At 38.0% G+C, this 59777-nt stretch overlaps 3 protein-coding genes across 3 annotated transcripts; 2 read left to right on the forward strand and 1 right to left on the reverse strand.

The window, feature by feature from the left end:
* Positions 1 to 8677: 8677 nt before the first annotated feature.
* shcbp1 (SHC SH2-domain binding protein 1) lies at positions 8678 to 39749 on the reverse strand. The gene is made up of 13 exons (XM_052153993.1): positions 39467 to 39749; positions 36946 to 37134; positions 36724 to 36839; positions 36394 to 36602; positions 35101 to 35196; positions 34226 to 34456; positions 33678 to 33855; positions 31276 to 31396; positions 25601 to 25732; positions 25062 to 25180; positions 22423 to 22509; positions 17929 to 18070; positions 8678 to 9522 (listed from the first exon to the last, which is right to left on the reverse strand). The coding sequence occupies exons 1-13, from the start codon at positions 39654 to 39656 to the stop codon at positions 9185 to 9187; spliced, it is 2148 nt and encodes a 715-aa protein (XP_052009953.1). The 5' UTR covers positions 39657 to 39749; the 3' UTR covers positions 8678 to 9184.
* A 224-nt stretch (positions 39750 to 39973) lies between these two features.
* pop4 (POP4 homolog, ribonuclease P/MRP subunit) lies at positions 39974 to 46173 on the forward strand. The gene is made up of 7 exons (XM_052154036.1): positions 39974 to 40128; positions 40221 to 40273; positions 40441 to 40664; positions 42306 to 42383; positions 42497 to 42558; positions 42684 to 42785; positions 44273 to 46173. The coding sequence occupies exons 1-7, from the start codon at positions 40122 to 40124 to the stop codon at positions 44407 to 44409; spliced, it is 663 nt and encodes a 220-aa protein (XP_052009996.1). The 5' UTR covers positions 39974 to 40121; the 3' UTR covers positions 44410 to 46173.
* A 2358-nt stretch (positions 46174 to 48531) lies between these two features.
* LOC127662719 (pleckstrin homology domain-containing family F member 2-like) lies at positions 48532 to 49940 on the forward strand. The gene is made up of 2 exons (XM_052154010.1): positions 48532 to 48665; positions 48823 to 49940. The coding sequence occupies exon 2, from the start codon at positions 48826 to 48828 to the stop codon at positions 49693 to 49695; it is 870 nt and encodes a 289-aa protein (XP_052009970.1). The 5' UTR covers positions 48532 to 48665; positions 48823 to 48825; the 3' UTR covers positions 49696 to 49940.
* The last annotated feature ends 9837 nt before the right edge of the window (positions 49941 to 59777 follow it).

The following is a 59777-nucleotide window of genomic DNA, read 5'->3' on the forward strand; positions in this document are numbered from 1 at the left end:
ATAGGATGCAGGATACGCAGCAGAGTAAATAATTTACTCAATTGGCGCTCGCTCCAAACAGCCTCGAGAGCTCTCCATGTGTACGCTCCGTCCGCCCCCCCCATTATCACTCAACTCTATGTGGGACTCTCTACCTATCCAGTAGCTTTCAGTTTCCTATCCCCCAAGCAGACCCTATTGTGAGGCTGCCTCCGCAAGCAGCAACTGCTTGTTCTATCATCTGTGGCACATCTGCCCCTCTCACACACAGGCTTAACAGATCCCCGCATGCCATGTGTACAGGAGCGTACACATTGAGAGTTTCATCTCAATATAAACACATTGCTTTCAGTGTTTCACAAGGCTCTGACACTAGCGACTCACTACCCGGTCGTGGCTTCTTTTGGGGGGTATTCGAGCTTGGGTCAAGTCTTGAGCCTCAAGTCCTCCTCCAGGGACAGCGAGCCAAATACGTTTACACTATCCTGAAGGCAGGATTACAATAACTTGCAAACTGCTGAAATGGAGTTTTGCAACAAAGTTCGGGAGGAGCATATTGATTTAATCTGACCAATCACATCACCAAAGTAACACATTTACACTATTCCTCATGCCAGGAGTACATTAACTTGCAAACTACTGAAATGAGTAGATCAGAGAGATATCTGTTCAGAATCACAAATTTGGGGTTATGTAAAGACCTGCTCTTTTAAAATGTTGTCTGCACGTAACATTTTATTTAAAATTTTACACATCACATACATTTTATTTAAAATTTTACACATCACATGTGCAATGTATTTAAAAAATGTATTGCAGTTAGAAATGTGTGATTACATACATCAAACCTGTAGGGAGCACTTCAATATTCCTGACGAAATTTCACCTAATAAGCTGACATGACAGGAAGTTGGTACAAGTTATACAAGAACTCTTCATTATAAAATATACTGACTCTGACTGATTGAAAACAGCATCTCATTCCAAAACTTTTAAAAGGGGTCATGTTGAAACTGGCAGACCTTTTGAGCACACAAAATGGATTTGAAGAGGGAAAAACAGTAATTCAAGACAGGGTGGGTTCTGTAGATTCAGGAGGCAAGCTCATTGAACTCGCAGCGTGACAGTAATGGAAGTATACACATTTTTTTTTCACCTTGTCCCTGTATGTTGTCTCAGAGAATATGAAGAGAGGCCTGATGGAGAGAATGGTCAGGGAGGTAGTGTTGGGGAGGCATTGAGAGGGTGTGCATGTAGATAGCATCCAAAATACACTGGCGAGAAAAGCAGACTATGAGCAGGCAATTGGAGAATTTAATCCCGAATCGGACCCCCTGCCTATTCCCACACAGAATGACAGATGGTGTGAGATATTGCAGTCATTAAAGCTCGGAAACTCTGGCAAAGTGATCCTCCAAATGTGTGGAGACTTCATTGATCCGAGAGTGTGGCGTTCTCGCAATGCACTCAAGCTCCTTACTTCTGACACCCAATGATAAAGAGGGAGTTGTGATGGGGAGCAAGGGAGGGCATGAGAGAAGAGCAACTTGAGTTTCTCATAAAAGCATTGATTTACTATTCAATAATCTCGTCATTCACAGTTTCTAGCTCAAAATGTATTATATTTAGATTGGAATTTTGATTTTGATTTAATAGTTAGAGGATAAGGGTTACAGGGAGAGTTAACAGTTGTCTAGTCACTTTTCAAGTCAGTCAATGGTTTAATTGCTTAATTTTCTTCTCTGAGAATATTCTGTATATATAATAAGTCACTTATCTTGAGTGGTTTCTTTACAGTTTTGGCAATAACAGCCTGCTGACTGGACACTTGTGCCAATAAAAAGATTTAAAAGAAGGATGCCATAGAGAACTCAAACCATCCACTTTAGACTGGAGATAATGGGCCACCATCTGTGACAGGTTTTCAGAGTGCTCAAACAAAGCTGCTCATATGCTTCACCACTCATAGCTTGAGGAATCATGGTTATTTGTCCATTATGCTGCTATACAAGTCTCGAATTTGGTGATTTTATTATTATTGTAACTTGATCAATTCTGTTTTGGCGAAAATTCCAAACAACCATATTGTAGAGTACAGTAGACAACCACAATTTTGATTATAAACATGAAGATCAGGCTTGTTTGTCGCACTAGACACAAGCTTTTTAAAATTGTATTTTATTTGGAAAGAGCACCACCTATAATTAGAATATTTATTACTAATTGTATTTGTTTGAATCAAATACCGAATCCTTTTTATAAAAATAAAAAAAAAATACAGCCTGTTTTGTTTTTTTTTCTCCCCAATTTGGAATGCCCAATTCCCAATGCGATCTAAGTCCTTGTGGTGGCGTAGTGGCTCACCTCAATCCGGGTGGCGGAGGACAAATCTCAGTTGCCTCTGCATCTGAGACAGTCAATCCATGCATCTTATCACGTTGCTTGTTGAGTACCACGGAGTCCTAGCGTGCGTGGAGGCTACACGCTATTCTCCGCGGCATCCACGCACAACTCACCACATGCCCCACCAAGAATCACATTATAACACTCATGAGGAGGTTAACCCAATGTGACTCTACCCACCCTAGTAACCGGACCAATTGGTTGCTTAGGAAGCCTGACTGGAGCCACTCTTCACGCCCTGCATTCAAACCTGTGACTCCAGGTGTAGTAGTCAGCGTCTCGCAGCCTGTGTTTTAAGGTTAAGGTTAAGGTTTGACTGGGCGTGTGAGCTCAGTGATGCTGCGTCCGGAAGTCGCAGTGACAGTAGAGGGAAGGCGGTCAGACTTCCACACCACACATTGCTCAACTCAGTGGACAACATGTTGAAATTGCCCTATAAACCTATTTCTCAACAAAATCTTCTACAGTAAAGACTTAAATGACTCAACATAAATTACTGTACTAAAATACATTTACTTAAAAAAAAAAAAAAAAAAAAAAAGAGATCTTGATGCAAGTTAACCACATAGTAACAGGCATGTAATACCTCATGTAAATTAGATTTCATGATAGTTTAGTTTATAATAGAATTCAATTACCCACTCTCGATAGACATATTATTTATATCGGTCACCCCTGGAAAAATGTGATATAGTTATCCAGAAGTCACTTATTTTCTGTATAGTCACACAGTACAAACAGTACAGATGCGATGAATGCTCAGAGCGCATGGTTGTGTGTGATGAAGTCTCACACACGCACACACACACACACACACGTGAAACAGGTGATCCTCTTTGGATACTTTGTTGGTTGTGTCATTTCTGTTAAAGGAACTGTAAAACTGGCACATTCCTCTGAGTAGCAGGCCAGCAGCTAGAAGTTTGTTTACAAATGGTGGATGCCGACTCCTTGCGTTTTTTTCAAAGCTATTTGTGCATCATCGGTTTTGACCAGTCAGAGGCAAATATGTCTAGTCCTGGGGAAAAGTACCAAAAAAATGCCTGCAGTGGGAAAGGGCCTAGGTAGGATGTCAGAGACTTTTGATGGTCTCTTTAGTCCAATAAGCGACAATCCTGCAACCATTTAGAAATAGCCTAGAAACTACCCAAGAACACAAATTGTTTTTTACACTGGTTAAGATTAGTTAACTCTTAAGAGTCAAAAATGACACTTATAACTGGATGTTTAAAAAGACAATAACTTTATATTATACTGTTAATTAACAGAATACGATTTATTTTTCTGCCAAGTTAACAAACCCATTCAAAAGTTTGAAAAATGTATTTAACATTTACTTTTTATAAAATTCACATGTAGGAAGTTTATATTTGTCTGCAAAAATTATTTCTCACTTTTGAAACATATTATGCCAAAAGGTTTACTGAGACATTAAACATTTGACCGGTAGTATACAGCATGTATTCATTGTTATTGACCACAAATTGTCAAGCAAGGATACAAAAGGTCAAATAAAATGAAATTTGACAAAACAGCTGACATAATTTTTTGTCTCGTATCGGACTTTACCAGTGCTGTCATTATTTTATCCACCTCTTCTTAGATCACTTTCAGCTGTTCAATACATTTGCCCAATCTCAGAGTTCAGGACAGTCAACTAGTCAGAATAGGCCCAACAGACCTTCTAATATAAATTCATGTTAGACATATTATACATTATTTATTTATACTTTCCTAAGAATGACCAGTTAGATAGCATCCAAGTTACAGCAAAACACAGCAGAGAACTCAAGAGAAGGACGATGCTCCCTGACATTTAATTAACAGACAACATTGCTAATCTACAAGACCTGATTCAACGCTATCTTGTATTTAAAGATTATGAAAGCAGCTTATACTACTCGAGCATACAGTATGCAGCATAAATAACTTTGGAATGTGAAACATTCATTGTCATTAATGAGGATATAGTAGACATTTTAGGTCATATTTGTTTTGAGGCAGGAGACAAGGGAAGAAAAAGAAATATATTTACACTTGTGAGGGACGCATACCAGGGGGAGGATGCCGCGTAAGCCTTCTCTCAAACAACAAGGCTAAAACAGTGGCTTTGACAGTCACCCTTTCCCAAAACAATGGATGCTGCCATTGTTCCGTGGACCGCTTGCTGGTCTGAAGGACACCGCTTCAAAATGGGACACTTTCTAAACTCCTCCATGGCCACAAGCATTTGCTTTGGTCTATCCAGACTGTGACACGTCCTTTGGAGAGTAAACAATTGCCACAACAGAAGCCTGTCACATTCTTTCTCCTCTATTGAGGTTGCATCTAAAATATGCCAGTGAAGAATAAGTGGAGTTGGAAAAGAAAGAAAATCAATATACCCCAGGTTCTGTTTTTTCTCCTCAAAAAGCAAAGTGTATTATTTATTTTTTTATCATCGATTCCACTCAAAGACTTTGACATAAACAACAAACACAGAAATCTAGTGAAATGGAGAAAAATAAATGGAAAATATAAACAGGAAAATTATTCTTTCACCTGTGTATCTTGTGAAAAGATGTACATATATTTCTACACTTGATAAAGGGGGTCTGATTCAGAAGGGGCTTTCCCTGCATTTTGTACAGCAACTTAAGGAAACAGATGTAGTTATGCAAGTACCAAGTTTGAAATGTATTAAATTACTTTAGAATTCAGAAATAGATTAGGTGTAATGCTAAATTTGACATCTTGCTAGAGAAGAGTGAGGATGGATAATTTAGAACAGACCAACAATTAAAATAGTTTACATTTTCTCCATTTAATTTGCCTTCAATGAATTGGTTTTGTTAATTTCCACATTAATATACTTCAACATCTTATACTCCAGTGGATGAATTAATGTCTTGAAGTGAAATGCTAGATGAAAGAAAAAGATCAATATTTTAAAAAAAGATTTTTTAGCTTCCAGTCAGATCTTTGAAGAGGGTGGAGTTCAGACTGCTTCTCACGTGATGGAAGCATTAAAGCCTCCTCTGCATAGAAATTAAAACATAGATACCCCATTAATAGCTGTTCCTATGGACCACATACTGTTTCCACACATAAGCAGTTTAGGCTTTAATGAATTAATCCACTGTGCTTTTTGGAGCGTCAAAAATCTGTCACCCATTCACATACTGGAATATTTTTGGACCTACAGAGCAGAAATATTCTTCCAAAAATCTTCATTTAGGTTCTGCTGAAGAAAGAAAGTCATGCATATCTGGGATGGCAAGAGGGGTGAGATCATACCAGTTTTATAGTAGCTATGTTTCCATCAAAGTCGAGAATTTAAAACGTGACAAACCATACGTGCAAATAAAGCCTCGTTTCCACCCCATGTGTTTAAAAAAATTAAATAATTAAAAATAAAGAGAAATAAAAACACTTGGAGAAATTGTAGCCAGCGTGAATCTTTTATTAATAAAATACTCTCGGTTTAGGCCCACAGACAAAAAACTTTGTCTCTGAGGAGCGACAACACGTCAACGAGCACTGTGTGTGTGCAGCGTTTCTCCTGCTGTGAGGATCTATTATATATATATTTATCATAAGTGTCAATAAACCTGCTCTCAGCACAGTTCAAGTTTGTATTTTTGCTCTGCAAACTCTTTGCAGACTTTGGATTTTCAGGGCACCGTTATTTCAGGATGACCAGAGCAACATTTCAGATGTGATAAATGGTACACTGGTTTGTTCAGTTATGAATTATTTAGTCGCATTACTTTTATGCAAATCCTGTATTAGTAATAAATTCAAGAGTTTGTCTGGTAAATCCATCATAGTTTGTGCATTTCTTCTCACTGAATACAAAATGTATCCACCTCAAGCGAGTTTATACAGCCGTGGCCAAAAGTATTAGCAGTGACATAAATTTTGTGTTTTGCAAAGTTTGCTGCTTCAGTATTTGTAGATTGTTTTTTCAAATGTTTCTTTGGTATACTGGAAAGCGTTTCATAAGTTCTATTGGCTTTTATTGGCAAAATCACTCAATTTATGCAAAGGGTCAATATTTACAGTGTTGACCCTTGTTCTTCAGAACCTCTGCAATTCGCTCTGGCATGCTGGATATCAGCTTCTGGGCCAAATCCTGACTGATGGCGATCCATACTTAACTTATTAGCGCTCAGATTTCATCACAATTTGTGGGCTTCTGTTTGTCCACTCGCCTTTTGAGGATTGACCAAAGGTTCTCTATGGGATTAAGATCCGGGGAGTTGCCTGGCCACAGAAATTTCAATGTAATTATCTTCGAGCCACTTCATTATCACTCTTGCCTTGTGAAAAGTTACTCCATGTTGGAAAATGCATGGATCACCACCAAATTGCTCCTGGATCGTTGGGAGAAGTTGCTCTTGCAGGACGTTATGATACCATTCGTTATTCATGTCAGTGTTTTTGGGCAGGATTGTGAGAGAGCCCACTCCCTTGAATGAAAAGCAACCCCACACATGGATGGTCTCAGGATGCTTCACTGTTGGCACGACACAGGACTCACGGTAGCGTTCAGCTTTTCTTCTCCGGACTATCGATTTTCCAGAGGTCCCAAACAGTCGGAAGGGGGCGTCATCTGAGAAAATATCTCTTTGCACCAGTCTTGTGCTGTCCAATCCTTGTACTACCTGCAGAATTTCAGTCTGTCCTTGATGTTTTTCTTGGAGAAAAGTGGCTTCTTTGCTGTCCTTCTTGACACCAGGCCATTCTCCAAAAGTCCGCCTCACTGTGCGTGCAGAGGCACTCACACCAACCTGCTGCCAATATCGAGCAAGCTCTGCACTGGTGGCGGCACAATTCCGTAGCTGACTCCTCAGGGGGAGACTGTCCTGGCGCCTACTGGACAATCTGGGACATCTTGAAGCCTTCTTCACAGCAGTTGAACCTCTCTCCTTGAAGTACTTGATGATCTGGTAAATAGTTCTTTCAGGTGCAATATTCTTTGCAGCAATTTCCTTGCATGGGAGGCCATTTTGATGCAAATCGACGATGGCTGCATGTCTTTCTTTAGAGGTAACCATTGCGAACAAGAACACAGTGCTTGGAAGCAATTCTTTTCCATGTATAGCAATCAGTCTGCTCTTATAATCCAATCAGATCTGGTCATTTTGTGTCAGGACCAAAAAAAAAAAAATTTGAAATTTGGGTTTTTGTGAAAGTTCATTTTTTTTGGCCAATGAAGCTTTTTGCCATTATTTAAAATACATCTGATCACTCTGCACAATAATCTAGAAACAATGTGAATCAACGCCACAACAACTGAAGCAGAAAAATTTGTGAAACACAATTGGTCACTGCCAATACTTTGGCCACGGCTGTAAATTGTTTATGCACATTTTGGAGATTTAATTTGCATCTTGGCGTTTCCATCCAGCAGTTTTAAGCAATATCCCAAAATGTGCAAAAAATACATTGATGAAAACCCTGCTCGTTTCATTGTCCCTGCAAAGCACCCATACGTCTGATTCACACATACTCCGTGAGCAGAGCATGAGCGAGGCAGTTGTGTTGGGCTTATACAGTGGCCACGTTTCTCCGATGGCCGTATACAAAAAAAATAAAGGTTCTCTAGGTTCCTACGGCAAATATTTTCTTTCATAAAGCCATAAATTATCATTTGTAGAGACTGGATAATTTATACCTCCTCAATCAGTCAGGTATCTTCCATTGGTGTGGCCTTGGAAATCCAAATGAGGTAAATTGTGGCTTCAAAGACAACGGCAGGCAGTAATGTAAATTTGTTTATCACCGCGCTTGGTTGTGATTGGTTAATGTCTTAAATACTAAGTCCCTAAATATACCTAAAACGGGCAAAAGTGCAGTTTATTTATTATTTCCTTTTTTTAGTTATTTTGTGTTTGTTTGTATGCAAACCTATAAATTGTAGTGTATATTAGGTTCGGTTCAAATATTTTTTTATTTGCTTCTTCGCCTTTTCTATAATCTCCTGATTATTTACACCCAGAGCTGCTGAGTTCAGCGTCAGCAGTGTGGCAAAACGAAGCACGCCAAAACTATCCACTCATGGTCACATCTGGGACGCTGCACCTCGCGGCTCCCACTCGGAATGTGAAGGCTGTAATCTGTTAATACGGTCGCCGAAGTGAAAACGCACTGCTCACATCACAGACTATGTGTGAATCCGGACTTAATCTTCTCACAAATTCATTGTTTTTTTAAAGTAACCAAATAAAATATACACACACACACACACACACACACACACACACACACACACACAAATGTAAGGATGATTTTTGCCAATTGGGCTGATATATTACTTTATTTCTTCATGATATGAGACAATTAAGACAAAACACTGCATTTACTTTTAAACAAGTGAACATTAAACTATAGTGTAATGTGACAACCGAGTGAGGCCTAGTTAACATGAACTCTGTGAACACTCAACATTAAAGACACTATTCTGTATAATCTTTGAATATGACTCCCAGTAATCACCATCTCATATTTCCAAAAACATGTGATATTATAAACAAATGACAAGGAAAAAAAGTCCAAGTGCAGCACTTTTTGTGTAAATATGTACAAGTACTTGTATAAAAAAAAGGAAAAAAAAAAAACAACGCCACTTTGGTTAAAAAGGTAACAAAGTTTAAAAATAGAGTACATTTTAAGCATGCTTTTAATTCACTGCGCATTTCATTCACAAACAGTATTTAATAGAAAGCTAAAAGTAAACTTGGAGCAAAATTGAAGAAATAGAAAATAAATAGACTTGAACAGTTAAGTGTGTCCGTGCATGCTCGCCATAGAGAAGGCTTTAATACAGGAAGGTTCCAAAGCTGCCCTTGCCATTGTGCTTGAATTGATTTCCGTGAATGGAAATGAACATTTCCTGTGAGAGTAGACTCTCATCAGCCTGCATGGCCCCTAGTGCCTTCATCCGGCTCTTCTGAAGTCTATGTTTCTTGGCCGATGTGGCAACCAACTCTTGCTTGATGGCATCATTACCTTCAGTGAAGTCTAGAGTGTCAGAGTGGCCATGTCTGATAGCTGGGCACTCTTCCTCCACCACAATGACTGGAACATCATACATATTTGCCTCTGTTTTTTCCCCAGTGTCTTCAGACTCCTCTTTTTCCTCCATCTCTGAGTCATCTGACAAAACGGATTAGACACAAAAGGCTTGAGAAAATATTTGTTAGCAGCATTTCTTTTTCTTTTTTTTTTTTTTAAGATCTAAATTAAAAATTATTTTCCCAAAAGTGAAATTCGGTCATCATTCAAGTTGTTCTTTTCATGTGACTTTATCTTCCGTGGAACAAAAAAGGTGATATTCTCGGGAATGTTCAGGTTACTTTTTTTCAATACAATATGAATGGGAACTGAAGCTTTTAAGTTTCAAAAGAAAAATTGTAATTCAATTTTATTAAAGGTGGTTTATATGACTCGTGATATAGTCCGTGGTTTCTGAAGCCATAGGATAGCTTTGTGTGAGAAATAGACCAAAATCGAAGTCGTTATTAACTCTATTATTTTTCCCTCCAGCGAGCTGACAACCACTGCGATCAGATCGAGATGAGATTAATTCAAGAACCGAATCAGTCCAATTCATCAATGAATCATTCAGACAGGTTTTCTAACTGGATTTTCAGATTGAGATTTGACTCAAAAGAATGATTTGAACATCTCCACACTTATGAATGCAACAAACGGATGTAAAGCAATTAATGTTTACACAGTTTTTTGTTTTAGTCATAGTTTGTCTTTCATGAAAATGTCTTAATATGACTTAAGTCAATATTTATTTATATTTAAGACATTTTAGTCTGTTTTTCAGACAAAATGGTATGTAATTTTATTGAACTAAATAATATCTTTTAGTTGATGATAATGTGCAAAATGACAAAAACTTGTCAAACTGTAACAGAACACATTTAAATCAAATATTCAAAATAAATGTATAAACAATTTCTTAATATAAATATGTAGACTATCATACATGTAAATAATTGAGTATTTTGTATGTAGCCTGTTACATTATATGCTATTATTTTCAGTTTAGGTTAACAAGGACAGTTAAGTATTAGATAATCTTTAGAAGTTGGTCTACTTTATTCCAAATTCTTCATGTGATGTTATACATTTTCCGTGTTTTGTCAGTTTAGGATATTGCATTGCGTTTGGTGTGTTTTTTTACAGAAATGTTACGGCATATTCGGAACATGTTACGGAATGCAAATTAGCCATTTTATGAATGGCGCATAACTTTAGTTTAATACACCTCTTCATTCGCTTCACCGTTTGTGCAGATGCAAGTTGTAATATTACATATATGTTGTTGATATAGTGATTAAGCTCATGTGTGGATAGGATGTGTTTGAGTGAGGTAATTAACCTATTTTAAAGTGGTTCATTTTGCTGGTGTTGAGAAATCCCTAGCAAACTGGATTATTAGTTTAGTTTAATCAATATTTAATATCATATTCCATCCACCTTTTTCCACAGGCAGCGAAATTACCCATTATGCTTAGCGCGTTCTTCCAATGTGAATGCTACAGCCTTCCGCTTCGCAACTTATTCCCATTACCAAGCAAAATAATAAATCACCAACAACATTCCAAACAGTCTGTTTACTTAACGTGAATCACTTTCTCACAAATGTCTGCGTATGGACATTAGGTTTTGAAGGCAATCCCAAATAGATTAAAATACAAAATCATACGCACATTTCCATAGTAAAGTTACTGGACTCTAGCGCTCTCTGCGCATGACCTGTAAGTATGTGTGTGTGTGTGTGTGTGTGTGTGTAAGAAAGACACAGACATACAGCACAGACAGAGAGAGAATGCACGAATATGATGCGCTAGATTTCATTGCGTGTCTTGACCAGTTCAATATGAAAACAGCCAAATCCCAGACACTTAGGGAATCTAGAAATCCAACCGGATGTTTTATTAAGGTTCGAAAAAGAGGGTATATGTTCATCATGGGTTCCATTTAAAAATCTTCAAATTTATGTAATTATTTCTGCATTAACAAGTGCCGCCTTGTCACACACTCTGCCGACAACAACTCCGTCTCTACCTCGTTCACATACAGTATCTCACAAAAGTGAGTACACCCCTCACATTTTTGTAAATATTTGATTATATCTTTTCCTGTGACAACACTGAAGATATGATACTGCTGCAATGTAAAGTAGTGAGAGTACAGCTTGTATAACAGTATAAATTTGCTGTCCCCTCAAAATAACAACACACAGCCATTAATGTCTAAACCGCTGGCAACAAAAGGGAGTACACCCCTAAGTGAAAATGTCCAAATTGGGACCAAATTGTCAATATTTTGTGTGGCAAACCATTATTTTCCAGCACTGCTTTAACCCTCTTGGGCATGGAGTTCACCAGAGCATCACAGATTGCCACTGGAGTCCTCTTCCACTCCCCCATGACGACATCATGGAGCTGGTGGATGTTAGAGACCTTGTGCTCCTCACCTTCCATTTTTAGGATGCCCAACAGATGCTCAATAGGGTTTAGGTCTGGAGACATGCTTGGCCAGTCCATCACCTTCACCCTCAGCTTCTTTAGCAAGGCAGTGGTCGTCTTGGAGGTGTGTTTGGGGTCGTTATGCTGGAATACTACCCTGCGGCCCAGTCCCCGAAGGGAGGGGATCATGCTCTGCTTCAGAGTGCTCTACTCCTCACCTGGTTGCCGCCACACGCTTGACACCATCTGAACTAAATAAGTTTATCTTGGTCTCATCAGACCACAGGACATGGTTCCAGTAATCCATGTTCTTAGTCTGCTTGTCTTCAGCAAACTGTTTGCGGGCTTTCTTGTGCATCATCTTTAGAAGAGGCTTCCTTCTGGGACAACAGCCATGCAGACCAATTTGATGCAGTGTGCGGCGTATGGTCCGAGCACTGACAGGCTGACCCCCCCACCCCTTCAACCTCCACAGCAATGCTGGCAGCACTCGTATGTCTATTTCCCAGAGACAACCTTTGGATATGACGCCAAGCATGTGACCTCAGCTTCTTTGGTCGACCATGGCGAGGCCTGTTCTAAGTGTAACCTGTCCTGTTCAACCGCTGTATGGTCTTGGCCACCGTGCTGCACCTTAGTGTCAGGGACTTGGCAATCTTCTTATAGCCTAGGCCATCTTTATGTAGAGCAACAATTCTTTTTTTCCAGATCCTCAGAGTGTTGTTTGCTATGAGGTGCCATGTTGAACTTCCAGAGACCAGTCTGAGGGAGTGTGAGAGCGATGACACCAAATTTAACAGACCTGCTCCCCATTCACACCGGAGACCTTGTAACACTAACGAGTCACATGACACCGGGGAGGGAAAATGGCTAATTGGGGTCCAATTTGAAAATTTTCACTTAAGGGTGTACTCACTTTTGTTGCCAGCGGTTTAGACATTAATGGTTGTGTGTTGTTATTTTGAGGGGACAGCAAATTTTCACTTGTTATACAAGCTGTACACTCACTACTTTACATTGCAGCAGTATCATTTCTTCAGTGTTGTCACATGAAAAGATATAAATCAAATATTTATAAAAATGTTAGGGGTGTACTCCTGTGAGATTCTGTACACTCACAGCGCGACATAAGATATGAGCCTCGTAAAGATGATTAATAAAAAACAAACAAGGAGCTTGGTTTAAATGTTTTTCATCATTGTTATCTTCCAAAATGACAGACAGTATTTGGAATTATCGGTCAATGTTTTTTTGTTTTTAAGCAAGTGAATAAGTTTAATGAAACCTCTGATTAATACATCTGTTTTGACTTTAAATGTTTCAGCATTGGCAGCTTTTGTGTGGGCTTATCATGGTGACATTCATTTTACAGTTTTTAAGCCAAGTGTTATAGCACCCTTTAACAGTGCATAATTATAGAGAAAAAAAAAAGTTCACCTCGATCCATGATTTATATTTCAAAATGATTATCATCATTATAATTATTTTTACATTTATGATTGTTTTCATGTCTTCATTTGTGCAAGTAATTATCTGCCTGCATGTTAAGACAGATACTTGCCTGACAGTATAGGCAAATATATAATATATATCTCATTCTTTTATCACTTAATTATTTTAATTGCGTTTTGGTTTTGTTTGGAGTGCAATTTTAATTTAGAAATGTATTTTAATTTGTTTTAAATAAAATGTTCAATGCAAAATCACTAAAGCTAGTATATTCACTGATCCCTCAGCCCGGGTGTTTCCGATGTAATAAAAAAAAAACCCATACGAGGGAACACACACACACACACACACACACACACACACACACACACACACACACACACACACACACACACACACACACACACACACACACACACACACACACACACACACACACACACACACACACTCTCCCCCAGGCAACGAAATACCACTCTGATAATGAACAGATGAAGTAGGTTCTTTGCCAGAGAGAGATGTTGACAACGGTTGTAAAACCAACTTTCAAAAAGTTGAACACATTTTAATTGCACTTATTTTTTTGTTAAAATAAATACAAAATAAAGCTCAATGTTTGAAATCAAGGCGTCTTGTTTTATTGTGTAGGCTTAACCCTAACCCTGCTTAATGAAAATTACCCCATAGTACCACCTAGCATCCAACCAGCGGTAACACCGGTGTTCGGTTTCCTGTGGAGTTAGCTCTACGACCAAACAAAACTTGGTCGACCAAGACTATTCTCATCGACTAACATTTAGTCGAATATCAGGGGGCAGCCCTAGATATTAGCACTTGATCCTGAGATCAAGACTTTCAGTGCATTAGTTGTGTTTGTTTCTCACACAAAGCGTATGGCATTAGAAATATCTGGAATAAAGCGCACAAGCCGTATGGACCACTTTTGATACTTTAATGGCCCTTTGTATCCTTTCTGGACCCATTTGCATTCGACAAAAGAAAGTTGTTTGGGGTTTGGAACAACAGCAGGGTGAGTAAACAATGACAGAATTTTCATTTTTGGGTGAACTATTTTTTTAAATCATAAATAGAGCAAGACAAATTGGAACAACATTAACACTGTATAGCATTCAACGGCAGTTGTGGATCGCTTTATTCCTTATTGGTGAGCAGACAATGCAGACCGGTGCCTCAACACAACCTCATTCAACCCTACAGTGGTAAGAAATCTGAATGGATATTGTCAGCCTGCAAATGACAGGGTACAATAAAGGATGGTGTATGAAACACATCTACAGCTCATCCCTAAATTGAAGGCTTATGCACTTGGCAAACAAAGTCATTAATGACACAAAGAAGAACTTCACTGTAATTCTACACTAAAAGACTCGAGTTAATTCCTACACTGCACGAGAGAGGAAAATGCATGCTTTTATACTGCGAGTGTATCGTATAAAAGGAATTTGAATTCACTTCTAGGCAATATTGGCTCAAATTATCTCAATATTTTTCAGCCATCTAAATATATAAAATTTTTGTTCTGAAATAGCGTTTTTTTTATTATTAGATTATCGGATTTCATCCAAACAGCCATTGTAGCCAAGTAGATTATTATTTTATAGTTTTATTTATGCAGTGGCTTTAAAATATTTAAAGGCATGTTTCCCCACGTTTCACTAAATGAACAAGGGAGAATGATATCTTGTCATTTTCATTGATATGCACTTATATATCATATTTACATTTAGTAATTTATCAAGCGCTTTTATCCAAAGCGACTTAAGTTACGTGTTGTCTTTCTGACAAATTACTTATTTTCCTCATTTAAGCGTTGCACTGTCACCGCACCGCTCGTTATAAACAATGATACACAGCAGCTTAAGAAAAAGTATTATTTACCTTCATATACAAGTAACATTTCTGTCCCATTTACTTCACCTGGGGCTTTTATTTTGACACTGCAAACACGCTGCACTTTCAATGTTATGCATCTGTTGAAATGCTGTAATCTCCTTTTCTGTTTTACTGTGCTGCCTTTGTAGATTTTTGTAAATCTACATTAGTAACTGCATACATTTATACGATGTTTGGAATTGTGCGAATGTTTGAACATGCATTACTTTTCTTTCACAATGGATGTGGATTGTTCTAAAAGCACTAAAAACACAAGCCATGCACAGAATAGTGTCACATGTTTATTCTAAAATGTACACGGAACATGTTTATCAGTCTTTAAATCGCAGCTATTTGCAGTTTAATAGTCATATTACCATAGTCGCCATTTTGATGTTATTTTGATTAATTGTGCAGCCCTGAAGGATCATGAGATTAGTCTACTAATGCAGCCTTTATAAAATGTAATGGCCAAATAAAAAGCACATAAAAAATAATTACAATATTGCTTTATATTATCAGCACAATTATAGCAACTTATATTGAATATTTGCAATATATTGCCCAGCCCAACTCACTATGAGACAATTGCAGGTTTGATAGAGACAGGAAAAATACCACACCCTGCATTTTCTGGGGGGTGGTGAACTACCACTTTAGGAATCAATTCAACAGGCCAAATAAAAGGAAACAGGCAGGCCATAAGAGTAAAGCACATATAGTCAAGCAACTTTTCCGAGCATCTGTTATTGGAACCTCTCTCACCTGCATAATAATAAATGCATTATTTATATTTTAAACCTAAATCAGAAGAAAACTGGCTCTGCATGTTCCTTACAAACTCTGAAAGCAAAACACCCCCATGTTGATTAAAACCATTAAAATATCACTCCTCTTCAATGCTTTTTTCATATAAAAAAGTGGGAGTTCAATCCAGCAGAGAAAAGGACTACGTAAATGCGTTCATTAGACAAAAGCAGGCGGTGAGAGGTGGGAACATAAAGGAAGGAGTGGGAGAAATGGAGTGTACTTTTATTTAAAGCCGAAATGCCTTCTGCTGAGCATAATTCAGAAATTAAGCACCATTTCTTCACAGCCACCCTTCACTGAATGTCAAGCGCAAGATGAAACTGGTGCTTTTTTCCCCCCTCTACCAGCCATTCTTGTTGAGGAGAGGTAGCGTGGGGCTGGCAGTCATTACAGACAGGTCTTCCAACACCCCCAGGGGGGCATTTTTAACCCAAAATGTATGCAGGCGAATATATTTTCACACATATTACCGCTGGAGAAAGTAGAGCACTTCTCGCATAGGCAGACAGAGTGCTGCGGGCTCCTTCATGGGCTATATAGGCGTGTAGTGCATGCAGACATGCATGTAACCATTTACAGCAATGGGGAGTGCAGTTGTGGCCCATTTAATTTTTGGCAAAGATGATGTGTAAAAGGAAAGAACAGCAAGGTTACAGTATTCCTCACATAATAAAAATAAAGCAGACAATAAACATATTCAGAGCTCCAACACAGTGGACCATGATGCCAATTTGAAAATCAAAACTGTTAACGAGGACAAATTAGTGTATTTTCTAAGAAATTACAAGAATTATTGGATTTCAAAACATAAGAATTTAAGGAAATGCTCACTCAATTGTCATTACTTACACTCATGTCGCCCCAAACCTGTATGCAGTTATTTTTTTGTGAGACCAAAATCTAAATTGCTATTCGCTGATAATCTTGCCCTCCCATGAGCTGTTAACTTGATATCTTCATTTGTAAGTTGCTTTGGGCAAAAGTGTCTACTAAATTAATAAACTTAAATTTAGAAACACTGAGACCAGACCATCAAGTCAGTAACTGGAGAACCAGATCAGTCAGATTTAAGAACCAGATCAACATCCTCACACAAAGCTATCATATGGTTTCAGAAGACTTGGAATTTAACCCATAAGTCATATGAACTTTTTAATGTGCATGTTTTTCCTTGTTTTGTTTTTAAGCTTGACAGATGTGGCAACTATCAACTGTTGTGTGTAAAAAGTACAATTCCCCTTAAGTACTCTATGGGGAAAACAAAGCAGCAGCCATTAATTTGTAATGACATGGGTGCGAGTAAATAATATAATTTTTATTTTTGGGTAAAAGGAAATATCCATAAATTTGAAAAAGCAGATGCATAAGCACGAGAACTTTACGCATCTTCTTCAGTGTGTCTGATATCAACATGCAGTGACACAGATGAGAAGCACACACACATCTGAAGCCCAACTAGCACCGGTACTTCACTAAAACAATGGATCATTTTGCTCGAAATGTTGTGTTTTTTCTAAAATAATTTCAACAGCATCTGGGAGAAAAAGCACGGCGGTTTTCACGCTTTCCTTGCATTTTCTGACTTTTCAGCAGTTTACTTTTATGCAGTAATGCATTGACATTGTGATTGAAATATGTCGTCATGAAATCAGAGACGCTCCCCTCGAAATCCAAACACAAGTGGTCAAAAGAAACGCATTTAAGCAAGTAAGGTGTAAACAGCGATTGGTCTCGTCTGACCACATGAGATCGGATCACCCAAGACATCTTAATATCAAGTGTAAACTTGCAAGTACAAGTCCACCACGGACAGGTACTTCCAAACAACTGCCCTTAATTAAATGGCTTTTGATAATTTGAGCATAACCCTGCTGCTGTATGAACTGAGGTGAGATAAGCATACTGAAGAAGAAATGGGCACCTGCAGCATTGGGCTCTGCAGGCAGATCCTCCACTTTAGCGTCACCTGGCTTGACCAAGATAACGCCGTAGCACTGATTGTTGTGGATCACGTTATTCACCATGGTGATTTTAGGCATGACGTCCAGCTCATCTGCAAAATCCTGCCAAAGGGGAAGGTAAATACGCAGTAAGCCTACACAAATAAACATGTACACAAACACCCACATCACATTTTGGCTTTTGCATCATGATGAAATATAAAAGACTGAGGCTAGGGAGGCTAGCCACATGAACACAAACACACAAAGCTTTAGGAAGGTAGATAAAATCCAATTATTCCACTAGAGGTAATTAGGAAAAAATCCTTTTGGGATGCCTCTACCTGCGTGTACATTTGAGTGCGTGCGTTTGCAGCACTTAAAATCTAATTTAGTCTGAGGTGAGATAATAACCCAGTATTCAAGTATAATCCAATTCAATAAAAAAGACCAACAATGAGTGTGTGAGCACACTTGCCTCAGAACACAGACTTGAAGCATCCCATAATACAATGATTCTCGACTGGTGAGTTGCAACACAAAAATTAGCCACAGGTTTGTTCTGACAGTAGGTAAATTACAATGTTAAACGCATCTAACTAATAGGGGTTTAAAAAAAAAAAAGCTGTATGGGTCGCCACCCACGGTTCAGTAAGCATTGGTACAGTGGTTCACCTCAAGTTTATTGACGCATCTGGAGCAAAAGGTTTTGAGAAGAAAATAAAGCATCAAATAGACACGCACAATTACAAGCTCCGCTAATGACCCTGACTGGATCTGTAGATGGATACGCTCGCCTGCGTTTCACCTGGGTCAACCACTGATACATAACTGGATCACTCATGCAATGGTAAACTGCCAGGAGGAGTAAGTGTTCGAGCGGCCATCTTAGTATGTCCAAATTCTCATAGAACGTCAATGACTAACAGGCAAAAACACATCTCCGACCTGCGTATACAACAATTGCGTTTGGCAGCACAACAATCACCAAAGTGGGAACATTGTCCACAAGTTATAATGCAAGTAGGAAAAGCTGTAATATATGCTTGTTTAGAGTGACAATATGTCCTTACACCAAAAAGTCAGACCCAGATGTCTAAATTGCCTTAAATGCCCGGAATTTGCTTTTTTTTTTTTTTTTCATAGTGAAGTGCTTTCTGTAGTCATACATGGATACAAGTCACAAATACATGTTTATTTGCCATTTAAATCTAGCATATTGGTTTAATTTTAACCAACTTTGCTTTGAGCGTCTCCCTGAGGTGCTGCGCGAGAGGGAGAGAGCACACGCTCTTATTCAAATGACCGTGAATATAGGGCACTTTATAAAAACTTTAGTTTTTACTTTGAACAAACACTTCAATGATCACAATAAATAAGTCTGAAAATATCTGTTTTTATCTTACCTCAGTTTCAGTGAACTAGTTTACATTCATCCGATCTGTTCGCTGATCTGAAGTTTGTTAGAGGTGGATACCGTTTAATATAGATATACATAACTCGCTCGGGCTTTAAAGAAACCGTATAAATTCAGGCCTTTAAAAACTAAATAATTACGTGTTGGACCATTTGCATTGTAGGGATGCACATGCAGATCTCCGATATAAAATCATTGATTGAATGACTAATGAAATGAACACTGCAGTTGTAGACAAATATTTTTGAAAGCTCTGTATTAAATCTGGGCCATTAGCTTCACTTGAGAAAATGTTTCTTGGGTGGAAGCATTATGGCAGTGGTTCTCAGCTGGTTTTGCTTCAAAGGAGATGATTTCCTATTAAGTCAATAGGGACATTGGAATGTTTGGGCATAGTAATATGGCGGCGTAGTGGCTTCACAGATATGATGACATGATCAATCCAGTTATAAATATATATCAGTGGGGTCAAATTGATGACAATGTTCTGCAAGCATTGTGTGTAGTTCAAAATGGCAAGTGGGTTAAACATGAGTGCTGTATACTGTTAAAACGTCGACATATGTACATTTATAACAAAATCACCAGGGAAAGATGAGCCGAAACTCCCTTCTGTTTTTAAGCAAGCATTTTAATAGCAAAGTTCTTCCTATAGTGATTACTGCACATATATTCAATATTCAGAAGCTGTACGAGTTCGAAATGCATTTTATGCAATGTATAGCATAATAATGCAGGTATTAAGTTCAAATGTTGATTTATTAAGAGCAAATTATTTTAAAGTTAAAAACCCTAATGAAAATTAACTATGGTTTTACTTTAGTAATATTGCAGTAACCATGACTGCAGTCAACATGGTTTTCTTTGCAGAAATCATGGTTTTGTTACAATTATCCATGGTTTTACAATAGTAATACTGTAATTTCCATATAGTAACCATGATTATACCATGTATTGTAAACATGACAGTAACCATATTGATTTTGTGGTTACTATGTTTTACTACAAATACCATACTTGACCTATGGTTACTGTAAAACAATTATTTGTATTAAGGGTGAAGTGTTTGTTACCAAATAGAGCATTCTTACCTTGGATTTGGCAGTAATATTTGTTTTTGTGTGAACATGGCAAATACCAAACCGTACCAAAACAGTGACCCTAAAACCACGATACAAACCGAACAATGCACCCCTACTAACTAACCACATATGCAAACCACAGGGGCAAGCCAAATAAAAGGCAAAACACGGATAGGTTGTCTCATGCCCTCCTCCTCAAATGCCATGAACAAAACAACGCAAGGTAAAAGAACATACAAAACTACATCATACCTAAGAATGTTCACCCAAAAATTTTATTTAAATTCTGACAATTTACTCACCCTCATGTTGTTCCAAACCATATGATTTTCCTTTTTTCCATGGAACACAAAAGATGATGGTAGACAGTATGTTAGTCTCAGTCACCTTTCATTTTTATTGCATCTTTTTTCCATGCAATGAAAAGGAAAGGTGACCAGGGCTGTCATTCTGCTTAACATCTCCTTTTTTGTTCCACAGAAGAAAGTCAAACAAGTTTGGAACAACAGAAAGGATATGTTTCACTTTTGGGTGAACAATAGCTTTAAATAAAAAATAAAAAAAAAAAAAGAGTTTACTTAAATAGAGAGAATTACTGACTGTATGAAACCATCGATTCAATTTTGAAACTGTATTGGGTCACCTCCTGGGATGTGCACAAGTAATCGACTAATCGTTTTGCAACAGCTAGTTAACCATTAAAAACACTACTGGAATATCGCAAATATGCAAATTTGCATTCCGTGAACAGCACTGAATACAGTACTTTCCTTATGAATTACTCACCAAATCTTGCAGTTACAATAGAGTCCACTGGGGGTGCTGTGAAGGTTTCATAATCAAGGTGCTGGATGAAAGAAGATGATATGATGGGGTCTGTGCTTTTGAAAGTTAAGCCTAATGAATCACTAGCAATAGTTGTAATACTTAGATTCTTATTGAATTTGACTCTGATATTCAGTTACTGTCATGCAAACCAAGGAACGAGGATCTGCTTTTATGGCGTAAAGAAACTGCGAAGACAGAAGTGTCTGTATATGTATGTTAGCTAAATCTCTGAACACGTGCAGAGCGAATTTTATAAAATGCCAAAATTTCACCACATTTTTCTGAACAACAACATGTGAAATAATAAAAAGGTGATGGAATATACACACACACACACACACACACACACACACACACACACACACACACACACACACACACACACACACACACACACACACACACACACACACACACACACACGTTAGTCCAAATGTTTTTTACTTTATTCTTTTAGGAAAAAATGCATTGAACATTATGCATTTAATAAAATGAAAAAAAATTAATTAATAGTTTGTTGTGGTTACATTATTTTAAAACCGTTCTTGATAACATTTGTGAATAAACAAAATATACATGTCATGCTCGTGTCATACTTATTAATTTTAAGAGTAACCCACAAAAAAAACAAAACTTGACCTACAATTTGTTTTTAAAAGGGCCATCCCTTCAGGACCCAAAAACTGGGTCCTGAAGCAAAACCAGCTGAGAACCACTGCTATAATGATTCCACCCAAGAAACATTTTCTAAAGTGAAGCTAACGGCCCAGATTTAAAACCGAGATTTCAAAAAGATTTGTCTACAACTGCAGTGTTCATTGGCTTTTCTGAGATTTCTTCTGAGCCATGTGGTTGTACTGACCTCTGGTGACACGGCTTACAGTTATAAACGTCAAAAGATGCCCCATGGTTGCCAATGAAGTCCCATTCCACTAACACACAAAAGAGGAACATTTCCCTGGGAGGTCTTCTAAAACCCTGCATTAATCCACCAAATAAATTATAGGATAGTCAAGCAGCACTACAGTGTGGCCACGTTGGGTCTGGAAAAATACTTGCCGTTGCCTGGGCAACATTAGCAGTAACCAGAGCCAGGCAGGCTAATCTATGAGCGTTTAGAAAAGCTGAAGCTCATCCATCTTCCTCACCTTAATCAGGATCCCCTCCTTGCAGTGATGGATGCCGTTGCCCACTAGACTGCATACACTACCGGGGTAGATCTCCACACCAGCCCCCTGAAGAAAGCACACAGTGACCATTAAAATGATAATGACATTGGTCAATGAAGAAGTGGCTCTTTTTTGGCTGGTGGTAATTCAATCAAAAGAATGCTGCTGGCTAGAACTTCTGCTGAGACACATTTCACACCTGTATCACTTTCTGCATGTACTAGAATCACTACTGTAAAAGCAATAAATGAGCGAGTAATGAATTCAACTGATAATAATCTTTTTTTATTTTTTTTTATTAATTCTTCAGGAATAAATTGGAGGGATATTTTACAAAAAAATTAATTGTCATCATTTACTTACCCATATATCATACCAAACACTTATGATTTCCCTTCCGTTTACAACAACAATATGTGATGTTAGTCAAGATGTTTACTGCTCTTTTGCTCTCAATGAAAGTAAATCGTGACCTGGGGTGGTCATGTTAAAAACAGCACCATAAAAAGTACCAAAAAACAATAGTTTATACAAATTCTGTACTATATTCACAATTTTCTGAAGCTTTCACCTCTAAATGGTGTGATTTGAATACAGGTATGTACCATTTCAAATTTGTCGCATTGCAACCATTTACAAGACATGAGAACCAACGACGTTTTGCATCATTGACGACAAACCCTCTGTGACCTTTTGGTGCGTCAGATTTCAATATTCACGAATGTGAATGAGATTTACAGTAGCAGTGCTGCTTGCCTTCTCTGGAGGCTGCTCAAAATTCTTAAGCAAGAGTTCAACTTGCATAGTTATCAATTCAATTCAACCCAAATCATCAAAGCACAAAGTTTGCTCTTGCATCTAGCCATATCTGGATGATATATTGTATTTTTGTGGTTTGACAGCTTGAAATGAAACATATTCAATGCTACACTGGCAGCCAAAAGTTTGGAATAATGTACAGATTTTGCTATTTCGGAAGGAAATTGGTACTTTAATTCAAGTGACATTCAACTGATCACAAAGTATAGTCAGGACATTACTGATGTAAAAAACAGCACCATAACTATTTGAAAAAAGTATATTTGAATCAAATCTAGACAGGCCCCATTTCCAGCAACCATCACTCCAACACCTCATCCTTGAGTAATCATGCTAAATTGCTAATTTGGTTCAAATTATTAAGACAATCATTTGCTATTATATCAAACACAGTTTAAAGCTATTTGGTTCATTAAATTAAGCTTAACATTGGCAAATCAAAAACAAAAACAAAGACAAAGTATGCAATAGACTGACATGTCTTAAGGTCAATATTAGGTTAAAAAAGAAAAAAAACAAACAACTTTCTCTAGAATCTTGTCAGTCAATAATTGTTTTGAGGAATGAAGGCTATACAATGCTTGAAATTGCCACAAAACTGAAGATTTCATACAAAAGTGTACACTACAGTCTTCAAAGACAAAGGACAACTGGCTCTAACAAGGACAGAGGAGATGTGGAAGCCCAGATGTACAACTAAACAAGAGGATAAGTACATCAGAGTCTCTAGTTTGAGAAATAAACGCCTCACATGTCCTCAGCTGACAGCTTCATTGAATTCTACCCACTCAACACCAATTTCATGTACAACAGTAAAGAGAAGACTCAGGGGTTGCAGGTCTTATAGGAAGAATTGCAAATAAAAATCCACTTTTGAAACAGAAAAACAAAAAGAAAAGGTTATAGAGGGCAAAGAAACACAGAGCTTTTTTGAGATCAGCTAGACTATAAGGTGCGTGAGAAGTGCCCAACTTATGGCAAGTGCTACAGGAAGAGTGGGGGTGAAATGTCACATGAGTATCTGGACAAACAGACAGCTAGAATGTCAAGAATCTGCAAAGCTGTTATTACTTCAAGGAGTTCTCATCAAAAAATCCTCCATGTGCAGCAGTTTAAGAAAATTTTTAATTTTTCACATTATAATGTCCTGACTATACATTGTGATCAGTTGAATGCCACTTTGGAATAATGTACAGATTTTGCTTTTATGGAAATAAATTGGTACTTTTATTCACCAAACTTTTGGCCACCAGCGTACAAAGAGAAATTGCATAATAATTTTGAATTGTTTAAACTGCGCAGTTACACCAGATTCATAGACTAACCTGCAAACTCATAAACATAATTTCTTCAAACATGTTCATTTTTTTAATTCAAAAACATTTGTAACATCTGTGTGGTCTCCCAATGCCATTACACCAGACTACATGAAACCAGGCCAACTGCGTGAGTTGGAAATCATGCAAATTACGCTTCTCATTTAAATTCGGCTAATGTTAATATATCAATGACTCAAAATATCGATATATCAATTATTGATCTGCACTTTATTTTATCTATATATTTTTAAGACATGCCCAATATGAACAACTTTTTTTGTTCTTTTATTGTCCTTTTGTGAACTGCACATTGTATGGACAAGAGCAGCTACAACATTATGCTAAACACCTGCTTTTGTGTTCCACATAAGAAAGAAATCAAATATGTCTGGGTGAGTTAATGATGACAGAGTTATTATTTGAGCGAACTAATCATTTAACAAAAGGTAGCGGCAGGAACGACATGCTAGTGCAGCTTACCTTTGAGCCATACAGGTCACACATGTTCATGGTGAGCTGGGCTGCCGATCTCACAATCACTCCTATGGTCTCACACTGCATCACACAATTTTCCATTTCCAGCTTCCCCTGGCGAACACCTGACAACAGACAAATAGAAAGACATGGCAGAATGGTGACAGGAAATGCCGAGGACAAAGCAGCAAGCAAGGCTTTCAGTCATATATAAAAGACACACCAGGAAACGTATTGTGTTAGAGGAAAGCAGGGAATAATAAAACAAAGCTGTTACTCTGACCAGCTCAGAAAATCCCATAGGAAACAAACCTTTAGCATAACTGCAAACAGGAATATGGATTTACATCTCTTAAAGCTAGACTTGCCTGAATGAAATCACCAATATAAGGACAACATAAGATGACTATTTTGATACGGTTTTGCTCTGGAGACAACATGAATGTTTAAGCATTCAAGAGTATCAATCCCTAAAGATTTACAAACTGAAGACTAGAGGACAAACTGCTGGTGAAGAGGGAAAGGGTGATTCTTTTGAAACTCACATAAGATGCCTTCAATGGCGTCGCGCTGGATGAATTTCAGATTTGAGAGTTTGACGTTTGCTCCCGTTGACTCCACAAAGGCATCACCCTTGTTACGCTTCTCGATCACCACCTCATCTGGCAGACCGTATCCTGAGTGGAGACAGGGAGAGAAATGCTTTGAGAAAAGTGGTTTTGCTGACCAACAACTTGCCTCACTGACACCGTTTTGTCTGATGAAGACCTGATGGTTTAAAACATCGTAGTTTCATTTCAACAAGATTTGCATTTCTTGAAGGAAATACCAGTGCTTGAAAAGCAGCAAAAAAAAAAAAATATGGGGTTACAGGTTTGGGAAAGCTTAGGTTTTATGCTTTGCTCTGCTTAAATGTAAAACTGAATCAGAGCTGTGTGTGCGTTGACAAACGGCCATGGTTTTCTGTCGCCGATGTATGGGAATTAACACCACTCGACACGGTCTTTGCATTGTAAAGGTGGCTATATGTAGAATATGTTGACTGATAGATCTGATATACAGACACAGAGAGTTGCTTTTTGGAATCTGTTATTGGCCCAAAAAAAAAAAAATTCCACAGTATAAGTGGCCTCTAGAGGTGAAATAAAAAAAACAAATTGCCACCTGACCATACTATGCACAGAGCTGGACACTTAAGATGCTTTTTTTAAAACATAGACAGAGAAGCAAAGGTATGTGCACAGTACACGTTAGCATTATATTACATATAGTCATGATACAGTAAATCAATAATTTTAGACAACGAAAATGTAAAAGCAGGTGGTTTCATAATTAACTTGTTTATAACCAATTCCTGCATTGAAAAACTGCATGTTTGCCAACATTAGCTGTTCAAATGGTTAGAACAATATTACAAAGTCAAGAGTTGTGTCCGAAATCACATGTTAACTCATTCACTATTTCCTATATAGTGAAAGTCTGTGAGTGCACTAAAAAAAAATTATAATAATTATATATGACCACACAATGACCACGGATTATTTAACATTGCATGGCCGTAAAGTGAAACTGGAGCGCTTTGCGTTCACAAAATTCCTAGTTTATATTTTTGTGGGAGTTTTGCACACGCTTCTGTAGACGGAGTGCTCAGAGCGCTTGAGAAGTGGTTCATCTTCACACACAAGAGAGCTGCTGTTGTGACGTCCGTGGTGCGGATCCCTGAGATGTTTGGAGTTCAAGTGAATGAGACACAAGTGTCACTTTTTCCTCCGCGCTCACTGGAGAGTGAAATGTGAAATTTTATGTGCCAGAGGATAACAGACGTTTTTGGTAACATAGTGCGAAATTTACTCGCAATGTAGAGGGCTGCATGGCCGTTAAAGTAAACAGAAAATATAATACGGCCAAATAACAAAATTAGATGACGCATGTTGTGAAGTTGCGTTAGCATCGGTGCAGAAATTACCTTTAACATGGGGGCGATGAGGAAACATTTAGAAAATCTATTTTAAGTGCCTACTACTAACAGAAACACGTGTTGTAATACTATGTCTTGTTTGGGTGGGGACAAAAAGTAAACAGGACTTACGGTGCTGCCGTCTTGACAAGCGCTCCGGGATGCTTTCGCTTCAAGTGTTCATTCATGGCGGTTTTACGGCTGTGATAAGCCATTTCCAATTTGCATATCTTAACACCACATCGTTGGGTCTCCGGCTAAAATACTCCCATGCTTTAGATCACCATGGGCAAGGTTTTTTTTAGCTGCAGTTTGTTTTTTGGGAAATCCACGCTTAAACTGGGTGATGCCATTTTAATTATTCCATTGCGACGCACGTAATGCAAATCGACGCATTTCTGTAACCGGTGACGTCGATGAATCGTCCCAGCCCTAATTACATGCACATAGCGCTCTCACATGACCAATGCAGTACTGAAGTCATTAAGACCAAGATAAATTATTAGAAGATTAAGTTACCTACACGTGATAATCGAATATTTTCCATTGTGTGCAGTCTTCTGAATTATCACCTCAGTGAATTAGTGAAGAAAGAAATCACTTGGCACTAACGGCAAAAGAAAAAAATAACCATCTCAAATTTCATCTGTATAAATGTCCAATTTTTCTGTATGATTTTGGATCGCTATATTTTATTATGCAATTTTCTATTGTATATTGCTATGTAAAAGTAAAACACTACAGCCAGCGTGAAATAAATCTTTGCAGGAATTAATAATGCTGTAAAAAAAAAAAAAAATCACACTTTCTCCCTGCACGTCAGTCCTCCCCGCATTGGATTATGGGCAAGAAAGCATCGGTGAGTGAATATTGGCTGCACTCTAGATCAGAGTGCATTGTGGGTAAGAATGGATGAACAAAATGTAGGGAATGAGATATGGGGAGCAAATTTGGACACCACCACCTTAGTAATCAGTAAAAATCAACTATTGGCCAACCTCTGCTATGTAGATGCAGGAAAGACCAATCAGAATTCAGTAGGCAAATTGGTTACATTATGAATGCCAAAAGATGTTTTCCAGTCTTAATTTATAACAACAAAATTGAATTGTTTTAATTAATTGAAGTAATTTAATTCATCCAGTAATTTAGAACAAGCCCGCCAACCATTTTTATGGTACTTTGATATAAAATAGCAAGGATTTTCAAATTTCCTTAGTAATAAACCTAGTTTTGGAAATAAAAGAAACCATTAAAATTGCACTCTGCAAAATTCTGTACTTGAATGACCAAAAAAAAAGAAAAGAAAACTGAAGGTAAATTGACAGGCCCTTAACCCTGATGAATCACTGTCATTTACCACTAATAGGCTTAACATTCACAAAGAGCATCTCATTATAGCAAAACCTCTCCATAAAGGGCCTTATTCTCTATGGAAATTAGAAAGTCTCTCAATCTATACATTTAGTTTCTAAGTAACAATGTGACTAAATGACCATCAGCAAGCATGTTGAATCTATAGCAGGCAGCAGACTGATGAGTGAAAGGTCAGTTTAAGATCGCAGTTTCGGATAGTGGTGGCACGTCAATGAGAGCCGCAGAGTTTGACAGCCCAGATTCATTACACACTGCTCTTTGACAGATGAAGCTGTTTTTTTCCCAGAGATTTCTAACAATGCCAAGATGACCTTGAGCGCCCTGATCAGCTCTCAAACACTCCTTTCAAATATCAAGGGCTGAATATAGACCAATAAGGTCACACCGCCATTCCCACTTCTACGCCTACAGGTAACAGTTGCTTGAAGATCTCATCGTAATTGACAGCAGAGAGAAGCCTTCAATGGGGAAAAATGCAGAGAAACACAGACATGCTTCGTCCTCTACAAAACACATTCTTGAATGTCTCAATGACTCACTTTACTAAGAAAAATGTAATTGTTTACAGCTCCTTCAAATAATCTTTATGATAAAGCTGTAGCCTGCGACAGAGGCATGCACAATGACAAAATATCAAAAGACCTTTAGTAGGGGAAGAGGGGTTCATTTATGGTAATCTGGCAGTGGTCTAATTGAGTTGCTCTTCTCTTGTAGTCGAGCCAGCAGCCGTTTTTTCCTTATCTCTGGTTTCAGAGCTTCCTTGACATGGCAGGAGGGACTGCAAAGCACACAAAAACCTCCATATTTTAACAGTGTCCTCCAGTCCTCCTTTCCTTTTCTTCATCACTATCTAACTTTGCAGGTCATATATTTGCATAAAGAGACTCGACCCTGACCTCTCTCTGCTCGCCTGCCTGCACATTCCTCATGCATTAATTTCCGTCCCCCATCATTGGAAGGTGGTTATTGCACCATCGAGCTCAATTACCACAGCAGGCTTCCTATCTCACGCACTGGTTGCGGCATTCGTTTTAAACACGCTCAGGGAGCCATTCTGACAAACAAGGCCCAGTGCCAGATAACTGACTTTGTTATAAAGAATGCATCACAATTCTCTAAAGGAAAAAGAATAGGACTTAAAGATGGCTTTCTCTGAATTTTAGATAAGAGGATGAAAAAGTTACAAAAGAACCATTTTCCAGTCAGTCTGACAACAAAGGTCAATGCTTCCACACCACTCTGTGCTGCTGTTTAGCCAATTTTAGCTAAAGTAAATGTAGACATTACTAGCATCACAAAACAGTATTTAAAGAATAGTTCACCCAAAAAGTAAAAATCGGTCATATTTTACTCTATTGTCACTCCGAATCCACATGATTTACTTTTTGCGTGTGGTACACAAATGTGACCACGTGATAATATGGTCACATTTTCAATTTAGAGACACGATGAGAACCAATTTGGTCTGATGTTATCGATGTAGCCTCAAATTAGATTTCAGCACTGTATTAATGATTCGATTTGAGGGCAAATAAGGACTTAAATTTCATTCTGTTCCCTGCAAGAACTGACTGTATCATTTCAGAAGCCTCAGAATATTGTGCAGGAACAGTATCGATTATTTTAGTTTTTTTTTTTTTGACCTTTTTCAAGCTTGAAAGACATAATTCCAATTTGGAAAATAAACATTGAGAAGAGTTTTTAAAAGAATTAGAATATAATTTGTACCCATTCTATATAGGCCTGTCGTGATTCTTAATCATCGGATTATTGTTTTTTGATCTAACAATGGTTATTTGAGATAACTGCTATGATTGTGCAGTTTCAATTACAAACACATCTTAATGCCAAAAATAAAGGAATTTTAAGAGAATATATAAATGCCATGCAATTTGTGTGTCATTCAGTTGAACTGAGCCGCACTGTATACATCAAACAGATCTGCTCCTGTCCGGAAAAAGTGTATGAAGTGCTTCTCAAATGCTCTGATGCGGGTGCCAAGCAGAGCCTCCCACCGAACTCCCGGGAAAGATATAAACAAACAAATATAAACTTTGATAGTGAATGAAAAAGTGATCCAGCTTCATTTTAAAACGATCGTTTAATGGCAATTATTCCTGGTCATAGCAGGTTAATACAGTGTAAATGACACGAAGTGACACACGCTTCTATTTCTGTTCAGTGGAACTTTTAGAGATTCCAAAAACAACAACCTAAAAAGGTAAATTGACCAAAACTAAAGATGACCAATAAGAGACACATTTTAGGCATTTAGAAATATTTTGAAAACATTATTTTTCATGTCATTCATAAGATTAAGGAAATCATATATTCAATTTATATAATGTAATAAACACGCACACCTGCACCTTAAGAAATATGACAATTAATCATGAGTCACTGCAATTATGACGTTTAATTGTCTATTTTAGAGCTATTAAATGTTTGACAATTGTCAGCCAAATTTCATAATCGTGACAGCTCTACAAAAGAAAACGAGGTGGAGCTAAATTAGCATGAATAATTAATGACAGAATTTTTGGTGAACTATTAAATTTAAAATAGCTGAAACATAGTGATTGCTCCACATACATTGAGCCCTAGTGCTCATATGGGTGTCCCAGGTTCAAATTCATCCTGCATTGTGCTTCAATCCCACTCCCTCATGTTTTAAATCTCAAATTACAATTAACATTTTTTTTTTTTTTAAAAGAAACAAAAAGGAAAAAAATATAATTTTGCTGATCAATTGAAACTCATTCTGCATGCCAAAGAGAAAATTGTTCACATATGAATTCAGGAAAAACTGATTTCTTCTATATAAACCGGTTTAATCCATGCAAATCAGAGAGTACTGCTAGTTAATAGTGTGAGTGATATGATTACCTTCAACCTCGATTGAGTCGACAATACTAATGGAGCTGGTAATGCTGTAGATGCCAGGGCATACTATGACCACATCCCCCTCATAACATGCATTTACTGCAAGCACCGGGTCACTGTGAAACTGCAAACAAAACACACAACAAATTCGTTTAACACAAATCATCTTGATCCAGAAGAAAAAGCAATGAAAATTGAATTTCAAAGTACTAGCCTGATTTGGTCGAAAGCCTGATTTACAAAAACAAAAAAAAATTACTTGACTGGCGTAATGCATTTAGAAAAAAAAAAAAAAAAACCCTTAAAAGATTTGTTTACCTAAATAAAATTAAGAGCTAAATGGCGCTAGATTGAAACCATGATCGCCAAGGAGAATGCTGATGTCAATATTTACTGTATAGTGAAAAATTATTGTCTCGTTTTCCATTTAAAATGGTCTAAAAATCATTGAAGCAAGAGACATTTACTTGAAGCAACATAATATATTTAGACTTGCATTGAGAATGCATCTTAAATAAGTGTATATGTTATGTGCATTTGTTCACTTCTGCGAGTGCAGTAAAGACAAAATACTTATATTCAAGATCTATTCTCTAAAAGTCTAAAAAAAGATGTATTTTCCTGAGCAGCAGTATAAAAGATATTTAAAGGATTGTTAGATATTAAAAATACAAATATTTTAAAATTCGCAGATAACAATTTTTATTCTGCAGTACAGCTGCTAAAGTAAATGTATGTCGTTTTAAACATCTATATTGGAAAACTCCAAAACAAAAAACAAAAATGTATTTTGTTCCAGTGTATAATGGGGTGGACTACCCTCTCTCACCTTTCTGTTTACTTCAATCCATCTTGAACTCACAAAAAAAAAAAAAAACATCTTAACTTATTAATAAAGCTGCATATTGCCAATTTTTTTCATGATAAGAAATGCACAGTGGCACATATATTATGATACAATAAGTTGCGAGCCATCACGTTATAATCTAGCTGCAGCATGAGCATGCACTCGAGGGGTGAGCGTCCCGTGACAGAGTGGGCATCAGCCGGGTGCAGTTTCAATCTCTCCCCCTTAGATCAGGACAATTTGCACAACTCTTAGAAGAGGCACTGACCGTACAAAAAAAATGTGCTATTTACATGATCTGCTCCCTTATTATTTGACATTTAATAAAGCTATAATGCATTAAATATAACGCTCGACATGCTCGTTTTGCAGCCATGCTTATTGCACAACAAGAGTGCTTCTGCGTTCACTTATTTTGCATTTTTGTTCAATTCCCTCATACTTTGCGATCTAAATCACCTGAAGCTGTGAAAGTTTAGCATGCATCTGGACTGCGAGCGGTTTTCTTCCTCTTAATAAGGCGCAAGCTGCAGTGCTGCTCTCGCACGCCATCATTAGTGTTTATTGCGATCTCATGTTACGTTAAATGACATCAAACGACTATTCAACAATGAAAATTCTGTTTTTTTTTGCTGACATTTTTTATAATGTCGTTTCAGCCCTACACATCTGGGGTGGCATGAGTGTGAGAAATTAATACGAATATTTGGGTGAACTGTTCTTTTAAGCGAATGTGTCCCAGTGGATTTGAGCAAAGGCATCCAAGCTCACACACCTGCACCATTTTAACGAGTTCTTGAAGGATAAACCTGCTCACAGAACAAGAGAGATCAAACATCAACTAGTGAAGGAACACAGCTTTACAAACCACCACAAATCCTGCATTACAACACCTTGACACATTAGTGATCAAATATAATCAGCTTCTTTCTGCACAAACCACTCTGATTTCAACCCCCTCAACGCAACCTAATGCTCGCAAAAAGCCAGTTAGCCAAGAGTTTAATATTGCCATCTCAGTAGAAGATGCAAGAAGCTCTTCACAGCACTTCAGATTTTACTGGCAAAATTATTCACTCAGTCCTTCTGGTCATAAAATTATACTAGCGCGAGTGAAATCAATGATTTGGTTTTTTTTCCCCTAAGAGCTCTAAAGCAGCAGGCACTGTCAGGAAGATATTAACCTTTAAGAGGTAAAGCCCAGGAAATTAAAAGACAGTGGTCAGAGGTAGTGAGAGGAATAAATATCAGCATTTGTGCTCTAACTTCCTAATCTGAAACTCCTTTTTTTAAATTATCCAAAAGCCTCTTTTTAGATTCAGGTCTCTGAATAGCTGAAGTGACATTTCCAACTCAAATACCATATTTTGCCTCCCAAATGCCCTGTCATTACTTAAAACCAAGAGGTTCTCCTATTCCTTCAGATTGTTGATGTCATGACCTCCTCCCACAAGCCCCAATTTCAACGCCAGTACAGCTGAAAAGAACACCATTACAGCCTGCAAAAGTGAGTATAAAGTCACAATAAGCTACTGTGTCATAAGGGGGGTTCACATACCTGCACTTCAAACTCTTCGTTGGAGTAGTGGGGCATCAGTTTGTCAGTTATCAAGCTTTGAAGCTGTTGAACTGTGGCCGAGGCAGATACCAAGTGGACCACTCTGCCACCAGCAGGACGTAACCCCTTTGCACTGTATGACTGCTGACCAGAGTTCACCTTGTAGCCCAGAACATACCTGTAATGAAGATCCAGGTGGTGTGGGTCAGCAAACAATTGAACTAACAGGCACCCTCATTCAGCCATCACACACACAGCTGTTCAGACAGACATCTTCAAACCCTGCAGATCTGGAAACCGGTGGACGAGGAAAGTTTTTCAGATCAAGTCTGATGATTAACTATGGAGCAGTGCGTATCGAACCAGAGGTTTGGAAAACATAAATAGATCAATAATTCAAAAATCACGAATGGCCAGTAGCAAAATGAATCACATTTATATTGATTACAGTACTCTCCTGATTAAACTGGGTTGGGGAACAGAGACATGCTGTGGACATGTTAGTAAATGACACCTTTCCATCAAAAACACACAGCAGTGATATTAACCTGAGCAGCGGGTTCTCAATAATACGCAGCTTGCGCTTAAGTGCTTCCAGCTGCTCATACATGCACAACCCTTGCACCATGGACACATTGTCTTGTTCTGACTCAGAGTCACTGTTCAGGTCACTTCTCAGGCTGGAGAACTCCTGGAACTTCTCGGAGCAGAGCGTCAGCACTGAATGATACTCAGCTACAAGACCAGCTGGAACACGATCCTCCAGAATATCATAGTAACTGCAGAAAACAAATGGAAGAGTTCAGGGAAGACAGACAAGGCTTAAAAGTTAATGTGTGTCATTTCTGTGCCACTAGCACCACCGATCTTTTAGTTTGCAAGGCCCGACTGGAGCGGCATAACATGAAAGTGGCTGAGTCATTGGATGAGACTTAACAAATGAGTCTGGAGCAGGAAAACTTGTTTTCTGAATAATGGAAGACAGGGGAAGGTTTAAAACTTGTTTGACAAACTTAATTGTGGGACTCTGTTTGGTGCCACCACTAGTGGTACAGAAATGACTCTACTTAAAGTAGTGCTACAAGAAAGAAGAAATTGTGCCGTTAAGATTTCTTATTTAATTTGTCTAACATATTTTCCAATATTAAGAATGTTTGTGCAAATGTAATTTTAAAACCAGACATTCAAGGTATCAAACACAAACATGAATATTGAATAGCTCATTTAATAATGACATTGTAAATTACTTGCAAAGTAATTTCCTCTGCATTAACTCTTCAATTAATTTTATTTCTTGGTACACAATGCCACCTGGTGGTCAGAGATTCTTTATGATCAACACAGAGTTGCAATAGACTGCAATATCTGGACTATTATGAGATCATGCTTCAGGGAAATGACAGGACATGTGGAGGACACTTACAGTCTGAGACGAGGTTCCACACACCGAACAAAATAATCAAAGTCATCATCTTCATCTTCCTCATCCCACTTCCTCCAGATATGCTTATAGAAAAACCTGTAGGGATTAGACAGCATGTACAAAAGTGAAGGAATAGTGGAGATGAGGGGGACAATAGAGAGATGTGAGAATGATAAACAAAAATAAAAAAAACAAGCTACATTAGTATGAAACGGTCCATTTGAATTACAGTTTGGATACTAAATATGGATCGCATTATTCCATTCCTTTGATTAGATATTCAAACAGTGTCTTTTGGCTCCAGTATTGTTTAATACACCAGTTAGCCACAACATTAAACCACCGGCCTAATATCATGTAGGTCCCCCTTGTGCCACCAAAAGAGTACCAACCCGCATCTCAGAATAGCAGCCATTCTGTGATCATATTCTTCTCACCACAATTGTACAGATTTTATTTTGGAGTTACCGTAGACTTTGTCAGTTCAAACCAGTCTAGCCATTTTCTGTTGAACTCTCTCATCAACAAGGTGTTTCCATCCACAGAAATGGACATTTTGTTTTTTTGGCACCATTCTGAGTAAATTCTAGAGACTGTTGTGTGTGGAAATCCCAGGAGATCAGCAGTTACAGAATTACCCAAACCATACAAGTATCTAATCATTCAGTCTTGTGACAGCAGTGCAGTGCATAACGTCATGAAGATATGGGTCAGGAACTTCAGTTAAAGTTCACATCAACCATCAGAATGGGGAAAAATGTGATCTCAGTGATTTGGACTGTGACATGATTGTTGGTGCCAGATGGGCTGGTTTGAGTATTTCTGTAACTGCTGATTTCACCCACTCCATACTCACAAAACAGATCTCTCATTGTCAACCTTAGTTTACTTTCAAAGTAACCAAGAGTTGGTTGTTTAAACACACACAAATTAGAAAAAAAATATCAGTAACTTAAAGGGATAGTTCACCCAAAGATTAAATATCTCAGCTCTGTTGGTCCATACAGTGAAAGTGAATGGAGACCAAATTATTAAAGCAGTTTAAAGCAGCATTTTTAATCCATGATTATTTCTCAACCAAACATATCCGATAATGGGGGGTTACCGAGATCAATAGTAGTATTTGGATGGTCATGTGATCTCAAAATGGCATTCACTCTTATGCAGCATAAAATAGATTTTCTTGGCCACTGATATGACAATGGTTGTTATCACGTTTAACAAGTACTGTTCACTTCTTCAGGTTTATATCTATATATGGGTCTTAAGAGCACCTGTAATGGGTAAACTAACCTGAGATGTTCCAGGGCCAAAGCAGTCTGATCAAAGTCCCCAGACTCATCAAAGGTGACAGAGAGGTCCAGAAGTGGCACTTTATGAAGCGTAGCCTCCAGAAGAGCCTTCATGGACTCTTCATTAAGTTCACAGCCTCTGGTCTCACACTGCATTGGTTGTACTAACTCCACCTTTGCTTTCAGTTCCTTGCAGTCCACATCAACAACCTATGACAATAATGCTCAGCTTTCTAAATGTCCCTTTGTGCAGATCCTTCAGCCATAAGCAATCATTGTTAATGTTTTGACAGTAAATTCCCCAGCAAGCATGTGCCTTTAAATAACTTACATCAACCAGCACATCAAACACAGAAGTGTGCCATATAGCCTGCCAGTCACATGGCTCTACAACCTTCTCCAGGTACTCAGCTGTGAAGGCCTCTACTTCCGATGTTTTACAATCACCTGTCAAAGAATTCAGTTAATTAAAATACAATGTAGAAGTCCTTTTTAAGTCAGATATTGTTGTGACATGTCTGGCTTGAACACATTCAAAGGTAGAAGCAGTTACCCAGCATGTAATCTTGATATGCTTTGAATCTCTCGTAGTACAGAAGGTGATCAGTCTGAAAGGTGTCTGGCAGTCCTCCATTTGCAGTTCTCTCTGCTCTCAGTAACTGAGTGCACAGTCTCTCATCGCTATTTATATAATGGGTGCCGCTGTCATCATCGCCGTCATCATCTTCCACCTGAAATAATTCTAAAAACAAGAAAATTTCCTGGAAATATTTAAAGAAATGGTACACCAAAACGTTTTAATTCTCATCTGCTCTGTAGGTCCATACAATGCAAGTGAATGTGACCATTGAACTCGTGATCAGGCAAGATGTCCAGTGAAAAAGGAGTTATATTTTGGTCCGTTATTACCCCAAAATCGATTGGATCACTTCAGAAGACATTGATTAAACAACTGGACTCATATGGATTACTTTTATGCTGCCTAAATGTGCTTTTTGAGGCGTAAAAATGTTGGTCAACAGTTAGTTGCATTGTATGGACCGACAGAGCGCAGATATTTTACTAAAAAAAATTTGTTTGTGTTCTGCAGAAGAAAGTCATTAACATCTGGGATGGTATGTGGCCGATTAAATGATGAGAGAAATTTCATTTTTGGGTGAACAAACCCTTTAACCCCACATGAATACTAAAATATATATATATATAAAATTTATTTATATTTTGAATAAAAAAATTTAGACTATCAAGTTTGTTTGTGCATGTGACATTTTACCTTTCAATTCTTATTGCCTTACATATATTACCTTGTTGCTTTTACTACTCCCATTTATATCAGTGATTCTCTTCACCATATCAGTCATTTTCTAAAAATATCCTGTTGTACAATGATTTTTTATTAAGACAATTTACAATGATTTGTAATTAAAATAATGAAAACTGAAAGGCAGTACCAAGGGAGCACTTCAATGATGTGTAAATACTTCATTTTTATAATAGTCTACATCTCTTTTTCCACATTGTAGAAATGAAAAAAGGCCTATCATGACCATCACATTACGGTAGTGAGAATTGAGGTGTATAATGAGCGTAACTGTCATCATGTCACAATATATGGCATTAAAATAGGCTCAATTGTACTTATTGAAAATGTATTTTATTTGTTTCGTTTTACTTTGGAGAAAGAAAAAAAAAAAGGACCAGGACAATTTCTTGACATGTTTTGTGCACAAGAACTGCAAAAATTCAGATGAACACTGTTGAGTAGTGTTGTCAAAAATATCGATATTTCGATAAATATCGATACTGAAATATCTGAACGGTACCAATACTAATTTCCCTAAGTATCGATACTAGCCGAGCTGTCACTTTCACTTCTCTCCAAAGGCGCGTTGACAAACACCACACACACTCGCACTCCTCTCATTCGCTCTGGTTAAATAGCAAAAGTGAAGTGAATGTAAAGATGGCGAGTGCATGCGCGCCCAGCGACCAGTTTTGTTTGATAAAGAACACAGCAGGAGTGCTATCTGGAAATATTTTTGATATGAAGCCAGACATCCCAAGTCTCCCGGAAGTTCCGGGAGTCTCCCGCATATTGATAGCTTCTCCCTGATGCCCGCAATTTAGTTCAAATCTCCCGGAATCTATAGCGCACATGCGAGACAGAACATACTGCACGCATAACATAGATAGCGCGCACACAACATACATAGCGCGTGCACGGCAGAGAGGGAGAGAGCGAGAGACCTTATGAAAGCTAGTCAACCCCCCTTGACGTTTCAATCTTTTGTTGACATTGAGATTGGATTTGATTTGACTTGGAAATACAAAAGACTGCACTTTTTATTTACTTGCACTTTATTGGTTTTTGAATGTATGGCAATCTGAGAGGCTTTTGAACAAGTGCAATACCTCAGGACATTTTGTTCATGTAAAATATACCTCATTGTCATGTTCTAGACAGTTCTACCCTCTTAATATTGTGGCAGTTTTTTTCTCTGTGGTATCGAAAATGGTATCGAATATCGATATTTTTCAAGGTATCGTATCGAAGTTAGAAATTCTAGTATCGTGACAACACTACTGTTGAGTAATGTGGCCCACAGCAGTGATTCTCAACCTTCTTGAGCCCAAGACAATATTCGCAGGCCTGCCTCGCCCCTGATGTGCACATATTCCGAGTAAAACTCTGTAAGAAGAGGGCATGTGTGGAATGAAAGTTGAAGTAATGGGATGGAAATTCAGTGGACCCAAAAAAATCTGTGAGCATTTTCAAATAAGTAAGAAGTGTCAGTTTACATGCTGTAGGCAAACATCTTAATTTCTAGTACTTGAATAAAGTTCGATTATTTGAATTTAACTTAATTAAAATAAGTCATTTTGCCGCCCCTCTGGAGGTTTGCTAAGGCCCCTTGGTTGAGAACAATTGTCCTACACAGAACAACATCCTGGACAACCAAATGCTTTTGGAGACTTTGGACCGCTTTCCATTTTTAAATCAGCGGTGTCAAACGGTCTCCAATGTCACGAGGTTAACAACACTGGCAATCATAGAGAGTACAAACATGACGAACCTTTAGGAGGACAAGTCGGTTTGATCTCATCACAGTTATTCTCTGTCTCTCCCGGTCTCTGCTGATCGGCATCATGACTTTGATGGGAGTCTTCAGTTTCACTGGTCACTTTGATGACGACTTCCACGTTGTTTTCACCCTCGGCGTCTCTCATCTCCTCCGGCTTTGAACTCACAACTTCCTGGGACATCACTTAAGCTTACAGCTTTAATATATCAACAATAAACGAGGGAGAGCCCTATATGCAATGCAATGCAATTAAATTATTGAGTTCACCAGCTAACTGACGGTCTCCTCCCTTCTGTTGTATTTTCAAAAGTTGCCCGGGTGGAGCACAAGAGTCCAATAAAGTGACGGGGCGGAGCAAACCGACACACAGCGCTTAATTTTATATATTTTCAAGACTTCCATACACAGTCTATGTGTGTGCTGTGATCTCATTATAAACAACTCGGGTGAATTCATTCACCTTTTTACATTATTATTATATGATTGTTTTTCTTTCCGTTGACTGTGGTGAACGATGCCGTGTTCGATTTCTCTGGTCTGATCGATGTATAGCTGATCAGCTCGTCAGTCCTGTCTGCACACACGCGTGTGTTGAAAGCAAAGCAGCGGTGTTTCCTTGTACAGGGAGGATCGTGTGTTTTGAGTTATGGAGCGTAAGTATGATACGTGGTTGACATTGAACGCATTCCTGTTTCTTTTTTGTTTGATTTCTAACACTGTGTTTGGATGGATTTGACTTTCACAGTTATAGTGCAGTCCCCAATCCCATCAGAAGAAAGCAACATTTTGGAATTTCAGGTCAGGTCAAGTCATGGTTAAAATCATATAATTCTGTTATTTGTTTTAGAAAGATGTCCATACTTAAATACTTCACTGATACTGATGGGATCACGCTACCTTGATTTAGAGAGACTTTACAAAAGCATGGAGCTGTTATGTCACTCGTGTACTTGTTTCTTTTCTAGTCGCAGCGTAGAAAAGCAGCAACACATTTCACCAAAGCTTTCCTGAAGAACAGCCTACCCCAATTGAATGCTGAAGCCATTGAGGATGTGATGCAACGCAAGGCCGTGGTGCTGGAATATAAAAGACCGAATAAGAGGAAGGGAAAGAAAAGAAAGGCCAAGGGGCTCAATGCCAAAGAGAGACGACAACTGAAAGTATTCCAGCTTAAACCTGAACATCAAAAGTATGAATGATACATTTCATTTAATCTCTCTCCCCTTACAGATGTGTTGTATCATGCATTTCACTATATCTGGCAATTAATTCAGGGATCGCACAAGGTACTTGAATTTGGCTTTTTCAAATGTAAGTCCTGAAAAACCCTTGAAAATAGCAATTTTTACTAAGAGGTGCTTAAAAGGTTGTTGAATGATATAAAATTGTAAAATACATTGCTTAAATAATTTAATAAATGATATGTATTTATTTTCACAAAGACACAATGACAGACCACTAGACCACTGCTATATATATATATATATATATATATATATAAAATAAATAAATAATATACATATACAATTATAGATACTGCTGTGGCAGATTTAACAACTACGAATCCTTGCAACTATCGGTTTTAATTAAAAAATTACTCTCCAATTTATATGAGATGTAAAATGTTTTGAGTGCAGATCAGTGGAGGATGCAGTTTTATGAGCTGTCTAGAACCCCTTGTGTAAAGAAAGCTTTGTGTCTCACAAAATAGGTTATGTCTGAAAACGTTTGGATCAATATCAAAATATGTTGACAAACATATCCCTTTACTTTTTTTAGTCATGAAAAAGCGTTCAAATAGCAAAAATAAATAAATGAAAAAAATTATAATTTTATAACCTAACCTTTAATGAAATGGCTTAACTCTGACAATTTAAAATATATTCTCTAAACAATTTGCAAAACAATTGCCTGAAAAAAATCCTTTTCCCTTCATCTGGTACACCACTTCTATGACATATATACAAGTTATTTATGTATTTATTTTATAATTTATTTTTAATAAAAGCAATAGTGCAAGGCTGAACAAGTGTGCAAAAAAGCAAAACTACATAATTATTATTAATTTAAAAAAGAATGTTTGTCCCTTGATTTCATGTTATTGGTGTTATCAATGATAAAAAATAATAATTTTTTTTAATACAAAATGTTTACCCTCATTAGTGTTAACTTGGTTCATTTGTGGAAAAAAAATTAAATGACAAAAGAAAGAACAACAGCCAAGTTGTCTTTTATGAATAAAATTAATGTCAACGTGTTACAAAATGTTTATCTTCAGCGTTTGTTGAAGTGTGTTTTAAGGGAGCACACTACAATTGCACATCTGTTTAATCTTGAATGAACCAATAATTGTTTCTTTGAGAACGTGCAGTTAAAGATGCACATTGAGATATGTTGTACTTGTAATAAGTGGTATTTATAAAAATAAATGAACTGAATTAATTAAATATTTTTATTTAAAATTTGCCAAAAAAAATGTTTTAACATCTCGAGCATAGTCCTTGAAAACTTGAAAACAAAAAAATGTTCTTGAAAATTCCTTGAATTTTAATTTTGATGATTATATTACTGAAATCTAAAAACTAAATGTAAATAAATAAACACCCCAAAATGATTATTTTTTTGTATTGTGCCTGAAATTTCAGACAAAGGAAAACAGTCTTGGCACTTCTGCTGTTTTACTGTCTACCTCCAAAAACCCAACTGCTTAATTAGATGTAATAAATAACAATGTTTATTAAAGTACTGAAATCACTCATGCAACTTTCAAAAGACCTTCTTACTGAGCTATAGTGTCATCATTCATCACAATGTGGTGTTATGTTTGTAGATATGAACTGTTTCTACCTCTGCATGAACTATGGAAACAGTACATTGTGGAACTGTGTGGTGGATTAAAACCAGAAAGGTAAAGATGCATGTTGTAATTGCAATAAGACACTATTATTTGGCACATAATTATGATTTCACATCATGTTTGGTGTGTTTAATATCCTGCTTGTTATATATGTGTATATATAGCAACCCACAGATGATCCAGCAGAAGTTTTTGAAAGCTGATTTCCATGGTGCCATCTTAAAAGGTACCAAATAATTCAAATTTTACAGTCACGTTTTTGGTTGAGCAATAGGCTAAATCCAGATCTCTTGATTTGCTGCTCATTATGGTCTTAAAGTAAAGTCTCATGTTCTCCTTTTTTCCTAATAGTTGTTCGATCAAAATGCCCATCATACGTGGGTCTAACTGGCATCCTGGTACAGGAACTGAAGCACATCTTCAAAATCATCACAAAAGAGGACAAACTAAAAGGTATGGGTGTAAATATAAATAAATAAACCCCCCAAAATGATACTTTTTTTGTATTGTGCCTGAAATGCTGGAATTCCAGACAAAGGAAAGCAGTCTTGGCACTTCTGCTGTTTTACTGTCTTCCTCCAAATATACATCACTGCTTAATTTGATGTAATAAATAACAATGTTTATTAAAATAAAAAGTGTTTTGTTAACATTAGTTAATGCAATATGAACTAACAATGAAGTTTTTTTTGACCGTTTTTATTAATATTTTTTCATGTTAATTTCAACATACGCCAATGAGCCAAAACATTTCGACCACTCACAGGTGACGCGAATAACGTTGCTCATCTCCTAACAAGGCCACATGTCAATATCTGGGTAGAATAGATGGTAAGCGAACAATAAGTTCTCGTAGTCAACGTGCTGAATGCAGGAGTACAGAACTGAGTGACTTTGACAAGGGCTAGGTTGTTATGGCCAGACGACTGGGTCAGAGCATCTCTGAAACGGCAAGGCTTGTGGGGTTCTCCCTGTCAGCAGTGGTGAGTATCAACGACAGTGGTCTAAGGAGGGACAAACCACAAACTGGCGACAGGGTGTTGCGTGCCCAAGACTCATCGATGCGCAACATTTTAGACGACTAACTAGTAAGACTAGTTTAAAACAGTTTAATGCATCCGGCCCCAGATCTCAATCCGATTGAGCATGTGTAGGATGTGTTGGACCAACAAGTCTGATCCACAGCGGCTCCACATCACGTCTTACAGGACTTGCTAATTTCTTGGTGTAAGATACCACAGGGCACCTTCAGGGGTCTTGTAGAGTCCATGCTTCGGCAGGTGGGCATGTTTTGGCCGCATGCGGAGGACCAACAGCATAATATTAGGCAAATAGTCGTAAGTTTTGGCTCATCAGTGTATAGTAATACATTTTTTAAATCAAAAGTTGTATATATTAACATTAGTTTATGCACTATAAACTAACTATGAGCAATAGTATTTTTATTAACTAATATTAACAAAGATTAATAAATGCTTTAAAAATATATATTGTTAATTGTTAGTTCATGATACCTAATGCATTCATTAACATTAATGAATGTAACCTTATTGTAAAGTGTTCCCACATCTTTTATGCAAGATTGTAGGTCAAGAACGCTTTTTTTTTTTTTAAACAGTAATTTTGTACAATTTCAGTAATTGAAGAGTTTCATAAAGATGCCAAACAGTCTTCTGTCCACTAGAGGGAGGTGGAGCCTGTTAGCAACTATGCCTTTGCCATTCCTCTGTACTTTTATGCATTGTAGGGTTTTCCTGATTTTATTTTTACATGTAAACATATGATAAAAAAATTTTATATCCTCATTAATGTTATGTATCAACAGAGATTGTGCATAAGTATATGTATTTCTGCAACAGTGTTTTTCTTCTTAAATATTGTAGAAATATGTAATCCGTTATGTCCCTCTGAATGCTTACTTGATTTCTTCCTCTCTTCAGGTATACCTAAGAGGAACAGTGTATTCAGTGTAGAAATTGGTGACTTTGTAACTCACATCTATGGCAGCAAGTTTGAACTGCGTTCCAGTGAGCGGTCAGCAAAGAAATTCAAAGTAAAAGGAACTATTGACTTGTAGTGGAAAGTCATTGTAGAGAGGAGGAGGGCCCCACCCTCCTCCGCTCTACAGTCATTAATGTAATTTGTAATACTTGATACTGGACAGTTTGAAGTGAAGACAACCAATCCACATTTCTTCATCCTTTCATTATAGATGCCTGTTTTTGCATATACCATTTTTTGAAAATATAACTTTGTATTTGAGGAAACACCAGTCCTTGTTTTTCCTTTATGTTGGAATGCCTTGTATTTGGCTGAGGATGAAACTACACTTTTATTATTCAAGGCTATGAAATCAGCCACTTAATTTTAGTCTGACCAGAGGTTCCACAAACACTTCATTATGACCTCATTCTGTCAACAAAGGTGTACTGAAAAGAAAATATCACTTCCGTAAGAACTGCTTTAAATCTTTTTTTAAACATGCTGAAATCAGACTGTGTGACAGTAGATTCAATACATTTAAAAAATGTTTTAAATGTATATTTACGTTGAAAAATTTTTTTCAATAATGTGAGATGTTCAGGTAGGTCATACAATTTAAATGCAAAATAAAATACTATAAGAGTAATACTTTCTCCAGCATACTAAGATGAGCACTGTCGACAAGATTTCCTGTTCAAAGTATAATGAGGGGAATTAGTATAGGACATTTCAATTTGGTGGTTTTCATTGGAATACATTGTGTAATTTTGTTTCTATATATATATATATATATAAATAACAAGGAAATGTGTTTCTTCTCAGAGATACTTGGTGTGATACTTGATCTTTGTTTTTCCCCGATCATGAAATTTGTCTATGCCCCTTTTGGAATTTCCTTCCTAGAAAGGGCCAGAACAGGTTTTGCTGTTAAATGAATGACAGCTTGTCTGTTAATATATATATATATATACAATAGAAGTCAGAAGTTTACATACACTTAGGTTGAAGTCATTAAAACTCCACAGATTTCATATTAGCAAACTATAGTTTTGGTTGTTCAGGTGGTCATCCTAAAAAAAAGTCATTTAGGACATCTACTTTGTGCATGACATGAGTAATTTTTCCAACAATTGTTTACAGACAGATTGTTTCACTTTTAATTGACTATAATTCCAGTGGGTCAGAAGTTTACATATATTAAGTTAACTGCCTTTAAGCAGTTTGGATATTCCAGAAAATGATGTCAAGCTTTTAGGCAATTAGCCATTTGGAGGTGTACATGTGGATGTATTTTAAGGCCTACCTTAAAGCTCGTTCGCAAATTGGGCTTCCAAATGGACAATGACCCCAAGCATACCTCCAAATTTGTGATGAAAGTAATACAAGCTGAAATAAATTATTCTCCTATTATTCTGACATTTCACATTCTTAAAATAAATTAGTGATCCTAACTGACCTAAGACCGGGAATGTTTTCTATGATTAAATGTCAGGAATTGTGAAAATAAATTGTTTAAATGTATTTAGCTAAGGTGTATGTAAACTTCTGACTTCAACTGTATATATATATATTAAATATCATCTAATACTTATTTACTGAGATCTTATAAGAGTTCATCAGCACTGTTTGAGTAAACTTAAAAACAATTACTGGTTATTAAGTACTGAAATAACACAGCAATGAACGTCACTCTTTGCAAATAAAGTTCATTCATAATTCTGTTGTGAAGTGTCATTTCAGAGAAAAGAGGTGTGTTACATTTAATAACTTCTCCTTTTTTTGTCTTCTCTGAGTTCACTGTATAAACATTGTTGCATCAAGGATGTGTACTTCCTCTAAATCAGATTTACTATACTCACAATAAACGTATCTAATAATGTTAAAAAAATAAAGTCTCTGGCAATGTGTCTGTGGATTAAATGCATATGCCAAGCCAGTTGCTTTTTTGAACATACTTAACTGGCTGTCTGTTTCCAGCATTTTGGAGGGCATTGGTCTGCTGTTGTTTTTGACAGTATTATTTTGTAAATCAGATAAAGATTTTCACCAATCTGACATTGTTTATCTACATGTAAACAAATTCATATATAATATTTGCTGTAGTTTACGCCATTTTGTAAAGATATATGATTTTATTATGTGCGTGATCGAGGTCTTTTAAAATGTAATTTGTCTGTATGTTCATCTTTTTACAAGAATATAATGTAATGGTAAAAATCTGAACAGTAATGACAATCACATTTTCATGCTTGATGTGCTCATTGCATTTATGCTTAAATAATTTGTATTAGAATAACTTGAAGGTGCATGGTCTACTTGAAGACTGCAGAATAACGGATGTGGAATATAAATTGAATTGGGAACAGTGTTAAAAAGTAATTAGTTACTGTAGTCTAATTATGTTTCAGTCAAAATTACCTTTTATTGTTGTAATTACAAAATTATTGTAATCAGATTACAGTTACTGACTTTCAATTAATTTCATTACTTTCAAGTACATTATAGGGTTATGATTATTTCTAAGGAAAAGAAGAATCAAAAATACAGGATGAGATGTTAGAAACTGTCCCTTGTGCCAATAGGTGGTGAGCACTTTTTTGAGATTTGCCTTGTTGTTGGGAGTGGTAGACGATTAACCGGTGGGGATTCTCTGAGTTGTGTGGGAGGTAAATCTTGGCCAGGGTACCATTTTGGGTCAGGCACAGACACATCAGCAGTAGTGTGCCCTTGCAACGTTGGGTGTTTCAGCCTTTCAACAGTATACACCCTCCACAAGGGTGGCCTACTGCAGGATGATCAGTCCTCAGCTTGTGTCCTGTGCTCAGCCTCACCCTGTTGGTGAAGTCTGCAGCTGGCTGAAAGGTTGACGGGTGGGAGTTCTTGACTAGTTTAAGTTGCTTTACTTGGGACCCAGCACGGGTCATTCCGCTTGAGCCAAATCCATTGACTACTTCTTTCTGCCAACTCTCAGACTTCTCTGATGGTCTCCCTCAAAGCCTGACCATGGATTCCACAACAGTCTGATGTTAGTCGACATTACAAATCCTCTGCATCCCACTTCAACTGAATAAACTTTGGCGTACCAGCCACGCTGCTTCGCTTCTGCTGCTAGCTCTGCATAGCAAAGCTTCTTTAGCTCATAGGCCTCCTGAACTGAGTTCTCCCATGGGACTATGGGGATATGTTGTAAACCATCTTAAGTGAGGGGGACCAGAGTACCAAGTCTGGCCTGAGGTTGGTGGGGGAGATATCGGATGGAAAGATTAGCTGTTGGCCAATGTCTGCCAGTATTTTCCAGTCACGGGCCATGCATAGTTGTCCTGCTTCTGACTTGGTGGAAGGATGTTTGGGTGTTTTCTGCCCTTGTCTGACAAACATTGTTGCCTTCAGGGGATTGCTTGCTCTTGGTGACTTGGAGTTGGTCGCGCTCCGCTTGCTCTCCAAAGCAAATTCCAGGGTCTTGAGGACCTGATTGTGTCTCCAGGTGTATCTCCCTTGCGTGAGGCTGGTCTTGCAGCCTGTCATGATTTGTTTGAGAGTTGCTGGAGTTGGGCAGAGGGCACAAGTTGGATCCTCGCCATACCACTGATGGCAATTTGTTGGTGATGGAAGCACGTCATACATGGCTCTGATGATAAAACTAATATATTATTTATGTGCAATACATGAATTATGGCCCTGTAACAAGTCATTGTGAATGAGAAAAGTGCTGCGTGTGTGACTTGTATGTGACAATAAACAAGGATGAAATATAGATATTTCAAATTTGTTGAGTGGAAATGTGATTTATAAGATTACTCAACTAATTACTTCATTGAAAAAGAAATCACATACTTTACAGTTTTTAGAGAAATAATTAGTAATTTATAGTGGATTACTATTTTTATGTGACTTAAACAGCACTGATTAGTAATATACAAAATGACAGCTAAGTCTCATGCAGAATGCAGTTATTGTTCATTTAAGTGTTTTAGTGCCTTAGTTTTAACATTAGTTTAAAATACTGTTATGTCTGTATGTCCTCAGTAATGTATCTGAGTGTTGTACCTGTCAAGAACAAGGAAGTTTACGACTCTAAAACAGTTGCATGTCTTCTCAGGGCTCTAGTACTTCTGAGCAGATCAAGAATTTCCCCTTTACAGACAGGAAAGACAAGTTTATGAAACCGGTATAAAAGGGCTGTCTCAATAGTGTTTCTAACCAGTTAAGTGAGAGACTTGGAGATTTGCTGAACACTCTGCTTGGCCAAGGAATCAGATTAACATCTGAAGGAGTTCAAGGACGAAATTCTAAACGGACACAGAATTGGTTTACACAGGGACAACTGCCTGCATTTTTCACCACAATCAGGTATTTGATATTTCCATATTGAAGCCCAGTTGCTGTTCATTTATAATAATTTATGTCTTGACACTTACTAAACCAACTTGACAGATACATGTATCCAGCTGTTTGCAGTCTATTGAAAAAAAACTTGACTTTGTTGTTGTTTTAACATGTTTTACAGGCAATGGAAGGACTGACGTTTTCTGATCAGAACCGTCTACGAATCCAGTCAGTGGAGAGCACTTTCCGCCACACTGGAAAGACACTTCTGATACCTGGTCGCATTTTGTGGGGAGAGGGACGTTTGCTTAAGTTGTGCAGACGTGGACCCAAACCCAAAGTGTTTTTCCTCTTCAATGACATCTTAGTCTATGGCAGTATCATGCTGCCTGGCCACTGGAACAGTAACCAGCAGATCATCCCTTTGGAAGAGGTGTACCTGGAAGATGTGGAAGACGGAATGGCCATGGCTAACCAATGGCTCATCCGCACACCACGCAAATCCTTCTATGTGGTGGCAGCATCAGCTGAGGAGAAGCTTGCATGGATGGGGCGTATTGAGAAGTACAGGGCTCTGCACTTGCAAAGCAAGGGCCTCCTTATCGACAGGATTGCTGTGGAGAACTTTGCTGCTACCTGGATACCTGACATGGCTTCAGCCATCTGTATGCGCTGCTCTGAATGCTTCAATGTTACCAACCGGAGGCACCACTGCCGGAGGTGTGGCTTTATAGTATGCAAAACTTGCTCCAAGGATCGGGCATTGTTACCCAACATCTCCTCCAGGCCATTGAGAGTTTGCTGGCATTGTATGAACATCATGCAAGATGGACAACAGCAGGGACAGAAAACCGAAAAGGGAAAGAACTGGGAGAAGAATTCACTTGAGGACTCACTGTCACAACCTGTATTTGAGAGTTCCAGTGAAGAAGAGCTTGAGGAGCAGAACGGGTTCCACATGCCTACCAAGAGGTTCAACAGCCAGGTGGAGAATTTCTCCCCATATTGTTATGTAAAACCCGAGCACATAATGCCTCCTGTCAGTGGACTTTGAAACTAGACAGAAGTGAGAACCCACTATTATGTTGAACTATGCTAGAACAAACATCAGGTGCACAAATAACATTGCCAGCAGTTATGATGTATTTTGCACTAGAGTCACTTTTATGTCGTCTATTTTGCACTGTTATTTTGTGCTGTATTTATGTGTTTTTTAATGTATACTCATTGTATAGCAGTTGTTTTATAAGTGATATGGCACAAACCAAAATGTGAAATATGTGTACAGCGTAATCTAGATAATAAACAATATTATTATAAAATACTTTGGGGAAATTTGTGTTTCTTTATTGGATGCTTGATGCAACAAAATAAATAAAATAAAAAACATAGCAGAACTCAACATACACTATAAGGCCAAAAGTATGTGGACACTTCCTTCTAATTAATGCGTTTTGCCATTTCAGTAATTCATGTGAGAACACATCTTACACCATACCATTCTAGAGAATTGCCTGTTTCCACATTCATGGAAACAGTCTAGAGAGGTCTCTTTTGCATGACAATGCCACTGTGCACAATGCGAGGTCCACATGAGTCAAGAGTAAAGAACTTAACTGGCCTGCAGAAAGCACAGACCTGAACCCTGTTAAACACCTTTGAGATGAATTGAAAGTCATCTGTGAGCAGGATCCTTTGCCCAACATTTGTGTCTGATCTCAATGATGCCTGTGACTGAATGGCATTAAAGTGTTCAGGCACTGAAATTGGGTGATTCCAAAGGTGTTCAATAGGCTTTGTGCAGGACAGCCAAGATCTAACCCCTGAGCACTGTCCAAACTGGTAGAACAAGTCAAAGTTGCAAAACAAAAGAAACAAAAAAAGACACACAATGTAATTTTTCTGTTGTGGCACTATTAGCAAAATGTTGATCTCTTTGTTATAATCTATTTATCTTATCAATTAAATAGATCATGGAAAACATGACATCATCAATGCAGCATTCTGAAAGTTCACTACGGCATGACAGCAACATAGTGGAAAAATCATAAATTAGTTCTGACGTGCATATGATAAACATTCAAATATGTAGATTAAGGTTCATTCTTAGTCTTCTCTAATAAGAACTAAACACAATGCATATGGTGAGAGAGTAATCAAGTCTTTATAAAAACAAGCTTTTCTTTTGCCTTTTGCTAAATCCCCACCATAATAATTCTAAAGAAGCCCATTTACAGTGTGTGGAGAATGTTTAAACAAATACTAACAAAACCAGTTCACCAGGTGAGATGAACTTATATATGCCTCACTGGTTACAATTATTAGACATGTAAAAATAGAACAGGGAGCCCACAAATGTGATAAAAATGCAATCAACCAACTTAACTAAAGACTTAGTATCAAAGCAAACTGTCAGAAACTTCTTTGTGAAAGTGGTGTGTTGTGAATTATTTTCAGACTATTGCGGTATCTACAGTACAGAGACTACAACTCATTTATTTCGGTCTGAGAGTTTAACTCTTCTAATCATGTAAAGTTCAAAGATCATTTGTATGCTTAACTGGGTACTGAACAGGTTTTTAAGAGTTTTCTTTTATTTCTTCAAGATCCATTTCTTCAAGAGGTTTCTTAAAAGGCAATGATACAGGCAAGAGTATAGCCTATACAAGGTAGGATAGAAAATACACAAAAACTATCCAGAAATTCCAAATAAAAAAAGAATACATAAATTGCCAATGGTGAGACAATGTACACAGGTATGAAAATGTGCATGTTGAATTTTAATGTTCACTGTAATGACATGCAGGAAGATACATTTAAAGAAATTCAACACTGTTATTTAACAGTGGAATTGCATTAGTTTGCAACAAAACATGAATAATGACTACCTACATAACTGATTTACATTTAACTAATTATGCCTATTTATTCCCTGATATGCAGACTAGTTTTCTCAACTAATAAGATAATTTTCATTAAAATAAGTTCAGTACTGTTTTAGTTAAACAATTAACAGTTTTCTAATATTTTATAAATACAAATTGACATCAAATATGAATCTATAGTCTTTTTTTTTTTAAATAAATATTGACATCAAACTTGAATCTATTGATTAATGTAATGAGTACATTAGAGTATTTGGGAAATGAAGTGTCCTTCCATCATGGTCAATAAAATGAAATTGAATTTATTAAATCTAATGTAATATAGCACTATATCAATTAAATGCTAATTCTATTAGTAACATTTCAAACATTGATTACCGTTGATACCATCTAATATTTCTATAAATAGTACATATGTTGTATCAAAATATGTTTATGAGCGAGTCATATTTAATTCAAACAGAACAATGAATTAAAAACTTCACTTACAATAATACACAATATTTATTCCATTTAATTCATCAAATATTTTAATTATAATGCTGATTCCTGCTACCACAATTCAAATTTGGAATTTAAAAAGTACCCTCATTTAAATTATGAATGGTGCACAACCCTCTACTTACTAGGTCCTCGTGGTGGCGCGGTTACTACAAGTCGCAGTTGCTTTCGCTTCTGAGACAGTCAATCCGCTTATCTTATAACGTGGCTCGTTGTGCATGACACCGCGGAGACTCACAGCATATGGAGGCTCATGTTACTCTCCGTGATACACGCACAACTTACCACGCCACCATTGTGAGTGAGAACCACTAATGGTGACCAGGAGGAGGTTACCCCATGTGACTCTACCCTCCCTAGCAACCGGGCCAATTCAGCTGCTTATTAGACCTGGCTGGAGTCACTCAGCACATGCTGGATTTCAACTCACGACTCCAGGGGTGGTAGTCAGCGTCAATACTTGCTACCCAGGCACCACCTCTTTAGTTTTCTTTAATCTATCTCTTAAAAATAGTGTTAAAAAAAAAGCCAAAATTGCAAATTAGAGACCTTAGGTATGTAACAGTGTTGTTGTTTTGTTCTTTTTTTTTGTTTTTTGCACATCCATAAACTATATATTTGTATAGATTATTTCAAATCAATATAAGTTTACTATCACATGATATCTATTTCTTTGTTTATTACAAGAGAAATTAGATCTATATTCATACATTGTCTTGAAAATGTTTGCATTTTGTAGATCAAACCCGATAGTCAAACCTTTTTCAGTTGTTTGCCCACGGTCATTTCATGTTTGTTGCTATATTCAGCAGGAAAACAGCAAAACATACATAAAACCACATGAGGAAGTGGCTGCTCTTTTTTTCCTTGCCAAGAATGACTGTTATACAACCTTTAGTGGTAAAAAACAAATGCTGTCAGATAATTGACATACAGACAGTTCTGAATAAAGGGTATCACTTCATTCCCTTCTTCCCTATTTGTATATATTTCATTTTCTTTACAAACACAGTATTACCATTACATTCTTGCTTTCTTGAGAACTTCTCAAATTTGGTGTGCGGTTTATTGCCTCATGAGGTGGATTTTGCCTCAGCATTTTCTTTAGTGCTATGTCCAACAGTGCTTGCGTAGCTTATGACCTCTCATCTCAGAGAAATTGAGGATGGGTCTGATCTCCTACAAGTCATTCACCTTACATAGTAAAATACAGAAAAGTGAGACACTGTGATTTAGTAGAAAAATCTTTCTCAGTTTCAATGATCTCTTGATATGGGAAGGCAAAATGAGAACATGATAGTGACCTTAAACACCAAACTGCTTGCTTTCTATTATCATTTTCATGAAACATCCTCCTTATAGACCTTGGTCAGAGAAGACACTATATTCATATTTTCGTGAACGACAAAACGGTTGTGTGGGATAGAGAGTCAGTTCAATGTGTTGTACTAAATATATGTTCACAAAATCTAAACCAAATCTAATTATAAAAAACGGTGTTTTTTTCTCAAAATAATTTCTTTTGACATTTGAAAGTTTCACCATCTGAATGATTGGCACAAAGATTTTAAACAACCAACAGCCCATTAAACAGACTGTACATCTATTCCTCACAGCCTTGTGCAAAAAAATTTTTTATAAATATGTATATATATATATATATATATATATATATATATATATATATATATATATATATATATATATATACTGTATATAAGGCATGGTCCATTACCAGTACACAACAACAATGTTTGGTAACACTTTATAATAATGTTCATTTGATAACATTAGTTAACATGAACTTACAATAAACAATATGTATTAAGCGTTAATTCATCTTAATGTTAATTTCTACTTAAAGTAATACATTTTTTAAAAGTTGTATTTGTTAACATTAGTTAAAGCTCTATGAACTAACAATGAACAATTTTATTTGTATTAACTAACATTATCAAAGAAAAATAAAAAACACTGTATATAGTTAGTTTACACCTGTCATATGGCAGTTAATAAATGTCTTAGTCTTAATATGTTTTATTGTAAATATAACAGATCATATAATGTTATAATTATTTTCAGTATCTAAGTAAAAACATTTCTCATTTGAGTAAAAACTCCAGAAAACAATCAAATTGAGCTCTTTTCTATTCTTTTTTAATTTGACTTTTGTAAGTAAATCTTGGTCAATCAAACACAGACCAAGCAGGTGACATTAACCCTCTTGTGATCAATCTCAATACTCTAATTTGACTCCAAGGTCTCTTTTGGCAAAAGTAAGTACAGCACTAAGCACTCGCATTTGAATAGAGGAATTCCGCATTACTAGACATATCAGTTGAGCAAAGTCATCCCAGTCCAGTTTGCCCAATTCTTTCATGACATCAGAGTACAGTTTTATCTTCTGTTGAAGAGGCAGCTCTATTATGATTTCATGAAGCGGTTGGAATTCACCACTAGTCAGGGCACCTCCCAAAGCACCACCTAAAACAGCGTGAGTATCAGTTTGCCCAACCAATGAGAGTTTTGGAACTTGTTTGTTATTATTTTTGCAATGACGTTTGGTGACGCTAATGGAGCAGAAATCGCACACGTCACATTTAACATTGTACTTGCTCTGTATTGTTTCTGTTGAAAACAAAATGTGGCTCGTACTAAATGGCCTGAAAGTTGAATGTATCAATTTCCTCTTTTTTTCTTTTTTTTTTTTTTTTATGTTGAGGATTCACAACATAAGTAACTCAACTTAAGGGAAATTAGTTTTTTTTTTTTTTTTCTCAAAATTTAAAAATACATTTATTTTTATTGAATATTAGTGGGGCACCATAATTTGAGTGAAAATAAATAATAATGGAAGATTGTTTTGATTAAAATTAATATTTTTTTAAAGCCCCACGTTTGGGTAAAAAAAAAAAAAAAAGTGGTTAAAGTGACAGTGTAAATATACAATGAATGAAGATAATGCTTATTCAAAATAACCGCTTCAGAAAAGGTTTAACCATTTCCTGTTAATTTCAATCAGATTTGGCATTTCATAACATCTCAAGTTTTCAATAAACAAACTAATCTCCTTTGTAAATGTGATCCCACTTTAATAGTTCGCACCACTTAAGAAAAACAATGGTTTTTTGTTGTTGTTGTTTTACACCAAATACCATCCTTTCACTTATTGGACAGTTATTAAAACAACTTTAGATTGAATCACCTTGAACAAAACTGAAAATGAAAATAAGTATTTTGTCTCAACATAATGTGATCATTTTAGGGATTCCCTAAATAATATCTAATGATATTTATATTGAGTAGCCTTGTGCTCTGATATAAAAGTTGACCAGTTTGGAGTTACGAGAGAGACATTTTCCCCGCGGTCTCTCTTGCTGGTCCATTTCTCCTGTCCCAGACGTGCGATACATTCTCCTGTATGTACCGGTCCGTGTGAGGTTAGGTAGGCCTATTGTTATAATGTTATCGCAAGGGAGTTTTGTTGCTCTATTTGTAATTGGGTATTCATTGTTATCCCTGAGTGCAGGGCGAGTTGTATTATCATGAGTTTTCTTATTTAATGCGTTTATTTAAAGGAAGCGGTAGGGAGGTGAGCGCCAAATTATTTTGTATAACAGGTTTTTTTGGTGCAGGTTGCCAGGTTGAACAGGGTCATGACGATTCGCTTCGGGTCGGAACCGATGGCAACCTGTGATAGGCGCAACATCAGGACCAATATTACAGTCCTATCAGAAAGGCAACTGCTCCCTTTTGATTGCAATTCCGTCTTCTGCTTGCATTTACATGTGAAATTAAAATGACAGTAAGCTGGCTAATTTCAGCGAATTTTCTCAATACTCTCCCCATTTTAGGGAAAAAAATAGGGACATCTGGGAGGCGAAAGGTAGGCTACAATTAGCGATTAACACACATTTCGGTATGGAAGTGGCTTGGGTAGATTTCTTCTTAAACCAAAACTTATGCGACAAAGTGTTTTTTTAGGCATGACGTCATGCAGGCACACCATTTGTATCGATAAAAGTCCATTTAAATGGAAAAAGGCAGAAGACGTAAAATTTCGGCAATTCATTTTACGCATTTTCACATTGTCGATAACAAAATAACGTGAAAAGTAGATGGAAACTGGGCTACAGCTGCTCAGGCGTGTTGATTAACATCAGACACGCAAACGACTCGGTTACAAGTGTAACCTCGGTTCCCTGAGAGGAGGGAACGAGTATTGCGTAAGTAGCTTACGCTATGGGAAAACTCCGTTTTTCGAGAAATATTGAAGTCTTTATGTAAAACGCATTGCAGCTGCACAGCAGACAGCGATGAGCGAGGCAGCTCGGTCATTGGCTGTGCCGCGGCAACTGCTCGAACCAATGACGGGGCGACTCTGAACGCGTTCGCGCGCTCAGAGCCTGCCGAAATTAGCATAGGCAGGCTATATAATGGGCACCCCGTCATGCGAGTTCCTTTAGGTTCAATCGACTGAAGCGAACTGACCAAGCACAAGCACGGCAGCTTACGCAATACTCGTTCCCTCCTCTCAGGGAACCGAGGTTACGCTAGTAACCGAGTCGTTCCCTATCGAGAGGTCTCTCCTATTAGCGTAAGTAGCTTACGCTATGGGAACACCATGTAAAACGCCGTGCGTGCTGACTTCGCTCTATAAAACCAGAGGCAGGTGCCTGAGCTTTAAAGCAAAGTGATTATTCCCTGAGCCGCCAACGGCGAGCTATATACTGGGATATTACAGAGCATCCTTGCCCAAGGCGGGCTCTTTGTACAAACACAAGCACACATCTTATGTACTGAGCTTTTTATGTACTGGTACGCATAATAAATCCTCTAAGTCGGTCAGAGACGGACCTTATAAGGGAGGAGGTGATGCCCAGCATACACACACTCTATTCCATTCTATAGTCAGGCTGATAGAATGTTGGAATGCAATGAGGGGACCTGTAGGTTATAAAACCTGATAAATGTCGAGGCGAGGCCCAGCCTGCCGCCAGACAAATATCTTCAATGGGTATCCCACTCGACCACGCCCACGAGGAGGCCATGCTCCTCGTAGAGTGAGCTCTGATGCCTAAGGGGCATTGAAGGCCCTTGGCTTCATAAGCCAGCTTATAGCATCCAATATCCAGCTGATATTCTTTGCTTTGAGACAGCGAGACCCTTAGTTCGGCCGCCAAAGCATACAAATAATTGTTCCGCCTGTCTGAACAGAGCAGAACGCTCCAAATATACTCTGAGCGCCCTGACCGGGCAGAGTAAATTTGCGTCGCCTTCGCCTGCTGGGGACGATAAGCTGCCAGAGATATCACCTGTGCTCTGAAGGGTGTAGAGAGCACTTTAGGAATATACCCGTGCTTTGGCCTAAGGACAACTCTGCAGTCGTTAGGTCCAAATTCCAGGCAAGCAGCGCTTGATGACAGCGCGTGCAGGTCGCCCACTCTTTTAACTGAAGCGAGCACCAGCAAGAGCGCGGTTTTGAGCGAGAGCTAGTTAAGGTGCACGGTTCGGAGAGGTTTGAACGGGGCACCCTTCAGTGCGTCCAGGACCGTGGCCAGGTCCCAGATCGGCACCGAAGGTGGGCGAGGAGGGTTCATCCTCCTAGCGCCTCTTAGGAAACGAACGATCAGATCGTTTTTCCCTAATGAATGTCCTTTATCAGGATTGTGTGATGCCGCTATGGCAGCCACATAGACTTTGAGCGTGGAGGGTGTGCGGCCCGCCTCCAGCAGCTCCTGCAAAAAGGCGAGTACACTTGGTATCTCGCACGTTTTGGGGTTCAAACTCTTGGTATCACACCAGTCACTGAACACTTTCCACTTTCAGGCATACAAGCGCCTCGTAGAGGGCGCTCGCGCCTCAGTAATGGTTCTCAAAACTCCACTGGGGAGGTTCTCGGGAACCCGTTGAGGGGCCATGCATGGAGGGCCCACAGATCGGGGCGGGGATGAAGAATCATCCCGCTGGCCTGTCCGAGGAGGTCTTGCCTCAGCGGAATCGGCCATGGGGCAGATTGCATCATCTGTATCAGTTCTGGAAACCACGTCTGGCAAGGCGTCGAATAGAGAGCACGCGCTCTGATGAGAGGCGCGCTGTCATCTGCACTGAGTCTAGCACTATTCCCAGAAAAGAGATATTCTGGCTGGGGGATAGCACGCTCTTTGCAAAATTGATTGTCAGACCCAGGCATTCTAGATGGCTGATAATCCAAGATCTGTGCGTCATTAACTGGTCCTCTGATTGCGCTATGATTAGCCAATCATCGAGGTAATTCAGTATTCGCACTCCCTGCTCTCTCAGGGGGGAAAGTGCCACGTCCATACATTTCGTGAATGTACGGGGGGCCAATGATAGGCCGAATGGTAGTACTGTGTACTGGTATGACTGTCCCTCGAAAGCGAATCTCAGAAAGGGCCTGTGATGAGGCGCTATCGGAATGTGAATGTAAGCGTCTTTCAAATCCACTGATAGAAACCAATCCCTGGGGCGAACTTGCGCGAGGATATGTTTGGTTGTTAACATTCTGAACGAGCGAATCATTAAAGCTTTGTTCAGATGTCTGAGATCCAGGATGGGGCGAAGGCCACCGTCCTTTTTCGGGACGAGAAAATAGCGGCTGTAAAAACCCGCCTCGCTCAAAGAGGGAGGAACAGTTTCTATAGCGCCCTTCTCTATCAGTTTGAGCACCTCGGTGCGTAGAACATGTTACACATCTTTTCTCACTTTCGTTTCGACCACCGCTCAAAAGCGGGGTGGTCTGCGAGCGAACTGAAGTGAGTATCCGTGTTTTATTATGTTCAAAACCCATTTCGGCATGTCGGGGATTTTTTCCCAGGCTTCTGCTCGCGACAGATATGGGCTGAATGCTGGCTGGGGCGTGTCGCAGTGACGTATGGGCCCCACCGGCAAATCGCTTTGTGCTAACACAGAGTCTACGGCTCTCAGAGGCGCAGGTGCGCGCTGAGCAGCCGTATTGAGTGCTGAGTGCAGGGGTGCGTGTGAGAGTACAGGCACGTGCGCTATCTCCGAGATGCTCACAGCATGAGTCGGAGAGATGCTTGAAACTGTATGAACAGTGTTTTGGGGTGGGGGTGCATACATCATAATAGGCACGCGCGCCACATTCATAAAGCTTTCCGCATTTAGCGGGGAGTTTCTTTGCTTGCGCATTGCATCTGTGATGCTTGCGGCATGAAATAGAGAGCTGTTTGAAACTGTATGGGTAGCTGTGTGTAGGGGTGCGTGCAGTACAGCTGGGGAAGTTTTTACTGGGGAAGTGTTTATAACTGTGGGAACAGTGCTTGTGTGTAGTGGTGCATACATGACAATAGGCACACAATCTACATTTTTGGGACATCCAGCCTGAACTGGGGAGGTATTTGGCACTGTTTGGACAGTATTGATATGTGGGAATGTGCACTTTAGTGTGGACATGTGAACCCTTAGTGACACAGGCAGAAAATGACTCTTTTCGTGATTTCTGTGTGTCGCCGTAAAAATGGCATTTGATTGCAGGTGAGCGAGTTTTATGACTGGCCCATTGACTGCTGTATAGACATTTCCAGCCGCCTGTAAGGGGACTGGGTAATGTTTTAGATATTTGAGAGAGAGCGGTCCGGCTTTTGCGAGACACGTACTCTCTCTTGTTCTTCCTGTTGCTAGGAAGACTTACGAGGCTCCGTGTTCAGAGTGATTCTGGGCCAAGGACCTCGTTGCTCTCTTTCTTCGGCCAGCGGAACACGAGCGG

This window comes from Xyrauchen texanus, chromosome 2 (genome assembly GCF_025860055.1).
Source record: "Xyrauchen texanus isolate HMW12.3.18 chromosome 2, RBS_HiC_50CHRs, whole genome shotgun sequence".
NCBI classification, from domain to species: domain Eukaryota; kingdom Metazoa; phylum Chordata; class Actinopteri; order Cypriniformes; family Catostomidae; genus Xyrauchen; species Xyrauchen texanus.

What these genes read in the sequence shown, in the direction of transcription:
- shcbp1 (XM_052153993.1), bottom strand. Translation starts at nt 39,656, where the DNA reads ATGTCCCAGGAAGTTGTGAGTTCAAAGCCGGAGGAGATGAGAGACGCC. An exon ending in TTGGCCCTGGAACATCTCAG is followed by an intron (nt 35,197 to 36,393) that starts GTTAGTTTACCC and finishes TAATCCCTACAG; the next exon opens with GTTTTTCTATAAGCATATCT. An exon ending in ACGAAGAGTTTGAAGTGCAG is followed by an intron (nt 31,397 to 33,677) that starts GTATGTGAACCC and finishes TTTTGTTTGCAG; the next exon opens with TTTCACAGTGACCCGGTGCT.
- pop4 (XM_052154036.1), top strand. An exon ending in CTTAAACCTGAACATCAAAA is followed by an intron (nt 40,665 to 42,305) that starts GTATGAATGATA and finishes TTATGTTTGTAG; the next exon opens with ATATGAACTGTTTCTACCTC. An exon ending in CCATGGTGCCATCTTAAAAG is followed by an intron (nt 42,559 to 42,683) that starts GTACCAAATAAT and finishes TTTTCCTAATAG; the next exon opens with TTGTTCGATCAAAATGCCCA.
- LOC127662719 (XM_052154010.1), top strand. Translation starts at nt 48,826, where the DNA reads ATGGAAGGACTGACGTTTTCTGATCAGAACCGTCTACGAATCCAGTCA.